Source organism: Acomys russatus, chromosome 22 (genome assembly GCF_903995435.1).
Source record: "Acomys russatus chromosome 22, mAcoRus1.1, whole genome shotgun sequence".
Lineage (NCBI taxonomy): Eukaryota > Metazoa > Chordata > Mammalia > Rodentia > Muridae > Acomys > Acomys russatus.
Window position 1 is genome coordinate 23,946,759 of NC_067158.1, and position 72,089 is coordinate 24,018,847.

The 72,089-nt window shown below is 43.6% G+C and overlaps 1 protein-coding gene across 2 annotated transcripts; it reads right to left on the reverse strand.

The window, feature by feature from the left end:
* Positions 1-430: 430 nt before the first annotated feature.
* On the reverse strand, positions 431-43,965 carry Actr2 (actin related protein 2). Of its 2 annotated transcripts, XM_051165275.1 has the most exons (10): positions 43,802-43,965; positions 31,468-31,578; positions 29,138-29,152; positions 24,793-25,008; positions 21,413-21,485; positions 12,356-12,492; positions 11,716-11,865; positions 9,893-10,038; positions 6,586-6,718; positions 431-823 (listed from the first exon to the last, which is right to left on the reverse strand). In XM_051165275.1, exons 1-10 carry the CDS (start codon positions 43,847-43,849, stop codon positions 653-655), a joined length of 1,200 nt encoding a protein of 399 aa, XP_051021232.1. In that variant the 5' UTR covers positions 43,850-43,965; the 3' UTR covers positions 431-652. The 2 variants fall into 2 exon arrangements, with proteins under 2 accessions (XP_051021232.1, XP_051021233.1); XM_051165276.1 differs by lacking the exon at positions 29,138-29,152.
* Positions 43,966-72,089: the final 28,124 nt, after the last annotated feature.

Sequence of the window (72,089 nt, forward strand, 5' to 3'; positions counted from 1 at the left end):
CATCTTGTGTACCCAAAAGCAGAAGACCTCAAAAACCACACTAGAAAGACCACCCATTTGTTCCTCACACAAAACTTACCCCAAACACCTTAGTTCCAAGCTCAATAGTTCCCTAAGATGTTACTAGGAGATGCTTCAGGGTGCTTAAAAAGTGGCAGCAGTTAACTGCTGAAAGCTAACACTACAGAGGAAATGCCCTCAAGGGCTCAGGCTGCCCACCCATCCCTTACCACCCCCACCCAGAATATGTAAAAGCTCCTGTGAAAAGTTTTTTCTTATGCTAATAAAGACATACCACCTACAGTGCTAAAACCAAAACTAGCAGCATTAGAGAAGCAAAGCAAAAATAGGAAGCCTACTAGAACGATCTAAATGCCTACAGAGAGAAAGGAAGCAGCAGGGACCCTCTGCCCTCCAGTTATGTTTGTAGGGAACTGGCTGCATTTAACAACCAGCCTTACACACATTAACAGAATTTAACAATGCTTCCCCTGGACAGAGAATAAAATTTGACCCTTCCTGTCAAAGGGGACAGAGGCCTCTTTCAGTCCTGGAGCTGGATGAGTTCAAAGATTGGCAATAAAGAAAAATGTTTTTAAAAAAGAGAAAAAGAAAAATGCATTAGAGGCATGATGGGAACAAGCCTGGCATTTTATCGAACAGTCACACCAAGTTTCTCCAGCACACGGACACCCTTTTCTTGGTATTCTTGTCTGGTCATCCAGAAGTTGTCTTTGTCTTTCATGATGTCTGCTAGGACTGCGCCACCCAAGAACACCATGTGCTTTCTACGGGGTGGATCTTCAATTCGGATCTTAAATTTCTAAAGGAGAAAGAGAGCAATGAGATCATATGTGCATAATGTTCTATTTCAGGAAGACTGCTGCATCTTGAATCTCTCCACAATCTGCAATCTACACAGGATGCAACAGGGTCTGTTACCTCAGACACAGAAACATTCACTAATTCTTCCCAAGCTCATGATTAGGAGACAAAAATCGTAATTCACACCTGTTATCCCAATTTGCACTGTGCTATAATAGCCCAAGAACCAGGAGCAAGAGTGTAGTAGGTTTTCTTCAGTTCCTGAGCAGTGCTCTTCACGGTCTAATACTACTATGACTCTAGCTCAGCGCAGCACAGGAAAACTGACATTTCTAGTATTGGGCCCAATGAGAAATACACAGTCTAATGGGGTTGCCTTTATAAACCGCTGCAAAATGTGATTCGTTGCATTCTCTGGGGACCCCAGAATGGACCTGGCTGGAGTCCATCATTCTGGCCAGTATTTAAAGCTTGCTTCAAAACTGGCTCAAAAGAGCCAGGCGTGGTGGCGCACGCCTTTAATCCCAGCACTTGGGAGGCAGAGGCAGGCGGATCGCTGTGAGTACAAGGCCAGCCTGGTCTACAAAGTGAGTCCAGGACAGCCAAGGCTACACAAAGAAACCCTGTCTCGAAAAAAAACAAAAAAAAAAAAAAAAAAAAAAAAAAACTGGCTCAGAATTATGGTAGTGGTCTATTCTCATGCAGTGAGACTCACAGCTTCCCCCAATAGACTGATTCAGGGTATGAAAGCCAAAAAAACTCTTTCCTCCAAGCTGCTTTTGATCATGATGTTGTATCACAGCAACAGTAACCCTTAGAAAGAACTGATCCTGAAGACTTCACTCACAGCTCTGATGTGGCTTACAACTGAGCTCCACCCCAGACCTCCAGTTCCTTTTCTTATATGCAAAGCTCATGTTCTATGGTCTTAAATTCAAATGAAATGTACTCAAAACAAGTAAGGCCAGTTATGCTTGTTAATAGATTGCTACGGTCTATTTTCTTTCTCTTTGGTTTATTTTTGAAACAGAATCTCACTATATACTTTTGGCTGTCCTGGAATTCACTTTGTCAACCAGGCTAGTCTTGAATTCACAGAGAGCTGCCTGACTGCCTCCCAAGTGCTGGGAATAAAGAAGTGTACACCCACCCAGCGGCTATGGTCCAGTTTCTTTCTTTCTTTTCTTTTCTTTTTAAATATTTATTTTTATCTATATGAGTGCTCTATCTGCATGTACACCTGCATGCCAGAAAAGGACATCTAATTGCCATTAAAGATGGTTGTGAGCCACCATGTGGTTGCTGGGAATTAAACTCAGGACCTCTGGAAAAGTATACAGTGCTTTTAACCACTCAGCCATCTCTCTAGCCCTGTTATGGTCCATTTTTTCTTTCTTTCTTTTCTTTTCTTTTTCTATCCTAGGTATGGTGGAGGAGAAGGTTTATTGTAGATAAAAGAGAGAGCATAGTAACAGGTAGAGACATCTGAGCGAGTCCAGAGTGGATGTGACCCTGAGCCAGGCCATGTGAGATGGGTGAGGGCAGAAGGGGAGAGCTAAGGAAGGGTAGATGGGAAGGCAACCCAGCCCCTAGGTTGGAAAAGTTGAGGGTAGGGTAGGGGCATGCCAGCCATACCTTGAAACAGGTAGGGACTAAGGATGCTGGGAGAACCGGGCCTGGCAGCAGGCACCTCAACCGATTTGTCTTGGGTTTGAGACCTAACAATAAGCAGGAGGGCTAGATTGCTCTCTTCCTTAGCTGGCAGTGGTGCCTGCTTGTCTCTACAGAGAACTCTGAAAGTTCTATGTAGAAATATATGTGACTAAGTAAGCAATCAGAAAAAAGGGGGCAGTCTCAAGCTCCAGATTATTCATTAGATAAGGCTGTGTGTGTCCTAAACCAATGAGATGGGGGATCCGGAGAGCAACAATCCCAGCCTATGAGAGAACAGAACGTGTTTTCTTTTTTCCAACAATTTGAGGGATTTCTGTGTCTGCGAAGGCACCTCCAGAAAAATGGAAGAGATGCATCCAGTCCATTGTTAGGCAGCTCAGTCAGTGAAGAGTTTTGCTTTTCTCATACTTCAGAAACACCCTAAGGTAATATGAAAGGCAAACAAAACTGAAGCAGGAAAACAGAGTACTCTCTGGAAGGGAACTTTGAAGCTCACCAATCAGGAAACCTCATGTATGGGCCAATGTAGGGAAACCCGATGAGGGAACTAACTCAGCCTTGGTGACTGGAGATTTTTAGAGGCCAGGGGAAACCTCTGGTGTGTACAGCAGTGGTGGTGGTGGTATTAGGAGGGTAGGTAGGATGAGGCATTGAGAAACTCCCAGTGCGGAGTGAGGATGTTTGGTAACCCTCAGGGAGCCCATGGGCATGTAAAACATCTCCAATACGCGAAGTCCAGCAATTCTAGGTAGGACCAGTGTACAAGAAGAGTACCCCGGGAGAAAATTTTTGTGCTCTAACTGTATCTTTCTACATTAAGCAGTCAAAATACAGAGATTAAGTCTTTATTACTTGGTATCACCCAGGGTGAGTTCCAGCTTACTAATTGTTTACAAACTTGGGATGATTTGTAAGACAAATAGAGCAAAATTACTCTGTCCCTGGAGCCCCTGGACCCCCCTGGAGAGAAAACTCTTTTTTTTTTCTTTTCTTTTTTCTTCTCTGAGACAGGGTTTCTCTGTGTAGTCTTGGCTGTCCTGGACTTGTTTTATAGACCAGGCTGGCCTCCAACTCACAGATACCTGCCTGCCGGGATTAAAGGCATGCGCCATCACACCTTGCTCTGAGAGAAAACATTTCCCACTTCAAATTTTCACTTATTATTTTTAACTCATTGCATACTGATAATCATGACTGGCATGCCTTTAAAAAATGTACGAGTGTTTGAATGGGCTTAAGAGTAATTTTGGACTACATAAGGGAAGTTGCTTCTGTCTTTTCTTAAAACTAAAATTAAGGGGGCTGGAGAGATGGTTCAGAGGTTAAGAACACTAGCTGCTCTTCTAGAGGTCCTGAGTTCAATTCCCAGCAACCACATGGTGGCTCACAACCATCTATAATGAGATCTGGTGTCCTCTTCTGGTGTGCAGGTGTGCATGCAAGCATAACACTAGAATACTGTATATGTGGTAAATAAATAAATCTTAAAAGCTAAAATCTAAGAAATTCAGAAAATTTAAATAAAAAACAAACAATCAAAAAACAAAAAACAACAACAACAACAAAAATGGAACTAGTTTCTGGACTTTACCTCTGGCAGGGTTATTTAAACTATTAATTGAAATGTTAAAAATTTAAGTTTCTTCCTTAAAATGATTTGGGTCTAAAGGAATGGAGATGGCTCAGTGGTTAAGAGCACTGGCTGAAAGATCTGAGTTAAAATCCCAACACCACACTGCTGATCACAATCGTCTGTAACTTAAACTTCAGAGGATGTGACCCTCTTCTGACCTCCACGGGCTCCTATATGCACACAGTACACATATGTACACTCCAGTACACACATAAAAATAAATATTTTAAAAATGATTAGGTTCTGGTGCTTTTGTTAGGAAACAGCTGCCTGAGTCCGGCCATCTCAGGAACAGCCTCCATCTTGCTGTAGGGTCAAAACTGAGTTCATGTTCCCAGGCCCCGGAACTAACTCCTCTCCTGCTTCTTCAGGTGTCCCGTGTTTGTCTGTTGACCAGTAAAGGATGTAAAGAGGGAAGTTGCCCGCCATCTAACCTGAGGCACACAAGTCATCAATGTGCTGCCTGTCAGGACTTAAGTAGACTATGTGCAGCTTGCCCGCTCCTTTGTTCCCACATCATTCTGAGTTCTGGGACACAAGTCCAGCAGGGGAGCTGACTGCAAAAGCTGAGTGGAGGACCTGAAACCCAGTGACCTGCATAAGGCCCAGTCACCAACAGTTACTTCCTTCCTCAACCTTTTGTGTCCAAAATATGATTGGACTCCAGTTCACCCTCACTTTGGGGTTCCATTCTTTAAAAATGCCGTACAATGTCTCTTCAGGGTCGCAGTTCAGCTCCTGAGTGTTCTCTTCCCTCTCATAACTTCCTGTCTTAACCTTCTCCACCACACTGGGCTTATGGATTCTTTTAAAGGATAAGTCAGATCATATCATTTTTCTGTTCAGAACCCTCAAGGTCTTTCATCTTTACCGTAAGTGACCTGCCTGCTTTCTGACTTCATTTTCCACCCTCTTTTGCTTACTCTGCTCCAACACACCGGACATTTCTGCCAACACATCCTTTTGTACTATTTGTAACTAGAAATGCTCACCCTCTCTCTACCTTGGCATAGGCCTCTGATCATCAGATCAGATCAGACCCTTTCTCTGTCCCCACATCATTATTATTACTACTGTAAGTTACTTAAACTCACAGCAACAATTTGTACTGTTTACCACTGCTTTGCTCTCATGGCCTAAATCAATTCTGGCACAGTGCTAGAGTGCTTGCCTAGCATGTGTAAGGTCCTGAGTCCAAACCCTAGCATTGCAAAACTGAGAAGGAAGGGAAAATCAGAGTGTGTGAAAATCATGGTTTCAATGGGGTTTACCAGAATATAGTGCTACTGAGCCTCTTCCCCTCAAAAAAGTTTGCAGAGTAAATAAATGATCATCAGAAATGGATTGTAAATTTTCTATATAATTCAATGAAATGAGAAATGTGAGTGAAATATTAAAAAAGCCCTGTAACCTCAGTGTCTCTATACACAGTCCTCTGAACTGTGTAATCTTTTCATCTAAACAGCAGGTAGCAAACCCAGAAATAAAGCCATTGTTAAAGGACTCTTGGTTGCATCCATTATGCAGACAGCATACTTCACACAGTCCACAGCTGGAAAAGAGGGCATGCCAAAGAACCACGAGCAATTATATCCTAGGATATGGCAACAATTGCCGATAAGTCCATTTCCAGAGCTTTGATAATTCTAGAAGCACAAACATGAGTGACTGAGGAAGTAAGACATACAAGTAGACAGGAAAAATACCCTAAAACCAGAATTCTGAGAGGCTAAGAGTAAAGGCTGGTTACATATTCAAAAGGTTAAAAACCAAGGCCAAGTTTGATGGCTTAGATCTGTAATCCTAACATCTGGTAGGCACAGACGGGCGGTTCTCTTTAAGTTCAAGGCCAGCATGGCCAGCATAGTTAAGTTCCAAGACAGCCAGGACTACAAAGTAATATTCTATTTGCAAAAAGAAGAAAAAGACCAAAGAAAAAAGCTACCCAAAGCAGAACCTTTCCTCTTTCCTCTCTCGATAGCATAAGCAGGCTCTTCCTGTGCCTTTGAACACAGCTTAAGAATCCAGGCTGAAGCTGGGCATGGTGGTGCACGCCTTTAATCTCAGCACTTGAGAGGCAGAGGCAAGTGGATCTCTGTGAGTTCGAGGCCAGCCTGGTCTACAAAAGTGAGTACAGGACAGCCAAGGCTACACAGAGAAACCCTGTCTCAAAAAACAAAAAGCAAACAAAACAAAACCAAAAAAAGAGTCCAGGCTGTCCACTACAGACTATCAAGGGCACTGGACCCACTCACCTGTGCTCTTTCAATAAAGCAGTAACCGAGTAGGAGTACTACTCCACGACCATTTCCACTGAGCCCTGCAAGTTTTCAAGAGGCTAACTGCACAGGAATCATTCATTATAGGACCTCTTGCTCCCTCTAGTGGTTGTCAAGATCCACAAGCTGCTTTGCAGGGTTTTAAAACAATGGTAACAGTTAACAGATACTTACAGAAAGTTTTTCCACATCTCCTTTTAGAACTCGTTCTAAGTAAAGTTGTTTAAGCTCGCGTTCCAACCTTGATGGCAGACCAGGATACATGGTAGAGCCTCCAGAAAGCACAATGTGCTTGTAAAATTCAGATCTAGGAAGACACAGTGGATATTTGCAGTTTCAGATTATGAAAATGGCATATTTTAATTTTGGGCAAGGGATGTAGCTCAGCAGAGTGCTTGCCTAGCAATGCACAAAGCCCTGAGTCTCACCCTAGCACCACATAAATCAGGGGCACTATGAAGTCGGGGAAGGAGGGTCAGACGCTCAAGTCTGCCAGATGAGACTGTCACAAATGACAGAGCAACAACAAATAAGATGTATCAATTTCCAGTTGACATATGGAAGGAGGAAAACTGCAACACCTCCTACCATCAAGAAATGTAAATTAAATGGCAATGAGCTACCATTACACACCTGTTAGAACAATGATTCACAAAAACTGGAAAGGGAAAGTGTATAAAGGAGGGAAGTCTTGTACAGCAACAGGTAACAAATACAATACATCACAGCTGCTAAAACTGAGCTGCAACCCACCCAGCGTCATATAACTGAATGTGGGGTTATGAAAAACTTGACAACATAAAAGGTTCCCTAGGGCTGGAGAGATGGCTCAGTGGTTAAGAGTGCCGCCTGCTCTTCCACAGGTCCTGAGTTCAATTCCCAGCCACCACATGGTGGCTCACAACCATCTGTAATGCGATCTGACACCTTCTTCTGCAGATAAAGCACTCATATGCAATAAATAAATCTTTATTTATTTATTTATTTTTTTTTTTTTGGTTTTTCGAGACAAGGTTTCTCTGTGATAGCTTTGGCTGTCCTAGACTCACTTTGTAGACCAGGCTGGCCTCGAACTCACAGCGATCCACCTGCCTCTGCCTCCCAAGTGCTGGGATTAAAGGCGTGCGCCACCACGCCCAGCTCGCAATAAATAAATCTTAAAAAAAAAAAAAAAAAAAGGTTCCCTAATGTGCAGCAGCCAAAACGTATCAAAAGCAAATGTGCAGTGAATGTTTCCTCATGCAACTGCACTGTGGCCTGTGCATTCTGAACTCACTGTCTACTTTGCACATGCAGCACCCAGGCTCAGATTCAAGACTATAGCACAATAGAAAACTTGGCATTTTTATTGTACATACAGCTTTGGTTCTTATAAGAATATTACAAAAAAAATAGGCATTATTTTTCTACCACCACTTCTTGGTATATTAAGTATGAAATTAGTGTATTTTAAAAATTATATTGGGCTAGACTGCTTGATTTTTTAAAAAAGATTTATTTACTGTGTATACAGTGTTTTTGCCTGCATATACTCCTGTATGCCATAAGAGGGCACCAGATTTCATTATAGATGGTTTTGAGCCACCATGTGGTTGTTGGGAATTGAACTTAGGACCTCTAGAAGAGATGCCAGTGCTCTTAACCTCTGAGCCATCTCTGCAACCCTAGAATGTTTGACTTTAAAAACTGATGTTGGGCTGGTAGGATGGCTCAGAGATTAAGAGCACTGCTTCCTCTTCCAGAGGTCCTGAGTTCAATTTCCAGCAACCACATGGTGGCTCACAGCCATCTGTAATGTGATCTGATGTCCACTTCTGGCCTGTACATGCAGGCATAGCACTGTATGCATAGTAAACAAAGAAACAAACAAATTGATGTTATTTTAAAAACAGATGTGTCCCAGTGGTGAGACATATCTTTAATACCAGCAGCACTCAGGAGATAGAGGCAGGTGGACTTAATTCAAGGCCGGCCTGGTCTACAGAGAGTACCAGGACAGCCAGAACTACACAGAGAAACCCTGTCCCAAAAAGCAAAAACGTCTGAATTCCTAGCTTTTGAGTTCCATAGAAAAAGAAGGAAAAAAAAATTGCTAAGTGAATTCTGACTTGAGATTAGCCCAGATTCTCTATTTCTAAAATGGCATTAAACATATTTCTGCCATTTTGTCCTGTTCTTTTTTGCAGTACACACACTAGGAAAGTATTCTTCCTGGAAAAGAGCCTAAGCTTTGATTTTTTTTTTTTTTTTTTGAGACGGGATCTCACTATGTAGCCTTGGTTGGCCTGAAATTTGCTATGGATGCCATGCTCAAACTCAAAATCTGTCTGCCTCAGCCTCCCAAGTGCTGGGATTAAAGACATTTGCTACCATATATATCTAATAATAATCTAATAAACCCCCCCCCCCTCTGTGTGTGTGTGGTGGAGAGAGAGAGAGAGAGATAGACTGAGAGAGAGACTCATTCTATAAGTCCTGTTCCTCTAGAGAATCCTGACTAACACAGGGGTACCATAAGTGCAAAATTTAAGGAGCCCTGATATAAATTATAAACACCATTACTGAAAACACTATAGAAAGTAGCCTCAAAACTAAAGATGGAACTACCAAATGATTCAGGAATTCAAAGACTAAAAATCAGTCTGCTAAGAAGATGAATGTACTCCCACATTCACTACAACTTTATTCACAAGGGTCTTTGAGACCCTGTCCAAAAATAAATAAATAAATAAATAAATAAATAAGTAAGTAAGTAAGTAAGTAAGTAAGTGTAAAAGGCTGGTGGGATGGTTCAGTGGAGAAAGGCACCTCTTTCCAATCCTGATGGCCTGAGGTTGACACCTGGGACCCACACGGTGGAAGGAAAGCAACAGCTCTCAAAAGTTATCCTGACTTCTACATGGCACCCTTCTCCAAGAAAAGGTTTCATTGTGTAGCCTTGGCTATCCTGAACTCACTTTGTAGACCAGGCTAGCCTCGAATTCAGAGATCTGCCTGCCTCTGCCTCCCTAAATGCTGGGATTACAGGCGTGTGCCACTGAGCCTGGCTAAGCAGATATATGTTAAGGGGAAAAATAATGTACACCTCTAACCCTAGCACTTGGGAGGCAGAGGCAGGCGGATCTCTGGGTTCCAGGCCAGCCTGGTCTACAGAGCAAGTTCTAGGACAGCCAGGGCTACACAGAGAAACCCTCCCTCAAAAAACCAACTTTAAAAAAATAAAAAGATTTTCTTCTTCTTCTTTTTTTTTTTTTTTTTTTTTTGCTTTTTCAAGAGATTTTATTCTTATTACTTTAAACTACGTCTAGGTGTGTGTGTGTGCATGAATGATGGTGCCACAGAAGGCAGAGCTGTGAGCCATCTGACATGAGTGCTAGAAACTGAACTCCAGCTCTCTGGAAGAACAGCAAGTACTTTTAACTCCTGAGCCATCTGTGTGGCCTATGTTTTTCTTACAAATAACTTACAAATGCTACTTTACCTGGTATCGATGTCGGCAGCCTGGATGGTGTTAAAAAGCAACTCAGCAACACCAACCCCCTCAACATTGATCAAGTGTGGCTGGAACAAGGCTTCGGGTGCTTCAAACCTTTCTCCTCCAACTTTAATAATGCGCCCGTCAGGAAGCTAAAAACAAAGCAACCGGCGAAGGTCAGCAAACCACAACTTCCCAGCTACCATTCTTTTAAATACACCTGTTCTGTCATCAAAATTATTAAAAGCAATAAATTTTTCTAAATGTTCTCTTGGGTGAAACAAAATAACTCAGATGGTGCCTTACAATATCATACTCTACCCTGCTTTTCAAAATGTCACACACTGCCCTCAAGAAGAGACAGCATCTCAACAAGGCAGAAAACAAAAGTCAACCAACCCCCCCAACCCAAAAAGCTGTCCTCTGATCTACACACAATTCTCTCTTTCTTAAAAACAAATCAGAGCCGGGCGTGGTGGCACACGCCTTTAATCCCAGCACTTGGGAGGCAGAGGCAGGCGGATCGCTGTGAGTTCAAGGCCAGCCTGGTCTACAAAGCGAGTCCAGGACAGCCAAGATTACACAGAGAAACCCTGTCTCAAAAACTAAAAAAAATCTGCATTGCCTACACTCTTGAGGCTTCAGAAAGAGGATCATAAATTCAAAACCAGCTTGGGCTGTTATATATTGGGATGTTATCTCATAAAAATAAATAATTTGATTAATTAATTTAAGGAGTGCTGATTTAGAATACTTTTTATGTTACTATGTCTTAAGTAACTTTACTAACTGGTAAGAATAACTTTAATGAGCTGGAGAGATGGCTCAGAGGTTAAGAGCAGTGGCTGCTCTTCCAGAGGTCCTGAGTTCATTCCCAGCAACCACGTGGTGGCTCATAACCATCTATAACGAGATCCGATGCCCTCTTTTGGCCTGCAAGTGTACATGTAGGCAGAGCACTGTATACGTAATAAATAAATAAATCTTTAAAAAAAAAAAAAAAAGAGCAACTTTAACGTAAGCCAGTAAGATTTGGACAGTGCAACATTTTAACATGACCTACACAGAAAATCCATACCTGCCTAAATCTAGTTTATCTGGTTTGTTTATTTGTTTGTTTGCCAGCCTGGGTTCTAACCCAGCTTGGGCTACAGTGAGACCCTGACTGAGAAAAAAAAAAAGCGTAAACATTTCCCAAGATGTGTTTCTTAGATGGTTAGCTCCATGACACGCTACAAAATTTTGAGATCCATGTAGATTGCAATCCCACCATTTGGGAGGCAGAGGCAATAGGACCCTGTCTCAGAATAATCCAACAGTCTGAGAAATAGGTACACAACACTTTTACAACTGCATCCATACAGACATATCAAAGGGCCTGGAAGTCATACAGCAAAGAGATAGTAATTATCTCCATAATTTATTTGATAATTGTAACTGTTCTATTTAACTCTTAAGTAACATCCCGGAGAAATAACATTGTACAAAACATGCTGATATCCCAATGATGCTAGAATCTCAAATACTACCTCCACTTCTAATCACATTCTAATTTAATGCCTGTTTTAATTTGCAATACATGGCACCCCCAATAACTAAATCAAAGAATCTCAACATAGCAGGAGATATTTAAAAGTCATATGAAAACATATTATAATAATTCAAACTAAAAATAACCATACCAGGGGCTAATCTGGGGAGCACACACAAGAACCTCAGTACAAAGTCCAGTAAGGGGACATTGTACTAATAAATCAAAATTAGTGACATTTATAATAACCACAGACACCCCTTTTCAGCCCACAGAGTACTTTACACAGGATACGTACTGTATAGGACTCCACCAACACTGTGGTCTCTAAGGCCAGCTTCTGCTCTTGCTCAATATTGTAACCCACATAACAAAGTTTTTCTTTAATCATGCGAACTGTCTCAAAATCAGCAGAATGGTTGAAGGCATATCCTCGCAACAGCAGCAGCTGGTATTTAAAAAAAGCAATAAATTAATAATCTATGCAAATAAGTTCCACTGTACAAAAGTTACAACTCCTTTTGGCTGCTAAGATGGCCTGGTAGGTAAAAAGCCCTTGCCATCCATGCCTGACAGCCTGAGCGCAGTCCCTGGAACCCACAGCCAAGCTAATAATGGTACATGGGGGTGATGCTAGAAACCTTGTACACTTATTTTTAATTATCTTATTATTTAAACTGTGTGTATTGTGTGAGTATGTACATATGAGAACTGATCCTTGAGAGGTCCAAAGGAAGCCATCAGATTCCATGAAACTAGCTGCAGGCGGTGGTAAGCTGGCCAAGCCAGGAACCAGGCTGTTTCTCTGCAAGAACAATGTGTGTGCTTGATTGCTGAGCCAGCTCTCCAGTTCTGGAATTGTTTTAGATATACATTTTTGTCTAAGTCAGTAAACAAACCAGAAAAACTAGCTCTTATGACATTTTCCTTTCACTTACCTTGATAAGATACCTGGTGATATCCCTCCCAGCAATGTCCAGCCTCCTTGTAAGGTGAGGGAGAGAAAAGCCTTCATACACTGGGCAAATGTGAGTTACCCCATCTCCAGAGTCCACCACTACACCAGTCAGTAACCCTGCACAGGAACCAACCAGAAGGTTCTGAGAGTCAGTTCAGATACAACAAAGCCAAAGTTTCCAATGTAGTAAAGACACCACCTTTAAAAAATCAAGTAGCTAGTGAGGCTTGGAGGCAGCACTTCTTCCTTTCTTGTGTGTGTGGGTTTTTTTTCCCTTTCAAGACAGGATCTCTTTACATAGCCCTGGCTGTCCTGGAACTCACTATGTAGACCAGGCTGGCCCCAAACTCAGAGATCCTCCTGCCTCTGCCTCTGAGTGCTGGAATCAAAGGCACTCCTTTCTTTCTTTCTTTTTCTTCCTTCCTTTCTTTATTTTTTCTGAGACAGGGTTTCTCTGTATAACAGCTCCGGCTTTGTAGACCAGGCTGACCTCCAACTCACAGAGATCCATCTGCCTCTGCCTCCCAAGTGTAGGGATCAAAGGCATGAGCCACCACGCCCGGATAAGGCACTCATCTCTTTTTTTCTTTTGTTCCTTTTTAAAGGCTGTAACTGCTTTTATTGAGGGGTGGATACAGCAGGGCCCTGCCCATGGTCAGGCTAGTGTTCTACCTGGTATCTTCATCTGCCACCAGTTCAAGGTTAGTGGAACATGGAAAGCTCACTCAGAGGGTGGAGGCAGGGGTAGGGGCCAACAAGGCCAGGGGCTGGCTGGACAAGAAGGGAAAGTGGCACTGGCCAAGATAGGCCAGCCAGTGTCTCTGGGCCATGGAGGGGCCAGGGCTCCCTGAGAGAGGGGTGGGTAGCAGCACCCAGAGGGGTTCCATAGGCTTGAGGAATCACTGGGTCTCTTCTAGCCCTGCCCAGGCAGAATGTCCGTCTACTACTACCCTGTGTCTGGGTCTTTAGGGCCTGGGTACAAGGACACAGAAGGCACTTACAAGGGGAGCTGAGGCTGGAAGACTGCAGCAGAGGCTCAGGTCTCGCTCAGGGAGTGAGTATGGGGTAATGAACTACAAAGCACAGCTCCAATGGCATGGGCAGGAACCAAGTGGCAGGCTGGGGCCAGGACCAGGCCTTATTTTCCCATGGGGAAGGGGCTTCTCTGGGCAGGCTGAAAGAGATGGTTGGCCTGGGACATTTCTTTTGTCAGCAAAACCCACTGAATAGGCGAAGACACTCATTTCTTTTCTTTTCTTTTTTTAAAGATTTATTTATTTATTGTATATGAGTGCTTTGTCTGCAGAAGAGGGCATCAGATCACATTACAGATGGTTTTGAGGCACCACGTGGTTGTTGGGAATTGAACTCGGGACCTACTGGAAGAGCAGGCGGTGCTCTTAATCACTGAGCCATCTCTCCAGCCTCCAAGACACTCATTTCTAATCACAGATGGAAGTGTCTATTCCCATGGTTTCCTTTCTTTACATTCTTACTTATTTGTATAGGGTGTACACGTGGAGGGGGAGAGGGGCACATGTAAGGTTAGAGGACAACTTCCAGGGGACTGGTTCTCTTCTTACACCATGTGAGGCCACGAGAATGAACTCAGGTTGCCAGGCTTGGTCCTAAGTGGCATTACCCAAAGTCACCTTGCCCTGGTATTTCTAGTTTAATCATGTGCTTCTTTAAGACATGGAAGAAAGGCCCTACTACAGTTTTCTTTTTAACCTAATCACCAAATTCTCTTAAAGTAAAATTTTCTAAAGTATAATGAATAATTTATGGAAACCACAGTAAAAAATGACTATTACACAGTCACAAGATGGTAAGTGAATCTGATAAAAACCATCTTGGTCAAGCCTGGTAGCTCAAACCCAAAACCCAGCTCTTAGGCAGCTGTGATCAAAGGACCAAAAATTAGCAGTGTGATGGGGCACACCTGTAATCCCAGCACTTGGGAGACAGAGGCAGGCAGATCTCTGGGGGTTTGAGGTCAGCCTGGTCTACAAAGCAAGTCTGGCACAGCCAAGGCTACAAAAGAAACCTTGTCTGGGGGGGGGGGGGGGACCAACCAAAAAAACAAAACAACAATAACAAGGGACCAAAAAATTATAGGTCACCTATCTTTAAAAAACTTAAAACAGGGCCACCAACTACCTCCCTCACTCTTCCTTATTTACAGTATGACTAGGGCTTCCAGCTAAGCACAGCCATAATCAAACACCATCTCAAAACAAAACAAAACAAAACAAAAAGCATCAACAACAAAAGTCTGTCATCTTGAGGAAATGTGTGAGCTTAGTATGTATAAGGCCTAGGTGGGATCCACAGCCAAAACTCTGTAAGCAATAGCAATAATAATAATAAAATAAGAGCAAGGGAGCTGTTTTGTTTCCTGTTTGCCACTGAGAAGATTTATTTTTGTTGTTATGAAAGCAAAGTCTCATCCTAGTCAAGAAATTGTAACTGCCTTCAGCAGCCTGAGTGGTGGGGACACACTGGAACCACACTGCCCAGCAGCCTGAGAGATGGGTTACACAATGCCTGGCTTGTGCTACTGAAATGTAGAAACAGGGGTTAGTGACGTGGCTCAGAGAGTAAAAACACTTTAAGGCAAAGCAAGCCTGGCGGCCATGTAAAGGTGAGATGAGAACCAACTCCATCGCACCGTCCTGACCTATAAATATACGCAAGGCATGACTATCACCCCTCCACACACACATACAAAAGTGCTGCTACTACTACTAATTTTTTAGTAAAATATCTATATTTTTAGTGTGTGTGTGTGTATGTGTGTGTGTGTGTGAGAGAGAGGGGGAGGGCGGAGAGGGGGAGAGAGAGGGAAAGGAGAGCGCCTGTGTGTGTGTGGGGGGGGGGGGGGGGCGCGCCTGCACTCCTGCCAAAGCCACAAAAAGGCATGCTAATTATAGGCAATTGTGAGCCACACAATAAGGGATGGAACTCAGGTTCTCTGAAAGAACAGCAAGTGCTCTTAAGCACTGAGCCATCTCTCCAACCTACAATGATAATAGATGCACCTGTCTCTGCCTCCCAAGTGTCATGATTAAAGGTGTATGCCAACACCACCCAGCATTAAAAAAATGTTTTTAAATAAAAAATTTAAAAAGGAAAAAATGTTTCAAAAAAGCCAAGAGCTAGTGCATACCTTTAATCCCAGCACTTGGGAGGCAGAGGTAGGTAGATGGCTGTGAGTTCGAGGCCAGCCTGGTTTACAAAGCAAGTCCAGGACAGCCAAGGCTACACACAGAGAAACCCTGTCTTGAAAAACAAAATAAAAAGCCAAGAGTCAATCCTGAGGGAAAATAAGCCTTTTCTGGTTGGGCATATTGGGAAAAGTCTGTAATCCCAGAATTTGGAAGATAAAGACGAGCAGTTCTAGGTCAACCTGGGTGTAGTGCTGTACCCAGCACTCTGGATACAGAGATAAGTGGGACTACCAGGGTCTACATAGCAAGGTTCAGGACAGGCATGGCTACATAGTGAGATCATCACTAAAAATAATGTAGTTTTTGTTTTAGGTCATCCTGGGTTATATTGGAGTTGAAGGCCAGCCTGGGCTCCATGAGACACTATTTTAAAAATAATGGGAAAACAGTACTTCTAAAAATTCACACACAAAAAATATTCTATGTATTAAGTCTATGTGTGCATTCCACACCACACGAACAGAGAACAGAGAACAATTTTCTAGAGTCAGATCTCTATTTCCACCTTAATGTAGTGAGCAGGTGAACAAGCTCAGATCCCTGGGCTCCGTGCCAAGCTTCTTTACCTGCCACCTGTTACAACTCAAAAATTAAAAAAAAACATAATATATTACTTTCTCATCTCTGAATAGTCTCTCTGCCTTTCACTTTCTTATAACATAAATTTGCCTATGGACATATCACCCTGAACACTTTCTCATGTACCTGCAGTGGACTGAAGGTTGGTATCGGCTGTCTTCCCCAATTGCTCTCCACCTTACTATATTTTTTAAAAGATTTGTTTGCTTATTTCTGTGTGTGTGTGTGTGTGTGTGTGTGTGTGTGTGTGTGTGTGTGTGTGTATCAGGTGCCCTCCTGTACCTCTCTCTACTCCTTTGAGGAAGGGTCTCTTCTAAACCCGGGGCTAGGAAGCCCCAGCAATCCTCCTGCTTCCATCAAAACTGGGGTTACAAGCTGGGGGGTGGTGGTGGTGCACGCCTTTAATCCCAGCGCTCGGGAGGCAGAGGCAGGTGGATCGCTGTGAGTTCAAGGTCAGCCTGGTCTACAAAGTGAGTCCAGGACAGCCAAGGCTGCACAGAGAGACTCTGTCTCGAAAAACAAAACAAAAACTGGGGTTACAGGAAAATGTGGCCTGTTATATGAGTGCTGGTATCTGAGGTCGAATTCTTGTGGTTATCCAGCTTTAACCACTGGGAAACCTCCCCAGCACTCACTTTTCTTTTAGATAGAGTCCCTGACTGAACCTGAAGCTCACCAATCAGGACTGACTACCTGGCCAGTAGTCCCCAGAATTCCTGTCTTGACCTTCGCAGTGCGGGGCTCACAGGCACGTGTGGCTGTGCACAGCTGTTATGTGGGTGATGGGGTCTGAACTAAGGCGCTCAAGCTTTTACAGCCTGGCGGTTACCCACTGGGCTACCTTTCTTCCCAGGCTATTGAAGATTATTTCCTACTGGAAAAAGAAACAGGGCTCTCAGTCATCACTGCTAGCACCACACCTTTATCACTGGGTTGTTTAGTCTTTTAAATTCCTGCCTTTTCTCACCACTCAAAACTCCACCCAAGATTCCCCAATTTCAATTAATCTCTTCTATCCACCCAGACTAGACTAGACTAAAACACCAGGTCACTTTTTGCTGTTGTTTTTCAAGACAAGGTCTCTCTGTGTAGCCCTGGCTGTCCTGGACTCGCTTTGAAGACCAGGCTGTCCTCAAACTCACAGAGATCCACCTGCCTCTGCCTCCTGAGTGCTGGGATTAAAGGTAGATGCCACCTCAACCAGCTACTAGGTCTGTCCTTTCTTTCTTTCTTTCTTTTTTTTTTTTTTTTGGTTTATCGAAACAGGGTTTCTCTGTGTAGCCTTGACTGTCCTGGACTCACTTTGTAGACCAGGCAAGCCTCGATCTCACAGCGATCCACCCGCCTCTGCCTTCCAAGCACTGGGATTATAGGCATACGGCCACCAGGCATGGCTTAACAGGTCATTTCATATTCAAAAACCTTCTGCAGGTTAGGATGGTAGTAGTAGCTATTGTCCCTGTTAAAATCTACTTTTCTCGTGTATTTGTTTTGTGTTTATGTGAACATGTGTGTGCATGAGTACAGTACCTATGGAGCCAGAGGAGAGCACCCGTCTCCTGAAGCTGGAATTATAACTGGTTGTAAGCTGGCTGGGCTGTGAGCTAGAAACTGAAATCAAGTCCTTTGCAAGAGCAGCAAATGCTCTTAACCACTCAGGCATCTCTCAAACTCCTTTTTTTCTGAAAACATTAGCCACCAAGTTAGGAAGAAACATGGCCCATAGTTATTTAATTAATTTTACTGGCTACTGCTTCTCAAAATTAAGAAGTCAACAATTACATAAAAATGGCTAAATATAGCCTGGCAGGGTTGGCACATGCCTTTAATCCCAGCACTCGGGAAGCAGAGGCAGGTGGATCGCTGTGAGTTGAAGTAGCTTTACACTGCAAATGCCAAAGATTCCTCTGAACATACTGAAAGCCCTATAAAATCTCAGCAATATTTTGTTGAATTTATAAGACATCAAAATCCAAAGAGTTCTTTCCATATGGAAAATGTTTTGGTCTTAGGTGATAGGGAGAGGACTGGTAAGATGGGTTAGCAGGTAAAGATGCATGCCACCCAGCCTGAGTGGCCCAGGTTTAATACCCATAAAAAAAGAAGCCATTCTTTCAAACTGTCCTCTGACCTACATATGGATGCAGATGTCTGCTCACATGAGCACACACACAAGTAAACTGGGGGCTGGGGAAATGGCTCAGTGGTCACTTTTGCAAAGAACCTGAAGTTTGGTTCCCAACATCTACATCAGGTGGCTCACATCTGCCTGTATCCTCCAGCTCCAGATGATCCAAAACTCTTTGACCTCTGCAGGCACTGGCACACACATGTACACACACACACACACACACACACACACACACACACACACACAAATTCACACACATACAACAAGGGACAATGAGGGCAGATGGTAATGACAGATTCAGAAGAACACAGACCTGTGAACTCTCAGCAATATGGCTGCCTAAACATGACCCAAACAAGGATGGCACCAGCAGACCTGCTAATGTGGAAGGGGGAAAACACACGAGGTGTCAATTCTAGACAAAGTACTACAGAAACTACGGGATGGCCGGGCGTGGTGGCACACGCTTTTAATCCCAGCTTGGGAGGCAGAGGCAGAGGCAGGTGGATCGCTGTGAGTTTGAGGCCAGCCTGGTCTACAAAGCAAGTCCAGGACAGCCAAGTCTACACAGAGAAACCTTGTCTCCGAAAAACCAAAAAGAAAAAAAAAAAAAAGAAAAAAGAAAAGAAACTATGGGATGATGAGCAGATGAAAGTCTTCCCCAAAAAAGAGCACACCAATTGGTTATGCAACACCAAATGGTCAGTCATAAAAACATACACAAGTAACATATACAGGCTGAACAAGTTGCATTTATCTATTAGGAACACACACATATACATACCAACAACAACAACTAGAGAAAAAGAGGCCATGGATTTGAGAAATAAAGGGGAATATATGGAAAGGATTGGTGGAGGAAAGAGAAGGGAGAAACAACGCGATTTCAAAAACTAAAGATATTAAAAAAAAAAAAAAACAGAGAGAGAACACAGTTCCTTTCATTAAAACTGATTCAAAAGCTAGAGATGTGTTCCAAAACATCTTCTCCCCAACCTATTATGTATTTGACTAGTTTGCATGTGTTTTTGTTTTTTATATAAGATACAGGTTTCACTATGAAGCCGTGGCTGGCCTGGACCTCACAGCTATTGACATGCCTTTGCCTCCCTCCCAACTGTTGACAGTGAATGCATGTGAACACCTGGATGACCCCTACGGTTTTTTTTTTTAATGTTGTCTTAGGGTTACTATTGTTGAGATGGAATACCATGACCAGAGACAACTTGGGGAGGAAAGGGTTTTTGGCTCACTATTCATCATCAAAAGAAGTCAGGACAAGAACTCAAACAAGATAAGAACCTGCAGGCAGGAGCCGATACAGAGGCCATAAAGCTCCTTACTGGCTTGCTCCCTCTTCCCTCCCCCACACTCTTTCTTTTTTGGTTTTTCCAAGACAGGGTCTCTATGTAGCTTTGGTTGTCCTGCAACTCACTTTGTAGACCAAGCTGTCCTCCACCTGCCTCTGTCTCCAGACTGCTGGGATTAAAGGCATGTGCTCAGCTTCAGCCTGCTTTCTTACAGAACCCAGGAGCTCCATCAGCCAAGGGTTGGTACCACCCACAGTGAGCTGCTATCCCTACCCCAACCTATTAGTAATTAAGAAAATGTTCTACAGGCTTGCCGATAGCCCCATCTTATAGAAGCATTTTCTTTTTTGTCATTTTTTTTTTTTTTTTTTTTCCAAGACAGGGTTTCTAGCCCTGGTTGTCCTAGAAGTTGCTTTGTAGACTAGGCTGTCCACCTGCCTCTGCCTCCTAAGTGCTGGGATTAAAGGGGTGCACCACCATTTTTTTTTTTTAAACAGGTTTTCTCTGTGTAGCCTTTGTTGTCCTTGACTCATTTTGTAGACCAGTTGGCCTCAAACTGCCAAAGATCTGCATGCCTTTGGCTCCTAGAGTGCTGGGATTACAGGTATGTGTCGCCCACCATATTTTCTTATCTGAGGTTCCCTCATGTGCCAAGCTGACATAAAACTGCCCAGCACACTAATTCTTTGAAAATATTTTTTAAGAACAGCACACCAAAACAAAAAAGCCAATTTTGAGGTCAAATTCTATGCTTATTCTAAATAAAGGCTTTTAATTTAATTTATTTTTATTTTATGGATGTGTTGCTTGCATATGTGTCTGTGTACCACATGCCTACAAGTGCCCAAGGAGGTCAGAAAAGGACATCAGAGCTGGAATTAAAGACAACTGTGAGCTGCCATAGAGGTGCTGAAAATTAAACCTGAAAAACTGGGTCCTCTGGAAGAAAAGCCAGTACTCTTAACTGATGAGACATCTCTAGCTTCCGCTTAGTGCATAAATTCAAAACAGCTTAAAAGAAAAACATATACTATTTTTTTTCTAAACTGACATTGCTTTCATTAGATTATTTAATGAAGCAAGTGTAAATGTATGTGGCACTTATGACAAATGATGGAAACTGTAGCTGTGGGCTGGGCAGCGGCTCAAGGGTAATAAGAGCTGGCTGCGCAAGCATGAGCAGCAGCAGGCGCTGCCTCTGGATCCCATCATCCACATAAAACCCAGGATGCAACACAGCCTGAAATCTCCGCAATGCCAGGTGGAGACAGGAGGATCCTGGGGGCTTACACAAGTCATCCTAGCCAACCAGTGAACTCCAAGTCAACTAAAGAGAGAGGCCGTCTCTAAAAAGGAAGTGGAGAATTAGAAAGACGCCTCCATAAACCTTTAGCTTCCACAAGTATGCACCCTGTACACACAAACACACGCCACACAGACACACTAATAGACTCATATAACTGTACAGTTTCAAGTATGATCTTATAGAAGTCATGGGCTTTTGGGGGTTTAGTTTGTTTTTAAGTTGTATTTTATCTGTAATAGTGTTCACCTGAATGTATATCTGTGTACCAGGTGTATGCAAATGCCCTTGGAGGCCAGAAGAGAGCACTGAATCCTCTGGAATCGGAGTCACAGATGGCTGTGAGCCTCCATGTATCCACAAGAACAGCTCTTAACCACTGAATAAATTCTCTAACCCTCTAGTAATGGGCTTTGCTTGAAAAATTAAAAATTTTGGTATATATTTGTTGAATTAATTTTCCTATTAGCTAAGCTTTACTTACCTTGAGCATACAAAGTCAGAACTGCCTGGATGGCTACATACACACCAGAAAACTGGTACGTTTCAAACATTACCTGAAAATAGGAAGAGAAGAAAAAAAGGGGGAGTGGTTTATGTAGGAAAGTCTACACATAATTATATACCTCCTTCATGCTTGCATGGCAGATCAGTTGATGAAGATGCAACTAAAGGACAGTGAGCATCCATTCTAGTTCCGCTTGCCCTTATAAAGCCTACCTCTAAACTCTGATTAGGTACAGCAGAGGTCTAGATACATACATGCATGCCTGCCTGCAAGCACACACACATATCTGAGTCAAGTCTCCGAATATTTGTAAGTGCTACAAAGCAAAGATTTCTGACTATGTTATAGCCAGTGGCTAATCAGTATGAAAAAACACAAAGTTTCCTAGATTGATAGCCCTTAAAAAGATATGCACCTGGGACCAGCAAGATTATTCAGCCAGTAAAGGCGCGTGCCACCAAGTCTAATATAATAACCTTAGTTTGAGTCCCAGGACCCACATGGTAGAAAGAGAAAATTGATTCTCACGGGTGTCCTTTCACCTCCACATACACAGGGTAGCATTCATTTTGCCTGTGCACTCTCACACACACACACACACACAAATAGAAACATTGATGTAAAAAGAAATCAGAATAAAAAATAAAAAAGAAGGCTGCAGAGATGGCTCAGCTGTTAAAGGCTAGGCTTACAACCAAAAATATATATATATATAGATAGATAGATAGATAGATAGATAGATAGATAGATAGATATAGATAAAGATATATCCTCTTGGGATCTAAGATATGTTGCTCAGCAGCTAAAGGCCTGATGACCCAAATTCAATCTGCAGAGTGAGCCCACATGGTAGAAGGAAACCCTACTCCCACCAACTGTCCATACACGGACACTAGAGTGTGCAAGCACACATACACATAAGCACACACCAAATAAATAATGAAAAGACAAGAAATATCTGCCTATTTCCCCCAACCAGGATCAAAACTGGCTCCCCTCTCACCGCCCCCCCCCCATGCCCCATAGTTAAAACAAAAAACAAACAAACAAAAAGACGACTCAGGGTATAAAGTATTAAGTTGTCAGATGTAGGACTGGAGAGATGGCTCAGAGATTAAGAGCACTGTCTGTTCTTCCAAAGGTCCTGAGTTCAATTTCCAGCAACCACATGATGGCTCACAACCATCTACGATGAGATCTGGTACCTTCTTCTGGTGTACAGGCACACATACGGGCAGAATACTGTATAAATAATAAATAAATAAATAAATCCTTAAAAAAAAAAAAAAGCTGTCAGATGTAGAGAGTGCTGAGTTGCCCAGCCCACTGCCTCTATTTGAGCTGAGACTGTTAACTCCATTTCACACTGCATTACACCAGAGGGAGGAGGCATTTCCCTAGGCCCTCTCTGGTCATGCCCAAGCCAGGTCAGCTGAGAAAATCTCGAACGATGTCTTTTGGTCATCCATGGTAAGCACTCCTTGACAGGCAGGGCAATCACTCTGAATATCTAGATACTGACCAACTGGTTCCAATGAGAACTGTACAGAACTTCAATTTAAAACTTTGGAATGCATACCCATCAATTAACTTGATCTTCTAACACAGGAAGTACTGCTGCTGCTGCTATGTGTGTGCATATACCAATAGCATGTAAGTCCTCCAAAGTCTGTTGTCTAAGTTAGGGATGAAGCGCCCCTGTCTGCCCTCACCTCAGTAGCCTTTTCAGTCTCTTGGGCAGGCTCTTCCCTCTAGGCCCTGCCTTCTCACCACTGTCTCCAATCACTTCTTTGGTAAAAAGCATTCTCTATATCCCAAAGACTTTCGAGGTTTTTTTGTTGTTGTTGTTATTGTTTGTTTGGTTTTGGTTTTTTGAGACAGGGTTTCTCTGTGTAGCCTTGGCTGTCCTGGACTCACTTTGTAGACCAGGCTGGCCTCGAACTCACAGAGATCCACCTGCCTCTGCCTCCCGAATGCTGGGATTAAAGGTGTGTGCCACCATGCCCCACAGGACTTTCAAGTTTTTATCTCAAATTCTAGACTGTTTCCTGAATTCAATTACACACACACACACACACACACACACACACACACACACACACACACTTATTGCTTGTCATTTCTTTGTGGATGTTTAATGAGGACCTCAAACTTAACCATATCTAAAATGACTTCCTCCTAAAATCCCATCCTGCTAGTCTCAGCTTTTTCCTCATCTCTTCTAATTATTCAAGCCAAAACTTTCCCAAGTGCCCTCTATTACCCATATTTAAACCGTAAGAAAATCCTTTAGAGCCAGGCTGTGATGGCATACGCCTTTAATCCTGGCACTTAGGCAGAGACAGGCGGATTTCTGAGTTGGAGGCCAGGCTGTTGTTCTACAGAGTAAGTTCCAGGACCACCAATGTTACACAGAGAGACCCTGTCTCAGAAACAAAACAAAAAGAAAATTCTTTAAGCCCACCTACCTCCAAAGTAAACCCACAGTCTGGTCACTTCTCACATTTCTACCATTATTCATGATCTTAACCATCATTAGCTTTCATATAAATAACTGTCGACATCTCTAAGCTGGTGTTTCTTCTGCTGCCTGGCTGTGGTGTGCTCACAACACAGCAGTCAGAGACACAATCTAAGCACACCTCTCCCCTGTTGCAGCAGCCCCCACCCCACCCACAGGACAAGGCTAGCTTCCTAGTGAAGCTGGCAAGGCACTAACACTACTTACTCTAGCTTACTTCCTGAGCTCTCCCCTGACCCACAGCTTCCAGCCACAGCGGCCTCCTTGCCTGCTCTCAAGTATGCAGATGCCATCGGGCGACTCTCTTTGCCTTGGAATGCTCTTTCCCCCTTCTATCCTGCAGCTTCCCTAGCCTGTCTTTATTTAAACATCATTGTCCCACAAAGGCTTATTAACTGCACACTTCTCATTCTCCTGCCGTCGCTGTTTTCCGATTACATCTATTACTTTCTAATAAACTACCTAACTCAATTACTGAGTCTGAGGCTTCTGTTCTCGTCTATCTACTAGCACATACATGCTGATGCCCCTTATCCAAAATGTTTGCAAGAAAGACTTCTGACTTCAGACTAGGTTAGATTTTGGAATATTTGCCTATTTACCAGGTGAGTTCCCTTATCCAATAATCCAAAATCCACACTGTTCCAAAGTTCAAAATTTCATGAGCATCATAAGCATGATCAAGACATTCCAGATTTCAGATGAGCAACTCTTAACCTGCAGTAAATGCAAAATAACTTCTACTTACCTCTGCAGCAGAAGCAACAAGAAGAAAAGCATTTGACTTAATCCTATCACAGAGACACACGTGACACCCCAGCCAAGCCAGCCTTACCTCTACAATCTTCTCCCTGTTTTTGGTTGGGTTCATGGGAGGCTCTGTGAGTAGAATTTTGCAGTTTCTGGTGTCTATACTGAGTTTCTCTGGTCCAAATGTGTAGTCCCACAGGTGTTTCATGTCATCCCAATTCCGTACTATGCCATTCTCCATAGGGTAGTTAACTTCCAACATTGAGCGCAGCTCGCTTGCCTCATCACCGACCATAAGATCCTACAAGATGGGATGTCGAAGCTTTAAAATGCTCAACGTTTTACATAAAGATACCTTAGAAAATTATATTCCCACATTTCAGAAAACTTGGAGTAACTGAATTTTAAACTTTCTGGGACTTGCAGATCAAGTTTTGTATCCCAAAGTTAAAATCTTTTCTTTCAAGAACAACAGCTTACAAAGTTTAATCCATCTTTTATGTACTATGTGTTTAAATCAATAAATTGACCTTACCTTTAATACATGTTTCCAAAAGAAGAGCATTAGCACAAATAAACCCCACATTCTCATATTTTGAAGGGTTTGTATGAGGTTTCATCTGTTTCTTTTGCTCAAATGTTCAAAAAATAAGTCCTGTGGTATGTGAAATAGCACATTGGAGGGAAAAACTTAAAGAATGCTCAATGCACACTAACACATTTCTTTTACTATCAAAATGATTTATATAAATGGAGATGCAAAAATCATTAGTGATCGTTCATTCCTCTAGAACAAGGCATCATACACATACAGGCAGACAATTAACAGATGTCACAAATGTCCATCTATATGTGTGTGCATTAAAACATCTCCTTTAAAGTTATCTCAGGGCAACATCTTTAATCTTGAATATTGAAAATTAATGCTATCTTTCATGAAGTGCAATACTCACAGCCTGTCTCCAATGAGGGCATATTTAAAGTGGCCCACATTCATAAAAAATAAGCTTTTTATGCATAACAAGGCAAACTATTTTATTATTAAATATTTTAGAAATCAGTAATCCAGACATTAATTAATTTCTATGTTGATGAATCCAATTAGAAATTAGTACTAGAAATAGCTACTACTTGGTATAATAAGTTCAAATTATGGGGAAACAAAGAAAGAAAGCACAAAACCAACATGAGAAGATATAAATGAGGCTTTAAAAACATGACCTTTGGGGTGGGGTGCATCCCAGTGGTGGGATGCTTGCCTAGCATGTGGAAGGCCCTGGGTGCAATCTGTAGCACCAGGGAAAAGAAAAAACAAAATTAGAAATGTCCCAAAAAGAGTAGTTTTAAATGTGAAAACCAGGACAAGGAGCCTATTAAAAGCCAAATTTCTGGAAAATACACTAATGGCAAAAGGGAAACATAGTTCACTAAAACTTTCTGTTGCAACTAATTTCTTATAAAGTTAATTTCCCCAAAACTAACACTCAAGTTTCTTGACTATTAACTGTTCAGAATCTTCAGGAAGAAAATGCAAAACTGGGAAGACCTATCCTGTGACCTCTGGATAAAGGCATGCATGGTGAAGTATTTGGAAGTACACTAATATCTGGAACTTAGAGAAGCGCATCAAAACAAACAAACAAAAACCAAGGCATTTTGATGGATAAATAGGTATGTTGTTAACCAGAATAACAAATGTTTTGTTTTTGAGACAGGGTCCCCCTATGTAGCCCTGGCTGTCCTGAAACTCTGTAGGTAGACCAGGCTAGCCTCAAACACTCCGAAATCTGCCTGCCTCTGTATCTCAGTGTTAGATTAAAGGTGTGTGCCATTGTGCGTGGCTTAGAATAATAAATGCTAATATTGGAATCTAAGTGATAGGTCTATGGAGGATCTATAAAACCTGTTTAACACAGCTGTATGTGCTAAGCATTTTTTAATAAAAAGTAAAAAAGAAATCTATACTTTTGGCTATTAAGTTTAAGGTCATACTAATTTTTGTTATTTGATCCTATGATAAATATATTTTTCATTGTATTACACAAAAAAATTGACAGAAAATTAGTTAGTAGCCACCATTATTTCAACCAAGTTTGAGTAAGTATGATCCAGGTTCAACAGAATACTTAGTTTTTATTCCTCTTAAGAACAGAGGTTATACTCAAGGCTACACAGAGAAACCGTGTCTCGAAAAACTAAAACCAAAACCACCAACAAAAAAGAAACACGCAAACAAACAATAACAACAAACCCCACAGGGTTGTAGATGTCTTTCTTTATGGCAAATCAAAATCAAAGCCTCATGAATTTTCTAGGACCATACAACTAAAAGGGACATCTGACACTGAGTATCCTTAGTTCCCTCTGAACAAAAAGACATTTAAAAATGGAAGTGTATGAGCTCAAGGGATTTTATGGAAAAAAAGTTGTTGCTAAATTTGGTTTTAAACCAGTGGTTCTCAGCCTATGGGCCCCAAACCCTGGGGGGAGGGTCACATATCAGGTATTCTACATATCAGATATTACGTTATGGTTCATAAAGCAGCAACAAAAATAATTCTATGGTTGGGGTCACCAGAAAATAAGGAACTGTATTAAAGGGCTGCAGTGTTAGGAAGGTTGAGAACCACTGCTATAAACCCTTCAACAGACCAGAGATGTTGCGCAATTGGTGGAATGCTTGCCTAGCATGCATGGAAGCCCTGGGTTTACCCTCAACATGGCCTAAAATCAGACAGTATGGTAAGTGTAATGTTAGCACGTGGAAAGTAGAGGCAAGAGGATCAAAAGTACAAAACCAGCTTGAGATATATGAAATTTTGTCTAAAAAAGGAAAGAAGTGGGGGGGAGAAGAGCAACAACTGACACATGTGTGGTGTGGCACACAAAGGCCCAGGTAGGAAGATGAAGAAGCTCAGCCTGGGTTACACGGGGAGACCACGGATCACAACACTGAACAGCCAGGAGCTGGCACAAGCTTGTAATCCCAGCGGGCGAGGCAGGGAGATCAGCAGCTCAGAGCTATCTTAGGCTCCTGCCCTCACTAATCCACAGCAAGATGGATGCCAGTGGAAGCTATAAAACCCTGTCTGAGAAAAAAACCCAACCAACCAACCAAACAACCCCCCCCCCCAACAAACCTAGAACACACAAACTCTTCCCTAGAACTTTTCAACCTTCAAACATGAAAAATAGCAAGATGCTTAAGTGACTTTCCCTCGTCCCCTCAGAAACAAGTAGCTGTGTTCAAGCAGCCCTGAGCTTTCACTGCTGCGCATCACTGGACTGCCAAGCTAAGTCTCCCTGTAGCTCACAGTAGCCGTTTACACAGTCAGATTGTATTTGCCAAGAATGATTCTGAACAACGTTACTCTGAACTAGAAAATAGAAAAATCACAAGCTTCAAACCACAATGACACCCCTAGAAGGAGATTCTATCAAACAGGGAAACGCAGGTTACAGAGGGAGGCTGTCTCAAAGAGGTCTTTTCTCTTCACACAGTACACTGGGGGTTACTTTTATGCTGAAAGAACAAATCCATTTATAATACCAATTAAACATTCTATTTCTGATTAAAAAAAAAAACCCTGAAAAGTATGCCTATACTATTCTCTACAGGTACACCCTTTCTAAAAATCTCTTTAGTATTTAAGACAAATGCATGCTCTTTTTATTCAGAAAAATGTAAGAATTTCCAGATGTAAAGGTTACCATGGAAAATCATCATCACACAGTCAAATATCTGGGATAGGCCCGTCACGCCTCTTGTTTGTTTGTTTGTTTGTTTGTTTGAAAATGGGAGTGACTATACCTAGTTGTCTGTATGTGTGTGTGCGGACTTTTATTTGTGGGAAAACCTGACAGGTATGTTTCCTTTTTTAAATTTATTCTCAGATGTCAAAGCTACTATCAGTAAGAAAGACATGGAAAAAGATTTTCTTTTGTTACTTTTTCATTTATGATTCATTTGCACATTAAAAATTTACTCAGTTTACCAAACATATGATATGGTACTGGGGCAAATATATGCACCAGTATTATAGGCAATACATAACATCAATCAGTAAACTGAGTCTCCAAACATGACAAATTCACCCATTTTCTATCTGTATCACATAGCTACTTCATTTCTGTATTATACACACCACATTCCATTTTAATTATAGCATTCATCTACAAAAAATAAGGAAAACAATTCAAAACTATGTTAGTAATTAGTTCTTGTTTGGTTCATTGTATGCAATTAAGAAAGTATAGGACTTTATTAGTTGCTATCAAACTGAAGAAATGAAAAGGGTTAAAAATTAAAGTACTAAAACAAAAATAAGGACCCCCCCCTCCCCAGCACTAAAGGGACACAAAACAACAACTACTGTCCCACCAAGCAAAAGTGGAAAACAAACAGAGAGCATGTGTGTAACCTCACTTACCATCTTTTTGTTATTCTACTTCAACAGGTCAAGAAAGGTGAAGAAAGAGAAGGTAGAAGCAAGAGTCAGAAAAGGCCTACATAAATCCTCACTGAAATGTTTAAACATACAAGCAACAGAGACAAATTAGGCTGAGGTCAGATGCAGTTCTACAGTAACTTAGGTGTTAATTATCAGGGCCAAATGAACATGGACAGTAATTACTCCTAATGAAAATTAACTAAATGATTTAAATTTCCATTGTCTTAATCTACTATCACATTTTAGCTAACAAGACATACAAATAAAGTCAATTCACTAAGCACAGGAATTCCAAAATGTCAAACTTCCTTTAGTTCATTATTGAATTTAAGAACTTATTTAAAGGAAAATACGTGGTAACAGCAAAGGTTTAGACGGATAAGAGTTAGTTCAGGAGTGTTTATCTAAACCCTAGTACTCACATGAAAGAAAAGCAACTTAACTTGAAAGGCTTACAAGACAGCAGAGAGAATGAGAAACTGTTTCAGCAAATGCTAGTGGGATGGTCACTGGAAATGTCTCACAAGGAAACTAGGCATTTCTATTAGTTGGCCTTAAAAAAAGCAAGAAAGTTGTTTCTGTCCTGCTGGAAAATAAAAATGGCTAAATATGATACTTCTCTGGACCTCAAAAATGTTACTATCCATAAAAATGTTTAAAAGCCATATACTAAATTAAATGTATTGCTGCCACTCAATTTTCCTTCAACATGTTACTAGCTAAGTTCCGAGCTGAAGTTCTTTCAAGGCGGATTTTGACAGGTGTCCCGCTTTAATCTTACTCTCTTCCAGTTCAAGGCTAGCCAAAGCTACACAATGAGACCTTGTCTCCAAAAAAGGAAAAAAATAAATAAAATTTGGTCAGAATAAAAATTTATTAAAAGAGTAAAAGGAATCCAACAAACTTTCCCTCCAGGCCTTTCCTAAAATGTTTTATACTGAGTGAACGTACCAAAGGGCAGAATTCACTTTTAGGATTCTTTTTTTGTTTGTTTGTTTGTTTGTTTTTGAGACAGGGTTTCTCTGTGTAGCCTTGGTTGTCCTGGACTCACTTTGTAGACCAGCCTGGCCTCGAACTCACATTGATCCACCTACCTCTGCCTCCAGAGTCTAGGATTAAAGGCATGCACCGCCAAGCCCGGCCACTTTTAGGTTTTTAAAATAAACACTGAAGCTATGTTTCCATATACATTTTTTGCTTTTTGGGTTTTTGGTTTGTTTGCTTGCTTGTTTTTTCCATAACAGGGTTTCTATCTGTCCTGGACTTGCTTTGTAGATTGTGCTGGCCTTGAAATCACAGAGATCCACCTACTTATGCCAGTGCTGGGACTAATGTTGTGTGCCACCACTGGCCAGCTCCATGTGTATTTTTATTCATTATGTAATTCAAGTCTCTAGCTCCCATAGCAAAGTCCTAGAACACAGCAAATCTCTATCACCGATCACCACTACTATCACCTTTCTCAACACCTCAAACAAGTATTCCAAAGATGTACATTTATGTCTTGGCAGAAACTGTCCAAACAAAACCAACAATGTTAACTATCCACAAAACAAAACAAAACACCTCATCTTGAAAAGTTGTTAAATTCTACTGTGTTTTATATAATTTGGACCCTGGACACCTGAAGAATATAAAGTCAATTGGTATCATTTAATTATTCTATTTCTTATAAAATAGTCTGATTCCTGCTTGACTTCTAGTTCTGTGGGAGAAAATGTGCTGAGTCTCTCGTGTTAAGTACTTTGGCTAATGATAGCTTGCCTTCCTGTCCCATTACAGTAAGATAAACAGTGTAAGACCAAATGAAGACCTGCTTGGCTTCCTCCAGCACATTATGAAAATCAACTGTAACAGTGAGAAGAGCAACCAAGGTCTAGCTTTCTGTGTTTTCCTGGCTGACTGTATAAGATGAGTAGGAGGGTCAGCCTATGAAAACATGGGGAGAAAGCCTAAAGTTTCAGACATTAAGACACTAACAACTATGCAAGACATAAATTTGCCAGGCTGACTCTTTTTCACACTAAATTATGCAAGAAGACTTTAAGGCACTAATATGTATCAACTTTGTACCTACTATTTAAAACTAATGTTTTATAGTCCATGTAATAATGGTACCATGCTATACATAAACAAAAAAAGAATAAAATTAACTTCAGGAATCTTTTTTTTGCCTTTGTTGAGGTATACGTTAAAATTACAAAAAGTTCTGTTCTCCCCTTTGCTTTTCCTGACATTGTACTTTACATTACTTAACTCAAAGATCACCTCACACATCTCATGTGTGAGGATAACAAATAAAACATTACCTTGATTTCAATGTTTCCCACTTTGGTGGTTGATCTGATAATAGGTCTTCCAACCAAAGCTGGGAAGATGTGTTCCGGAAAGTTAGAGCCTGCATATCCACACTTCACAAACTGAAAGGAAACAGTAAAAAGTGGGTTAGTATCTGAACATTTACTATAGTTATTTAAAAACAGTATCAGAGCCAGGTGTGGTGGTGCACACCTGTAATCCCAGCACTCGGGAGGCAGAGGCAGGTGGATCTCTGTGAGTTCGAGGCCAGCCTGGTCTACAAAGTGAGTCCAGGATAGCCAAGGCTACACAGAGAAACCTGTCTTGAAAAACAGAACAGTAGCAGAAAACACCACTTTGCTTTCAAACCATCCAAAGTAGTCACCCATTCTATTCCCAGTATCATCTCTTTAAGTTCTCCCAGGTACCAAGCACTCGCAGAGCTTCTATTAGTTAGGGTTTCTATTGCTGATGAAACACCATGACCAAAGCAACTTAGGAAGGAAAGGGTTGATTTGGCTTCCACATCATAGTCCATCACTGAAGGAAGTCAGGACAGAAACTCAAAACAGGACTGGATCCTGAAAGCAGGAGCTGATGCAGAGGCCATGGAGGAGTGCTGCTTACTGGCTTGCTTCTAATGCCTTGCTCAGCCTGCTTTCTTATAGAACACTGAACTACCAACCCAGGGATGTCACCAAACACATTAGGCTGGGCCTTCCACCATCAATCACTAATTAAGAAAATGCCCTAAACTAAGCATGGTTGGCACACGCTTTTAATCCCAGCACTCAGGAGGCAGAGGCAGATAGATTCCTGTGAGTTAGAGGCCAGCCTGGTCTACAAAGGGAGTCCAGGACAGCCAGGGATACACACACAGAAACCCTTTCTCAAAAAGAGCAAAAGAAAAAAAGAAAGAAACTGCATTCTAGCAGATTTAATAACTATAAATGGAAAGCTGGAAGTAGTGTTCATGTGTTGTGATTACAGGCATGTGCCACCATGCCTGACAAGGAATCTCTGAGATACAGGGCCTTATATGTTAGGCAAATGCTCTACCGCTGAGCTACATCCCATCCTCAATATATTTTAAGAGCAGACATTTCACCAAGGTTATAGCAGTGCACACCTGAAATCTAAGCACCCAGGAAGCAGAGACAGGAAAACTATTCTAATTTCAAGGCCACCCTGATGAACATAGCAACCTCCAGGCCAGCCATGGCTCCTTAAGACTAACTTTCAAGGTACGACGAGGATGTTATGGTCTGAAGATGGAATGCCTCTTCAGGCTCATGTAGTTCAACATGTGGTCCCCAGCTGTTTATAGGTAGATGTGTACTCTTTAACAGGTAGAACCTGAGAGCCAGACATGCTGGCGCATACCTTAATCTCAGCATTTGGGAAGCAAAGGCAGGCAGAAAGCTGTAAGTCTGAGGCCAGCCTAGTCTACGAACAGCCAAGATAAAACACACACACACACACACACACAAAACCCTGTCTCAAAAAACTAAAGTTAAAAAAAAAAAAAACAAAGGTAGGGCCTAGTTAAAAGAAGTGGATTGTGGAGAGAGGTCTCGGAGGTCAGAGCTCAGTCTCACTTCTGGCCACATCTCTCTCTCCACTTCCCAGTCCACCAAAATGTGGACAAGTACCCTCTGATCCTGCCAGGAACTGGTCCTGCCATTACGCATTCCCTGAGATGATGGGCAGAATTTGAACTATGAACCAAAATAAGCCCTTTCTCCTCCTCCTCTTTTTTATTTATTTATTTATTTATTTATTTATTTATTTATTTATTTGAGACAGGGTTTCACCATGTAGCCTTGTCTGTCCTGGCCCTTCCTCTTCTTATTTTGTTGAGGTACTGATCCAATGACCAGAAAAATAACTAATATACAGGAAGATGCTATGTCAAAGTCTCTACAGCATTAACAAGGTCTTTGTCTAACGCATGCTAAACTACAAGGATTGTTGTGTTTACTGAGAACATCTACAACAGAGTTTAACATATAAGAATTGCATATTAAATAACTGATGGGTAAATACTAAAAGAATTGTTAATTTAAAAGCATGTGATCATGATCATTTTAAAATACAAATATAAACCCAGTACAGTGACACACTGCACACTGTAATCCCAGCACTTCGGAGGCAAAGCAAGTGGATCTCTGTGAGTTTAAAGACAGCCTGAATTAAAAAGCGGGTCCAAGACAGGCAAAGCTACACAGAGAAACCCTGTCTCAAAAACAAACAAACAAAAAGACAAAAAAAAAGGGGGGGGGGACACAAAGCAAAAACAAATACAGCCGGTTGGATTCCCTATCTACGGACTCAACTAATAGCTGATCAAAATATCTGAAGCAGGGCCAACGTGCTGTCTTATAAGGTAAAGGCACTTGTTGCCCAACTTGACAACCTGAGTTCAGTCTTCAGGGAGCAGAGAAGCAACTCCCACAAAGTTGTTCTTTGCCTCTACATACATGCTGTGGCATGTGTATGCCCACCCATTCACAAATAAATGTAGTAAAAATATTTAAATCATATCTGAAAATACCCTTCACCTTACCATTATTTGTTTTTGTTTTTTAAGATTTTATTATTTATGCAGTGTTCTGCCTTCATATAATGTCTGCAGGCCAGAAGAGGGCATCAGATCTTGCTATAGATGGTTGTGAGCCACTATGTGGTTATTGGGAATTGAACTCAGGACCTCTGAAGAACAGCCAGTGAGTGCTCTTAACCTCTGAGCCATCTCTCCAGGTACACACACACCCCATTATTCCTTAAATACTAAAAAATAACTACTTAATATAGCATTTACATTGTATTAGGACTATGCATCGTAACACTGTGGAGGTGGAGATAGGAGGCTAGGAGTTAAGGCCATCCTTAACTGGCCAAACCTAACATATGGAGTTTGAGGCCAGCATGGACTACATGAGACCTTGTCTAAAAATCATAAATAATATGACAGCATTGACTAAGGTCACGTACAGGTCTTATGCTACCTGATTAACAGCGATAAGTGGGGGTGTATGTGTGTGTGTGTGTGTGTGTGTGTGTGTGTGTGTGTGTGCGCGCGCGCGCGCGCGCGCGCACAAGTGTGAGAAAAAGGAGAGACACATACACACAGGGGAATGGAGTGAGTCAATTCCCTACAGAAAAAGTCTATTGTTGTGTGGCACCAAGGACTATACATTTTTAGAAGAATTAGGTGAAGAATAATACTTGGAGGTGATACATATTAGTAATAAAACAAAATGGACAAAAAGCCAGGCTGCTGAAGCAAGAGGATTATTTACAGGTCCAAAGGCAGTCTGTGCTACATCTTGACACTCGACTCAAGTAAATCAAAGAAAGTCTAAACAGAAACAGAAAATATTGTATTTAATAGTGGGTTCACGAAGACATCACCATGTGAGTATACCTGGTACTTTAACCACATTCTTCTTCCATCCCCTCCCCCTTTCCTTCCTCCTCTTACTGCACTCTACTGACTCAGCGTTTCTCTTCTGCTTGATGACATGTAAAAAATGGTTCTGTATATCCATAAAAAAAAAAAAATCTATGATTGGCCAGGCATGGTGATGGTAACCCCCTTGAAAAGCCAAAAAGAAGGAGAAAAATAAAAAAATAAAAAAGAGAAAGAGAAATTAAAAAGAAAAATCTATGATTACAAATGAAAGCATGATATTTATCTTTTGAATCTGACTTTTTCACTTAATATGTTTCTAGTTACATCCATTTTCCTGCAAATGACATAAGTTCATTCTTCTTTATGGCTGAAACTCTACTGTGACTATACAGAACATTTTGTCAATTCACCTGTTGGGTGTTGTGAACAGTGCAGCAATAAATAAATAGTTATCTGTGGGATGCTGACTTGCTGTCTTTTGGGTAAATAATCAGGGTAGTTTAATTATGTCATTTGCTAGTTTAGTGCTTTTGTTTTGTTGTTTTTTGAGACAGAGTTTCTCTGTGTTATCTTGGCTGTCCTGGACTCGCTTTGTAGACCAGGCTGGCCTCGAACTCACAGAGATCACCTGCCTCTGCCTCCAGCATGCTGGGATTAAAGGTGTGGGCCACCATGCCAGGCTAGTTCTATTTTTTATCTTCTGAAAACAAATGTGTAAACCAGGTGGTGGTGGTTCATGCCTTTAATCCCAGCACTCAGGAGGCAGAGTCAGGAGGATCTCTGTGAGTTTGAGGCCAGCCTGGTCTACAAACAGAGTCCTGGACAGACAAGGCTATCACAGAGAAACCCTGTGTCAAAAAACAAAACAACAAAAACAAAAACAAAACAAAAGAAAGAAAACAAGTGTGTGCAAGTGCCATGCACAAACATGCAGACACTGCAGGGTAACCTCTAGTGTCATCCTCAGACCTTGAGGCAGCGGCACTGGCTGTGCCTTATAAACTAGACTAGACTGGGCTGGACAGTGAGCACAGGGGACATCCTGTCTCAACCTCTGCATCACTGGGATTACAATCAAAGTCATCATTTTTACATAGGTTCTAAGAATTGAACTCAGTTCCTCGGGCTTGTAAGACAAGTATTTTACCAATAAATCTCTCTCTCTCTCTCTTCAGCTATTATGTATTTTCAGTCTCGTGAGGATTCTCTTTATCAATTTCCACAGTGACTCAACTAATTTAAATTCCAACCAGCAGAATATAAGGGTTCTCTTTTCCAAAGGTGGACAGATAATATGAATGCCCTGGCCGGTAAGATGGCTTGGTAAGTGAGGGCACTTGCTAATGACCTGAGATAATTCCTGAGACCCACAAGGTGGAAGGAGAGAACCAACTCCTGCATGCTGTCCTCGGGCCTCCACAAACCTGTGTAATATGCGCTCGAATCAATCCTGCCAAAATACAGCATCTTCACTGTCTCTACAGCAGCCCTTTTGGAAATAATGATGAATCATACTTAATTATAAATAGCCTCCCTAGAACATTCTGCTATCTAGAATTCTGGTTTTTTTTTTTAAACTTTTTTTCATATTTTATTTAACATACATTTATATTATTACACACAAATAAAATAAACTACATACAGCAGGAAGAACCATGAGATAATCAGGAATTATATAAATGTCCTTTTTTTTTCTTTACAACAGATCTTTTAAAATATGGTAAAAGTATGATTTAAAGGTAATTATGAAAAATGTCTGAAACTAGGAATTTCACACCCCCAGCCCCACCTAATTCCTATTATCTCATTTATAGTTACCTTCAGAACCTAAATAACGCATACTATTCAGCTGCTTCATTCCAAACTCACAAAGCTTAATGCTAGTTAGCTCACTGTTGATCTACCAAGCTGGGGCATTTTTTAGGTACAGCTGCACAGGCCTAAAAGCATATTACTATACAAGTTGGTATGAAGCCGCATGTTTGGAATCCTGGCACTTAAGAGGACCATGGGTTTTAGGCCAGCATGAGCTACACAGTAAGTGCCACACCAACCAAAGCCTCATTCACAGTGAAACTTTCGTCTTAAATAAAAGTGCAGAGTACGCTTCCTCTGAAGGCACCGGTCAGTGTGCTCTGAGGGCACATGCAGTCAGATTCCCTACTTGTTCATCTGATAGTGGCTGAGAAGTGAAATCAAGAGTGTACATTCCACCCCAAGGAATATTTAACAGAATTCAGGAACACTACTTCAGATTCCCACAATGAATGTCTTCTCAAATAATTGATTAATGTGACCTTGAAAGACTTGGGGGAACAATTACCACAGAGGACAGCAAGGACATCTTGTTGGGTGTGGCAGCTCAAGACAGAAAGACTGCAGGTTCAAGGCCAAACCCAACTATCAACCCAAAACAAAACAAATACATAAAACCTCTTACATTCTTCTCCTAAATCATAGCATTTCTTTGTTCCTCAAGTCAAAAAAACAGCTTACCTGATAACTGAGTGGAAATACAAAAGTACAGAGGAAATATTCTCATTATAACCCCAGTATATACAAATTTTAGCATAAAATCTATCATTAGTACCAGCCTACTGTCATAATTTTGACATACATTCTGAATATACAAAACTAAAATGCTATTTGAATTAAAAAAATCTTATGTTTAACCTTAAAGAAGGACCCACAAAGAGGTACAGGCCTTTAAAGACAGCACTCCTCAAAGGAAAACTTTAGCTAAAGGTCAACATGGGTTAACCAAAACAACAGCAAAAAACTCAGAAATTAACAGATACAGACATTAGGTGAGTCAAAAGAACCCATACATCAGAATGAAATGCTCACTTATATGGGTATAAATAACCTCAAAAAAAATTACAAGTGGGTTACGTCAGTGGCACAGTGCTTGCTTAGCATGCACAGGGCAGTGGGTTGAAATGACAGCACTACCAAAAAAAAAAAAAAAAACAAACCAAACAAACAAAAAACTCATGAAGAGTGTGAATAAAAGGCTACTCTACAAGTTTCCAACAGTTTCTGCATAACAAGTATAAAGGAATAAATGTAACAAATGTAAAGGAGTAAATTTGCTACATAAGAATTCAGAAATTTAAGAGGGGAGGGAGCCTTGCTAAGGGGTAAAGTAAGCCCTGGTGCGGGGAGGGGGTTACTAAGGTTGATAGGCCTACCTGTCATTCTCAGGCACACAGCAGCAAAGTAAAGGGTCCCATCAATGTCTTAATTACAATTATGCAGATGGATAGTTCCTATCTTAAAGGTCTTTTGAGGGGCTGGAATTAAGAGCACTGGCTGCTTTTCCAGAAGTCCTGGGTTTAATTTCCAGTACCTACATGGCAGACCACAACTGTCCGTAACTCCAGTTCCAGGGGATATGAGGCCCTCTTCTGGGCACCAGGCATGCAGGGGATGCCCATAAACAAAATTTTAAATATATATTTTTTTGCTGTTTGTTTGTTGTTTTTGTTTTGTTTTTCGAGACAGGGTCTCTCTCTCTGTAGCCTTGGCTGTCCTTGTAGACCAGGCTGGCCTCGAACTCACAGCAATCCACCTGCCTCTGCCTCCTCAGTGCTGGAATTAAAGGCAAGTGCCACCACCGCCTGGCTATATTTTTTAAATTGTAAACAACACACTTTAGTTTCTTGGCACATTGTCCCCTCCACTAAGTAGGTCTCAGGAATCAAACTCAGGTTGTCAGGCTTGGCAACAAACACCTTCATCTGCTGATTAACTCAAGTAACTCAGAAGACAAAAATTAAGATCACTGAAACTGCAAACAATTATAAAGTGCTACTGCTGCTTTACCAAACAGGGAGAAGGGGTTAGGCTTTTCAAATTAAAGCTACTATAAATAGAAAAAATAAGTAAATAGTTAATAAACCATTCCTGGGGCTGGGAATGCAGCTCAGATAGTAGAATGCCTGCCTATCTAAGGCAAGCCTTGGGTTGTTCCCCAACACTCATAAACCAAGCATGGTGGCACAAAGAGGTGGAGGCAGGAGGATCAGAAGTTCAAGGTTGTCCTGGGATGTGTAGCAAATTGCAAGCTAGCCCAGACTCCAGACCCTTCTTTGAAGTCAACAGCAAAGAGCTGGGCGTGGTAGCACACGCTTTTCATCCCAGCACTTGGGGGGCAGAGGCAGGAGGATCTCTGTGAGTTTGAGGCCAGCCTGGTCTACAAACAGAGTTCCAGGATAGCCAGGGCTATTACACAGAGAAAGCCTCTCCTGAAAAACAAAACAAAACAAACAAACAAACAAAAAAAGAAAGTCAACAGCAAAAGCACCCACTCACTCTTGCTCTAACTAGGCAGCAGCTTGGTGGAAGCAGACGCTGTCTTAGAATCCAATGCTACACTTCTGTAAGGTATCAGACACTCCACCGAACAGTGAAAACCACACTATCTCACATTATTTCAAATCAAATGCATTAGGACTCAATAAGATTAAAACAATCCAATTCAACATCATAAAATTAATAGGCAAGCTACTTCTTGCAAATAACAGGAGGCGGACGTGGTGGCGCACACCTTTAATCCCAGCACTTGAGAGGCAGAGGCAGGTGGATTGTTGTGAGTTCGAGGCCAGCCCGCTGTACAAAGCGAGGCTGGGACAGCCAAGGCTACACAGAGAAACCCTGTCTCGAAAAATAAACAAACTCAAAAATGTTGAGTCATAATACAGTAAAATACAAAGAAAATAATGTTTTCTAGCTACTCTTTTGGTATCATTTTAATCACTGAAATTCCTCCTGCATGTCAATCATTTAAGACTGATGACTTAGTTTTCTCACTGTGTGCAACAGGCTGTTCAAGAAACAGATTTTACCATATATAGTTTCTTCCTTGTAGCCCGGTGGTTTAAGCTAGCACTCTACTTCCTACTGAGTCATCAAATGGTAAGAGATACAATGTTCCTCAAGGCAAAAAGAAACAAAGGACCTGTCTGCATGTGATATCAAACCAATTTTTCCCTTAAATAAAAAAGGTTCAAAGACTCTCATTTTATTTTTAAAATATTTTCATTAGTTTTTTAGAATTTGGTACAATGTGTTTTGATTATATTCATCCTCCTGCCCCCAACTCTTCTCATGTCCACCCCCTTCTCCTCCCACTCAACTGTCTTTCCCCCCCCCCCCCCATCAAGGCCAGTATGTTCCAAAAATTTGGAGAATGCAGCCTTCCATGGGAGTGTGGGACGTTGATTTATCAGGGGCTTCATTAGTAGAGAAAATAAATGGTCTATCTGTCTCTCTGTGTGTCTCTCTCCCCCAACTCCCAGCAGCTAAGAATTCCCAATAGCCCTCTGGCTGGGCTGGAGCTTCCCGCCTAACCCCGCTCCATACGGGAACTTGACTGACCTGGCTTGGGTTTGCACAGGTCTTGTGAATGCTGTCACAAATGTTGAGGTCCTACGTGTCCAGCAGCACTGCTTCCTTGTGGTCATCCAGGGCCTCAGGCTCTAACACTCTTTCCGCCACCTCTTATGCAATAGTCCTGGGCCTCTGGAGACAGGGATTCACTATGTAGACCAGGTTACCCTTGAATTTGTGGTGACTCCATTGCTGTAGTCTCCCAAGTGCTGGAAGTAGCACCAAGCAGGATTTTCTTGTTTTTCAAGACAAGGCTTCACATAGCCCAGGCTGGTCTCAAATTCTCGATCTTCTGCCTCTCCGCCCCAAGCACTGGAATTACAGGCACGCTCCATCACAGTCACTAAGATCTTTAAACTTCCATTTGAGCTCATGTGCTATGTTTCCTTTCCCTTAATAATTGGTGGTGCTTGTATTTCAACTTCATAATGACCGTTCTTATTTGAGGCCAATGCTTGTTCTACCAGATCTATGCCTTTCACAAGGTGAAACTCAAGGTCTTGTTTTGTTTTACTCAAAATAGTACTAGAATCAACCTAAGAGTTAGCAGAAGCAAGATAAAACAAACTACAATCAACTACAAATGTGAATTTTAAGTGAAATGTTCTTTTAGCACTATAACGGTCTATGTACAACCACTCAACTTTATTAAGCTCCATGCCAGCAACATGGCTGTCACTTGGTATATCTGCATTTTGTTGGTGAGTGAAGTCATTGTTGGTGAGTTCATACTGAAGTCTGGTACACCATATATCAACACCAGGGACCCAGACTCAATTTGAAAGGAATCAAAATTCCAGCTAAGAGGTGTACAGACTTTTGCCCAAACAGCCGTCTTCTGAAGCCCTTTTCTAGAAAGCAGGTTTCTTTGGGGGGGGGGGGGGGCTGCTGAGACAAGGGTCTAGTTGTGGGTAACGGGAAAGTGGAGCAGATCAAGCATCTAGGTGACACACCTATACTAGAGGACACACCCATACTTCCAGTATCCAATTATGGGCTGTCAGAGGAATTTAAAAACTTACATCTTGGGGCTGGAGACATGTGGTTAGGAGCACTTGCTCTTGCCAATGACCCACGTTCCATTCCCAGTACCCACATAGCATCTCACAATCATCCACAAGTCCAGGGACTGAATGCCCGCAGACACCAGGCACACATTGGTATGCATACTTAAATGCAGGCAAAACACCTATACACATAAAATGTAACGAATCTTGAACTTTTTAACTTCTCAGGGTTGGGGATACACCTCAGAAAGAGCATTTACCTCCCATGTACAAATCCTTGGATTCAATCCCCAGCATCATACCCCCAAACTTCTCAGCCTCCCAAGTGCTGGCATAAAAGGAGTATGCCATCACTTTAGTCCTTTTAAAAACCTTTTAAAGACTTATTGCTACTTTAGGTGTTGTGTGTTTTACTTGCATGTTTGTATGTGTACCACACATAACCCTAGTACCCACAGAGGCCAGAGAGGGCATTGGATATCCTGGAACTAGAGTTAAAGATGGTTGTGAGCTGCCATACAGATGCTAGGAACCAAACCTGAGTCCTCTGCGAGAGCAACAAGTGCTCTTAAATGCTGAGGCATCTCTCTTGTAGTAAGGTAGTATTTTTTTAAATAAGCACTTTTATAAGAATTTTAGAAAAGTTTAAATGCTCATAATTTAAACATAGTGCAATAATACATACTTTGCTTTTTTAAAAATTCTTTGTTTTCTGATAATTTAGAAGCTTTATGAAATTCTACCTAGTTTTCCTCACTACTTTATTCTTTATCTCAAAGAATATGAGATGTGTTTTATGAATCCCTACATGAGTCTGCAAACATAAATATCTTTAATGAACACACAAAGTGGAATTGCTTAAAAATTGGGGGGGAGGGGAGGGGGCTGGAGAGATGGCTCAATGGTTAAGAGCACTGTCTGCTCTTCTAGAGGTCCTGAGTTCAATTCCCAGCAACCACATGGTGGCTCACAACCATCTGTAATGTGATCTGATGCCCTCTTCTGGCCTGTAGGTGTACATGCAGGCAGAGCTCTTTTATATATATATATATAAACTAACTAAATAAATCTTGTTGCTCTGTAGCCGTGAGTTAGAGGCCAGCCTTACAAAACGAAGTCTAGGACAGCCAAGGGTACACAGAGAAACCCTGTCTTGAAAAACTAAAAAATAAATAAAAGATTTCTTATGTATACAGTGTTTTGCCTGCATATATGCTTGCACAACAGAAGAGGGCGCCAGATCTCATTATAGATGATTGTGAGCCACCATGTGGTTGCTGGGAATTGAACTCAGGACTTTTGGAAGAGCAGCCAGTGTTCCATCTCTGAGCCATCTCTCTAGCCCTGCGTAAAAGCTTTTAAGTTACTAAATCTAAGGCATGTAACCACAGTGGCATGGATGTCTGTATTGATACCTATACTATTCTAGTCCACTTTTAAGTTAGCTTAAATGGAGCTAATACAGTAATGGTTCAAAGTTTCTCATAAATTCAATCAAAGGCAGCAGAATGGCAGTGAATACCGGCTCCTTCTCCCCCCTCAACAATCCAGTTTCAAAGAGTTAGTTCAAGTAAAAATCTATTTTAATTTGTGTGTCATCTTTGTAGCAGAGAGGAGAAAAGTCACAAAATGTTATAACACTAAAATAGATATCACTAAAGGCTCATTCTAAAGAAACATTTCCATTCTCATCTTTGATGCCCCCCACACATTTTTTACCGGGGATAGAAAGAAACCACTTGCAAACAGCTTCTAAATCAGCGCTTTAGTCTGATTTTGACAATCTTAAGATCTTCAAGACTAACGCCTGTATCCTGCACTTAAACAGAATAAATAAATAAAGAGGCAGAGAGGAAGAAACAGAGCCGATCCACTTGCCATTAAAATTAACAACTGGAGAGGTCCTAGGTCTCCTGAGTCTTCCCACAGAGAAGACGGTCTAAGGAAGGGTTGCATGCAAAGCGAAAGGTGAACCAGGAGCCGCCGACCATTCCTCCCCCAACCCTCAAAACCACAGGCGACACGGACAGCCCACACACTCTTCCTGGGGCAGACGCGAAGCCGAGAGCTGGGGCTGCGGCCCAGGGCCTGACAGCACTTCCCCTTTTCTCTGCGGAACCCGTTTCCTGCCTCGCACTCTGGCATCTTCAGCTACACAGGAAGAGGAAGGCCGCTGGGTCTTGTATGGACACAGGCTAGGCTCGGAAACGGAGACCTCATCGCCACCCAGGAACGGGGGGGGGGGGTGTCTCTCATTACCTAGACCCACCCCGGATCTCGGTTTTCGGGACGCGGGGCGCGGGAGGATGCTCGGGGGCGCGTGGAGACAGGTCTCGCCGCCTTCGGGTGCACTGCGAGCAACCTAGCTCCGGATCACGGGCTCACCACCGGCCCGCGCCCCCGAGAAAGAGCCCTTCCGCCCGCGTCCCCTGAGAGCCCACCCGCGCGCCCGCCCGCCTGCGCCCCCGCAGCCCAGCGTCCGCGCTCACCCCGCACACACACACACACGCGGCCGCCCCGCGAGGGTCTTACCCCAGTGCCGTTGTCGCACACTACCACCTTCCTGCCCTGGCTGTCCATGGTTCGCCCTGGAGAGCCGCCGCCCGGCCTGGCCTGCTTCTTCCTCCACACGGCCCCGCCCTCGACCCCCAGCTCCTCCCAAGCCGGAAGTCCCCGCCCGGCGGCCGCTCCGGGTGGGCGGGCGCAGAAGAAAAAATGGCGAGCGCCGACTGGCAGCCGAGAAAGCCAATGAGATTTGGCCGGTGCGGACACGCCCCCTCGACCGGCTCTGCATCCGGTGCTGCGCTAGGCTTGTAGGGTGGCGGCTCTGTCCCAGGTGTCTCAGGACCTAGGGTGCGGCCCGGCCGGCTGTATTAGAGGCTGTCGGGTGAAGGCCGGCGGGTGTGCGGCAGTGTGGCTGTAGAGAAGGGTGGGGCAGCCGGATGGGAAGACCGAAAGCCACCTGGAGGTCCCGAGGCATGATGTGTCATTGCTCCTAGGCCTTAGTGGATACACCTACAGCTGTTTCAAACCTGCCTTTATTCCTTACGTCCATTTGCAGCCCCTGGAGCCCGCCCGGATGCTTTCGTTTCTCTCTCTCTCTCTTAGTCACTTCCTCTTTTCCTTTTGCAAACAGGAACTCGCGATGTTGCCAGTCTCTGGCCTCAAATTTGAGATCCTCCATAGCCTCTTTCAGAAACACGGACGACAAGTGCTTACACGGTTTTGAAGTCAGACAACTCCAGGACGGGTGTGGTGGCTTTCGTCCCAGCAAATGCAGGCAGAACTATAGAAGTTGAGGCCAGCCTGGCCTACATAGCAAGTTTCCAGGCCAACCAGATCTACAGAGCGAGACCCTGACAAAAGAAAAGAAAAAAAAAAAAAAAAAACCAAAAAAAAACTTTCATTTAGCTGGCCGGTGGTGCACTTGGCTTTAATGCCAGCACACAAGTAGAGGCAAGTGAATCTTTATGAGTTCCAAGCCAGCCTGACTTCGAGCTAGTTCTAGGACAGCCAAGGCTACACAAAGAAAACCTGTCTCGAAAACATCAAAAACAAAAACCTTTCATACCCGGGCATGGTGGCGTACGCCTTTAATCCCAGCACTCGGAGGCAGAGGCAGGCGGATCTCTGTAAATTCAAGGCCAGCCTGGTCTACAAAAGTGAGTCCAGGCTAAACAGGGAAACCCTGTCTCGAAAAACCAAAAATGAAAAACAAAAACCCTTTCATTTAATTTCAATTTTGTTTTGTTCAGTAAGACAAGGTCTCTCTGTCTATCCTTGTGTTAATCCTGAGAATCTCGAGGAGAAAAGTCCAAATCCATGATTGCCCAATTAGAGTCAGCTTTATTTTGGGGCGCGCTGGCACTGGCCAGCCAGCCATCTCACCCAAATGGGGATTTGAAAGAGCAGCCCCTGCAGGCCTCTTGGAAATTCCTTTTATAAGAGAGGTAGATAAGCTGTCCACGGGGGCCAGAGAATTGGCTGTCATAGGTCGTTAGAAGGACACAATGAGAGGGAAGCAACAAGGGGAAGGAAATGTGTCATGTGAATCCCAAATTTGGGGTAGGCTGAAAAACATGTTTGCAGTTTACAGCAGATCTTTTTCTTTCTTTCTAGCTTCCTTCCTTCCTCTACCTTCCTTCCTTCCAAACAGGATTTTTCTCTGTGTAGCCCTGGCTGTCCTGGACTCACTTTGTAGACCAGACTGGCCTCAAACGCAGAGAGATCCACCTGCCTCTGCCTCCCAAGTACTGGGATTACCACCATGTGCCACCATGCCTAGCCAGAAATGTATTCTTTTTTTTTTTTTTTTTAAGATTTATTTATTTGTACAGTATTATGCCTGCATGCCCAGAAGAGGGCACTAGATCTCATTATAGATGGCTATGAGCCACCATGTGGTTGCTGGGAATAGAACTCAGGACCTTTGGAAGAACAGCCAGTGCTCTTAACCTCTGAGCCATCTCTCCAGCCCCAGAAACTTATTCTTTTTTTTTTTTTTTTTTTAATTTATTCTTGTTACATCTAAATGGTTACCCCATTCCTTGTATCCTCCCATTCTTCCCTTCCTCCCATTTTCCCCTTATTCCCCTCCCCTACGACTGTTCCTGAGGAGGATTTCCTCCCCCTGTATATGCTCAACTTATTCTTAATTATAAATAGAAACCTTAACTGGCAAGGACTTAACACAGGACAAACAAGAACTTATTCCTTTTTTTTTTTTTTTTTTTTTGAGACAGGGTTTCTCTGTGTAGCCTTGGCCTGTCCTGGACTCACTTTGTAGACCAGGCTGGCCTCAATCTGCCTGCCTCTGCCTCCTAAATGCTGGTATTAAAGAGGTGCGCCACCACGCCGGTCTTTTTTTTTTTTTTTTTTTTTTAAGATTTATTTATTACACAGTGTTCTGCCTGCATGTATGCATGGACCCCAAAAGAGGGCACCAGATCTCATTATAGATGGTTGTGAGCAACCATGTGATTGCTGGGAATTGAACTCAGGACCTTTGGAAGAGCAGACAGTGCTCTTCTTAACCGCTAAGCCATCTCTCCAGCCCAAGAAGTTAGTCTTAACTATCTTACTGCAAGCAGAACCCTTAACTTGGCAAGATATATTGTTCCTGTTTTGGTCTCATACTTGGCTGACCTGGAGCTCAATATGTAGATCAAACTGCCCTCCCACTCATAGAGATTCGAGCACTGTCTCCGACCCCACCCCACCCCACCTCCCAGTACTGAAATTGAAGGCATGCACCTCCACTTTTGATTCTGGCCCTAACAGTTAAATGTTTTGTGGTGTACACAGGGCTTTGACTGTGCCTGGGCGCAAGCATTAGCTCGGTGGTAGCTATTTAGTATTAAATGCATACTCCTGAGCCCATGGTTCTCTTTATCTGTAATGTCTACGTTTCTCCTTTGTGAGTGCCCTTGTTCTAAGGCCCAGCTTATTACATCTGACAGTTTTGCACACAGACAAGCAGGTGGTGGTACTCCGTACTAAATAAGCCTTGGTGAAGCTTTTGCTCTTTTAATTTCCTCCCTTATGCAATATAAATTGCAAGATGGTAGTGTGTCCTATTTAGTTAAATTTGGGCGTCCAGCATTTGCTTAGGCTCCTTGATAAAATATGAAAAATACTCTAATCTTACTGGCAAAACTTTCCAGGTTTCAGCTTTGTTACATATGTTACTACTTAATCCCAAGTCTTCATTGTTGACGCATAGTGTTTGCAAGTTTAATGTTTTACTGGGCTGGAGGGTTGGCTCAGAGGTTAAGAGTACTAGCTGCCCTTGGAAAGTTCCTGAGTTCGAGCTGGGCGTGGTGGCGCACGCCTTTAATCCCAGCACTCGGGAGGCAGAGGCAGGCGGATCGCTGTGAGTTCAAGTCCAGCCTGGTCTACAAAGTGAGTCCAGGATGGCCAAGGCTACACAGAGAAACCCTGTCTCGAAAAACAAAAAACAAAAAACAAAAAACAAAAAAAAAAGAAAGAAAGAAAGTTCCTGAGTTCAATTCCCAGCAACCACATGGTGGCTCACAACCAATTGACTCATCAGCACCAAAGAAGAAGCTCATGAACAGAGCAACAACAATGTTCACCTTCAAGAATCGTTCCAGCTACTCAAGTGAGACTGCATACAATCTGGTTATGTTCACAATTTAAACATCTTTAGCCTGAGTACAATATGATTTGGCTCCAACTTTGTGATTAGAGTCTGGATATTAAGAATAATTTGGCTGGGCGTGGTGGCGCACGCCTTTAATTCCAGTACTCGGGAGGCAGAGGCAGGCGGATCGCTGGGAGTTCGAAGCCAGCCTGGTCTACAAAGTGAGTCCAGGACGGCCAAGGCTACACAGAGAAACCCTGTCTCGAAAAACCAAAAAAAGAATAATTTGTAGGCTGCTGAGATGGCTCAGTGGTAAAGAACACTGACCACTCTTCTAGAGGTCCTGGGTTCAGTTCCCAGCAACCACATGGTGGCTGACAACGATCTATAATGTGATTTGGTGGCCTCTTCTGGCCTGCAGGCATACATGCAGGCAGAGCACTGTATATATACTAAATAAATAAATCTATCCCCTGCCCCCCCCCCCCCGAGAGAGGGTTTCTCTATGCTATCTTGGCCATCCTGGACTTGCTTTATAGACCAGTCTGGCCTCAAACTCACAGCGATCTGCCTGCCTCTAAATAAATTGTGTCTGCTGTGGAGTGCTTGTCTACCATGCACCAAGTCCTGGGTTCCATCCCCAGCCATAAAACCATTCAGATATCCGAGCACTTGGGAGGCAGATGTAGGAGAAGAGAGCAAACACAAGGCCTGTGGGGGCAGAGGCAAATTTAAATCTCTAATGGAGTATAAAAAGAGACTCTGTAGCCAAGCCTCTCCGAAAGAGCATGTTTCACAAGCTGCTTCAGGCCACACTAATGTGAGTGTGGGTTTATAAGTCTGGCTTAGGTGGGCCCTGTCATGAGAGGAGTTGAAATCCAGCTCTTTTATCTACTGTCTTCTGGAGTCCTGTTTTCTCCTTTTCCTTTCTTCCATCCTCTCTTTTTCTTCATTCCTTTCTTTTTTTTTTTTTTTTTTTTTTGTTGTTTTTGTGTTTTCTTTTTTTTTTTTTTTTTTTTTTTTGGTTTTTTCGAGACAGGGTTTCTCTGTGTAGCCTTGGCCATCCTGGACTCACTTTGTAGACCAGGCTGGCCTCGAACTCACAGCGATCCGCCTGCCTCTGCCTCCCGAATGCTGGGATTAAAGGCGTGCACCACCACGCTCGGCTCTGTTTTTGTTTTTTCAAGACAGGGTTTCTCTGTGTAGCCTTGGCTATCCTGGACTCCCTTTGTAGACCAGGCTGGCCTCGAATGAACTCACAGCAATCTGCCTGCCTCTGCATCACAGCATTAGGAAGACTGAAAAACAGTTATAAAGCAACATTTCAGATTAGTGGTGCTGATAGTCAGCTTTGCTACCTAATTTTGGCTGTTACTAAAACTCCTGACAGGAGTTTAAACTCTATTAGTGTATTGAAGCCCCTATCTCCCTTAAGTCTGGGTGTGAGAAAGAAGGTTAGTGGTGAGAGGGGGCACGGACCCCTTTACTTTTCCTGGTGTTTAAAGTCGATGGGTTATTTGGAGGCAAAACCAAACTCAGCAAATGCAGCAAGCAGTCTCCTCCGAGTTCTGAGCTGAAATGTTTCTGTCTATCTCCAGGTCAAAACACCCTCTGTCCCTGGTCTCTCCAAACTGCTACATGCCACACTCTCTCTCTCTCTCTCTCCAGGCTCTCCTGTTTATCCAGATCATGCTCCTCTCTGTGCTTCACGAGGCAGACAGTTACCAGCTGGCAAAGACCCTGCCCTGAAATTATCAGCTATGGACATACTAAAGCCCAAACTGAAATGCCGCACTTGGGGTTAAAACAAAAACATACATAACATAACCGAGTATACAAAGAAACCAAAACTTCCATTATAGCCATCCGCCTAACCCTGCCTCCCTGAGTGCTGGGATTACAGGCCTGCGCCACCACACCAGGCGATCTTTTTTATTTTTCATTTTAAGTCTATTTTATTTTTAATGTGTATGGTGGAGCAGTACAAGTGTGAGTGCATGTGGAATCCAAAAGAAGGCATAGAAGAGTTGTGAGCCATCCAACATGGGTGCTGGGAGGCAGACTTGGGTCCTCTGCAAGAGCAGCACAAACACTTAACTGTTGAGCCATGTCTCCTGCCTCCCTCAACATCCTTATTTTACAGATGAGTAGCTTGGGACAAGGTGACCTTTTTTGTCATTGGTTAGGTTTACTGTTTTGTTTTGAGGGGGTTGTTTGTTTTGTTTTTTGTTTTTGTTTTTGTTTTCATTTGAGACAGGGTTTCTCTGGGCTCTAGCTGTCCTGGACTCTGTAGACCAGGCTGGCCTCAAACTCACAGCAATCCACATGCTAAAAAGGGGGTGTATCACCACCACCCAGCAGGACACAGTAACTTTAAATAATGGAAGAATGAATATATAATTGGCCCCTGAACAATGTGAAATTGAATGTAAGTGTCCACTTACACGTGGGATTCTTTTTTGAGGTTTACATTTGAAAAAAATTCAAGGATAAACCACATAGCCTAGAAATGTGCCCCCAAATAAATGTTGCACGTCACAAATGCATAAAGTATAGGTAAGTACTTTATTTTCTCATTGTCTGCTATAAACTATTCAGAAATCTCTGACAAAAATGAAGTTAAAATTCAGACTGGAGCGAGATCTCAGCAGGTAAAGGTGCCAGCAAGCCTGCTGATCTGAGCCTGAGATCCATGTGGCCAAAGGAAAAAAACTGACCTGCAAATTGTCTTCACAAAATTGTGACAAGGGGTACCTTCACTGTCAGTGGAATGGATTTGTGGGGTTTGTTTTGTTTTGAAACATCTGTTTGAGATTTTTCATCTTCTAGCATAGGGTTTTCACACAGAGAGACTGGGACTTAACCCGGTGGTGCAGCGCTTGCCTAGTGTGCACAAGAGTTGAGTGCACAGGAATACTCTGTCACACACATGCCTTGAGTGTCTTTAATTAAATTAAAGGCCAGCAAGATGGCTCATTGAGGGGCTGGAGAGGTAGTTCAGTGTAATCACTGCTGCTCTTCCAGAGGAATGAAGTTCAAATCCTAGCCCATAAGGCAGCTCATAGCCATTTGTGACTCGAGTCCCAGGGTATCTGATGTCCTCTTCTAGCCTTCCTGGGCACCAGGCCCATAAGCGATACACAGACATCCATGCAGGCAAAACACCCATACACATAAACTTAAAATTTTTAAAAAAGCAGCACTGCTAATCTTGTAACCTTGGCAACCTGAGTTCAATCCCCAGAATCTACGTAAAAGTGGAAGAAGAGAACTGACTCCACACAGCTCTCCTCTGACCTCCACACCCATGCTGTGCTATTTGTCCATATAGAGGTTACACACACACACACACACACACACACACACATGCATAATTATTATCATTGTCATATGTTGGGGTGATCTTTTTGTGCACTGTATAAAGGTTGTCTCTGTTATTCAAATGCTGATTTCTGTACCAGACTTTGGTATTTTATTAAGCATCACCTGCCTTAGTATTTTGTAAACATACATCTCCAAAACCTTCTGATCTGTTTAATAAAGAGCTAACAGCCTATATCTAGGCAGGAGAGAAAGATGGGACTTCCAGGCAGAAATAGGAACTGTGGGAAGAGCTGAGAGGCACAGGACTCGCCAGCTGGACGTTGGGGAACAGTGCCAGGACACAGAGAGTGAGGGGTAATGGATGTCAAGAATAGATAGGGTTAATTAAGCTATACAAGCTAGTTGGGAAATAGCCTAAGTTAAGGCCTGATCAATAATAACATAAGTCTCTGTGTCATAGCTGGGCGGTGGTGGCGCACACCTTTAATCCCAGCACTTGGGAGGCAGAGGCAGGTGGATCGCTGTGAGTTCGAGGCCAGCTTGGTATACAAAGCGAGTCCAGGACAGTCAAGGCTACACAGAGAAAACCTGCCTCGAAAAATGAAAAAAGAAAAAGTCTCTGTGTGATTATTCCATCTGCTGGCAGTCCAAAAGAAGTCCCACTATAATCATCGTCATCATGTAAAATGTTAAAGTTATAGCTGGGCGTGGTGGCGCACGCCTTTAATCCCAGCACTTGCGAGGCAGAGGCAGGCAGATCGCTGTGAGTTCAAGGCCAGCCTGGTCTACAAAGTGAGTCTAGGACAGCCAAGGCTAAAATAGAGAGACTCTGTCTCGAAAAACCAAAATAATAATAATAATAATAATAATAATAATAATAATAATAATAATAATAATAATAATAATAATAATAATAAATTCCTTCAGAATTCCCCTTTTTTAGTCTAATAAAAAAACCTTTTACCTATACATTTATATTATTACAATATATACACACAAGAACCACAAAACAATCATTATATTCATGTTATAATGTTTTGCTGTCTTCAACCCCATCAGAGACTTGAGAAGGAATAAAATTAATTACCTGAGTAAACAGGAAGTGCAAGTTAACAGCTTCCGAAATGAAAAGATGACAGGGACATGTGAGGAATGTCTTGAGTGGATGTAACAGCTGTCAATAAAGCATTGTTTAGCCAATCAGCTGGGCAGAAGGACAGGAAGTGGAAGGCAGGACTTCTTGGAGAGTGAGAGGAGCGGGAAGTTGACAGTTGATGATTGACAGTTGACGGAGTTGGAGGAGAGAAGGCTCCAGAGGACCATCAGATTGGCAAGTGCTTGGGATAATGTAGGATTAGAATAGTTTATTTTAGTTTACTGTTAGCAGTTTAGATTCTGCTCAGCATAGTGCTTGCAACTTTGAATTATGTTTCAGACTCTTTGTATCAGTTATTGGCTTCCTAGGCCGAACAGATACATTTTATTGTAACAAATTGGCGCCCAACTAATTTAGTGTATCCATACCCTTGAAAAAGCATACTTTGGGGGTTGGAGAGATGGCTCAAAGATTAAGAGCACTGCCTGCTCTTCCAGAGGTCCTGAGTTCAATTCCCAACAACCACATTGTGGCTCACAACCATCTGTAATGTGATCTAATGCCCTTTTCTGGCCTTCAGGTGGAGAACTGTATGTGTATTAATAAATATTTTTTAAAAGAAAAAAGAAAAAGTATACTTGGTTATAATTTGGTGCGGGAATAGCTCCCTACGAGATAACCCAAATACTAAAATAGAAACTGCTATGGTTCTTCTTCAAGTCACTATGGCAAAAGGCTCCTGAATTCTTTTTGGCTTTTTTTTTTTTTTCTTTGTTGCTCAGGGAGAAAGGCAGAAAGCTGAGAGATTCCAGGCTAAGTTACCAACAATGAGAAGGGAAGAAGTAACCAAACTTTTTTCCATAGAGTTGATAGCGGTTGGAATTCAGAATTCATTAGCTGCAAGGTGTTTGTCAGCTCTCTCTGGAAAGCGTCCACCTATGTGAATTAGCAGTAACTAAATTCAAAAGAATAGTGGACAGGGCTTACTGAAGTCTAAATTGAAGCAAATGACCCAAAACTTAGTATTTTTTTAAATTAACTTTTACATTTTACTTGAGATTTCTGTAGATTTTGACTAGAATTGAGATAAAATATTTGTGCAGGGTGGTGGAGGCACACACTCTTAATCTTAACACAATGGAGAAAAAGATAGGCTGATCTCTGTGAGTTCTAGGCATGACCCCTGCTGAAAAATTACTTGCAGAGACAACCGAGGATTTTTGTTGTTGTTGTTGTTTTCGAGACAAGATTTCTCTGTGTCCTTGGCTGTTCTAGACTTACTTTGTAGACCAGGCTGGCCTCGAACTCACAGTGATCTGCCTGCCTCTGCCTCCCAAGTGCTGGGATTAAAGGCTTGAGCCACCATGCTCGGCTAAGTTCCTTTTTCTTAATAATAGATTATATGTCCTTATTAATCCAAAGGATGGAATCACATCAATTTTAGGTTTATGTAAGGAAAAGATGTCGCTGCTCAAAAAAGGCCAGCCAATATCCTTAAAGTGGAGCTTCCATTAGGAGAACTGGTGCCAAAGGGTAATTGGCCTAATAGATATATTCCATTGGTCTATGTAAGGACCAAGGTTGGGCAGGGAGACAGACATGCAAGCTGCATGCCTCCCACTTTGAAAAGCCTTTGTATGCTGAGTTGAGATGTCACTGCTCTGGCAGCCGTTTTATCCCTCTAAATGTGAGCAACCTTCACGGGGGACAAGTGGCAGTCACACCAGATACAAAAAGATACAGAGGACTTACAGGTGACAAAGTACACATCAGCTTAGTTAGGTCCCAGAAACTCAAAGGCTACAATTCATATGCTTAAAAAGGTAAGCTTAAGACCATTTTCTTTTTCTTGGGGCTACCCGCTTGTCTCTAAAATGGGATACATTTTCTCGGGAGACAGGTAGCAGCCTGACCTATACATCAGGCACCACAGAGCCTAGAGAAGGACATTTAGAACTATACAATCTTGCTTTGATTTCAATTAAATAATGATTGTATGTTCTTTGGTAATGGTAATATTATACTTCCTCTTTGAAAGAGGTTAAAATGAAACAGACCTGGCTGAAAAGATGACTGCTAATGTAAGTCAGTCTATATGTACAAGAATTCAAACTACGTGGGGCTGGAGAGATGGCTCAGAGATTAAGAGCACTGACTGCTCTTCCAGAGGTCCTGAGTTCAATTCCCAGCAACCACATGGTGGCTCACAACCATCTATAATGTGATATGACACCCTCTTCTGGCCTGCAGATATACATGCAGGCACAATACTGTATACATAATAATAAATAAATAAATCTTTAAAAATAAAAAGAATTTAAACTACAGAACCAGCCTCGATTGTTCTGTGCATCCTGCACACCTCAAGCATTTATAGTTTTAAAACTGTATAATGCTTGTGAGAAATTATATATTTTCGGAACAAAAGTACCAGACACTGATGCTGGATCAGACCCAATGGGATTCATACTCCAGCATGCTGATATGCTGACGTCCTGCATTCTTCATGTTCCAGCCATAAGTGTTTTGCTTGCATCATCAGAACAGAACAGCTCCCAGGACAGCTTTGAAGAAAGCTCCTGAATCCGATTGGTCCAGCATTTCAGACTGTCCCACACAGGACTATTATTAAGCCTATATTTCTCAATATTTAGAGACTGGACCACAAATGCTATCTCTAGCTTGTTTAACCATTTTCCCATTTTTATTTGGGCCCATACATAGGTATTATTCACCCCAAATCAGCCAGAAGAAGCCTTAAGAGAATGATGTCCCATTTCCCTTAGGGGGAGTTGGGTAAGGTTTTGGGATATGGATATTTTTTCCATTGGGAATTGGTTATGTTATTATTGGTCTTATTCAGAGAGAGAATGAGGTTGGACTCAGGGTCTTTTCTTTGAAAATATAAAAATATATAGGGATGATAGGACAAAAGGTAGATTATTGAATCTACTCTTCAAATTAAGGCCTTAATTGTTACTCACAAGGCTATTTTTAATTCATTGGTATAGAAATTTGTATATTGATGTAAAATAAGTTTAAAATTTTAAAAGATTTATTTATTTATTTACTATGTGTACAGTGCACTTCCTGCATGTACATGTGCAGGTCAGAAAAGGGCATCAGATAACTGTAAAGATGGCTGTGAGCCACCATGTGGTTGCTGGGAATTGAACTCAGGACCTCTGGAAGAGCAGACAGTGCTCTTAACCTCTGAGCCATCTCTCCAGCCCCAATAAGTTTAATTTTAAATCATTGTACTATTCAATTTTTATCACAAGAATATACATCCTAGGTTCAATAGCTGGATAAGGTAAAATATTTAGATAAGGTCTTCAAAAACCTCAGAGACCTACAGAATATGGCATTTAAAGATTTTTTTTTTAATTGTTTTGAGAATTCTTTGAAAATGAGACAGATTGACTCCTGGCAACACCCAGCCTGTCTCAAAGAAGGTAATGAGCATCGAGGAACCTCCTTATGGAGATGGCTTCAGATGTGGCAAACCAGCCACTGGGGAAAATGTCCTTGTCTTCTGTCACACACAGAATTCTGCCTGAAATGGGGAAGCTTGGGTGCAGGCAGAGTTGATGGCCAGACTCTGTGCTATATGTACAATGGTCCCTGCTTCACAAATATGTCTTCAGCTAGACTGGACCAGAAGGCTGAATATGATGCTCCAACATTAGAGAGTTTACAAAACACTATCTACTAAATAAATAAATAAATAAATAAATAAATAAATAAATAAAAACATGCTTGTAGAGAGAAACACTTCAGAGAATGCTTCAAGTCTGATGCCACTGTTTGCTGTTTGACTTAACTGCTCTAATTGTGATAACAAGGAGTGGAATCACCCCAAGGAACTGAGTCTAAAAAGGTCTACCTCTCCTGTCTCTATTAGTCTTTCTCTCCAAAATAGAGTTGGTGGATTGGAAAGGAGGTGTTACAGTATAAATGTATCAGTTTGGCCTGTCAATTTGTTACAGTATAAATGAATGTATCTGTTTGGCCTAAAATGGCTAATAAATGACACAAATACTATACAAAAGTTAGCCCAGGACAGCCAAGGCTACACAGAGAAACTTTGTCTTGAAAAACCAAAAAACCAAAAAAAAAAAAAGAAAAGAAAAGAAAAGGAAGAAAATATGGATGTTTGTTTCCCAGTTGGTGGGTTGTTTAGGAAGGATTAAGAGGTGTGGCCTTGTTGGAGAGGCATGTTACTGGTGGTAAGCTTTGAGGTTTCCAAAAGCCCATGCCAGGCCAAATCATCAAATCACACTCCCTCTTTGACTCCAATTAAATGCTTTCTTTTATAAGAGTGGCCTTGGCCATGGTATCTCTTCACCACAATAGGGCAATAACTAAGCTAGGGCCCAGGGCGTGAGGACTTTTTAGCCAAAGGATCTTCTAAGTCCTGTTTCAGGGAAAACACTTAAAATCAGTCTTTCAGCAAGTACAGCGTTGATTTTTTTGTTTTGTTTTGTTTTTCAAGACAAGGGTTCTCTGTTTGGCTCTGACTGTCCTGGAACCCCCTCTGTAGACCAGGCTGGCCCCAAACTCACAGAGAGAGATCCACATGCCTCTGCCTCCGAGTGCTGGGACTACAGGCATGGGCTGCCACCACCGCCTGGACATCATTGATTATTTTTAACTACAGTTAGCGCTGTTCACAGTCGTTCGCCTACTGTGTCTCTCCTACCTTCTGAGATGGTGTGTCCTGTGATTAATATGTCCCTGATACCCCTTTCTCCCCAGGAAAACACTACTCTGTTCTATCAAGCTGGAATTTTATTTTTTTTATTTCATTTTTATGCATTTATTGTATGGGTGAGGATGGGCGGGGCTCCCATTAGGAGGAGGTTTCTGTCTAGGGCTTCCAGTAGCTTCAGGAACTTCCTAGGTGGAGGCTGGCAGGTGGCCTGGTCAGTCCACTTGACCCACCAGGAGGTCCTCATGGTCCCTCCATCCCAGCATCTGCATAGCATTTGGATCACAGCTTCAAGGGCTACTGGAGATCTGATTGCACAGACCTTCCTGGCAGCTGTGCCTGTTGTGCAACTACGTAAAAGAGAAAGGAGATTAAAAACAGGAAACCATTTAAACCCTTTTCCTGTTCCTGGCCTGTGACGAGGGCCCAGCTCCTCACAGAAACAAGAATATTCTAGGTTTCTGGCCAAGACAGAGCTGATTATCAATAACAAGAGGCAGAACTGCTTCTTTCTCAGCACTGCCCCTCGCAGCCCAGCCAGATCCTGTCTCCTGTTCTCATCGCACCGACAGGCCAACCTACTATATTCATGGCTTTCCTACCGCTGTGCCAAAACACCATGACCAAGGCAATTTATAGAATAAAGGTCTTAGTTGGGGTTTAGGGCTCCAGATGGAAAATGGACCATGATGGTGATCCATGCTATGAGGAGGCAGGTGACTGGAACAGCAGCTGAGAGCTCTCGACTTTTTTTTTTTTTTTTTTTTAATGATGATAATGATGATGATGTAGACAGTGTTCCGCCTGCATGTGCACCTGTAGGCCAGAAGAGGGCACTAGATCTCATTACAGATGGTTGTGAACTACTATGTGATTGCTGGGAATTGAACTCGGGCCACACTGAGCCATCTCTCCAGCCCCGAGAGCTCTCGTCTTAAACCACAAACCAGAAGCAGAAAGAGTATAGAAGCTAGTAAGCTAACACAGTTTGGAAACCTCAAAGCTGCCCCTACCCCTCTGACCTTGACACACTTCCTCAGCAAGGCCACACTTCCTGAGACTTGCCAAAAGGGGCCACCCACCCATCACCTGGGGACCAAATATTCAAATGCCAGAGATTTATGGGGGAACATCTCCTTCAAACCACCACACCTATGCTGAAGGCTAAAGTGGGTGATGACTGGATTCCATAAGTTCAGAGTTACAGATGCTTTCTCAAAAACAGACAGACAAATAAGACTAGGCTGGATAACTGTCTTTGAACCACTCAGTGTGCTAGGGAACTGTGGTTCAGATACTTGACTGGTCCTGGCAACACCATCAACTGCTGATGAGAAAAAAAAAAAAAAAGGCACATACACCTCATGGGCCTAAAACCAGGAGAATGACTGGCAATAAATCAGTGATGCCTGAGTCCAGCCATCTCAGGAACAGCCTCCATCTTCCTGTAGGGTCAAAACTGAGTTCAAGTTCCCAGGCCCCGGAACTAACTCCTCTCCTGCTTCTTCAGGTGTCCTGTGTTTGTCTGTTAACCAGTAAAGGATGTAAAGAGGGAAGTTGCTCGTCATCTAACCTGAGGCACACAAGTCATCAATGTGCTGCCTGTCAGGACTTAAATGGACTATGTGCAGCTTGAGCACTCCTTTGTTTCCACATCATTCTGAGTTCTGGGCCATAAGTCCATCAGGGGAGCTGACTGCAAAAGCTGAGTGGAGGACCTGAAACCCGGTGACCCGGATAAGGCCCAGTCACCAGTGTTTATTTTCTCCTATCAAAATATGATTGGACAAGCCGGGCGTTGGGGGCTGAAACACATCTTAGTATAGACTCTGAGACGATATACACACACACACACATATATATGCCCAAAACAGGAGGTGGGGCTTTTTGGGTCTTGGTATTGTTTGGCTGTTCATCACTCCACTCACCAGAGAACGCTTCAGGGCTCCGGGTTTTGGCTGCTGTTCCAGGTTCCAGCAGCAACTTTGGTTGAATTGCTGGTCTGCTGAAATCCTGCCAACTACGGCAGGGGAACCGCTCCCAGGAACTGAGTCCGAAAAGGTCTACTCCTGTTTCCATTAGCCTCTTTTCTCTCGTATCTAGGGTAGGTGGGTTGGAAGGGAGGTGTAAGCATTAAAGAACCCCAAATAAAGTAGGGTTGGAAAAGGTTGAAGCTTACAGGGGCCGTTCTTATTCAAACCACCACTGATGACAAAGCCTCTGGTCCATATATGAACATTGACAGCGCGTGAAGTAAGTGGCCACTGTAGCTTTCTCTTCTGAGATATTTACAGCCTGGACCCCATCTCCTTGATCCAGCTGTACACCATAAACCCTGCCTCCTCGTCCAGCTGTATGCAATGGCCCTGCCTCCCTGCTCAACTCTGTATAATGAATATGCTTAGCTTCCAGGTCACTGAGACTTCTCCACCAGAGAACAGAGTCTATCTGATCGCAGCTTCTCTCTGTCAATCTGTTTGTTTGTTTGTTTGTTTATTTATTTATTTTCTTCATTTCCTCACCACCCCAGTCAGGACAAGTTCCTGTATCCACCTTACAGAATCAGCAAGCAAGCAAGAAAGCAGAGTGCTGGTAATCAAAAAGCCACAAGAAGGCCAGGAATGGTGGCTGACAGGATTTTTTTTTTCCTTTTTCCTTTTTTCTTTTTTCTTTCTTTTCTTTCTTTTTCTTTTTTTTTTTTACTTAGGATTTCTATTGCTTTGTTAAAGCACCATGACCCAAACCAACACAACTTGGGGAGGAAAGGGTGTGTTTCATCTTATGGTCACACTTCCTCACGGAGAGAATTCAGGGCAAGCACCTGTAGGCAGGAGCTGAAACAAAAGCCATAAAGGTCTGCTGTTGACTGGCTTGCTCTCTGATGTTGTCACTCTTCTTTTTGTTTCTTGTTTGTTTCTCTAGACAGGGTTTCTCTGCGTAACAGCCCTGGCTCTCCTGGACTCCCTTTGTAGACCAGGCTGGCCTTGAACACACAGAGATCCGCCTGCCTCTGCCTCCCTGAGTACTGGGATTACAGGGGGCGGGGGTGGGGGTGGGGGAGTATATTCATTGGTCAAAGCTTTGAAGCTGTGACAATTGCTCATGACAAAAGAACAGTGTGAAAACAAAAAAAAAAAAAATTCTTTAGAGAATTTGGATCTAATCGAAAGAGATAAACATGACTAACCAAAGGAGGATCTTAAGTTCAAGATCATCTTTGGTAAAGTTGGGACCGTACTGGGCTACAGGGAAACTTGCCTCAGAAAACTGTATGACTTGCACATGTAATCCTAGTACTTGGGTGGTAGAGGTTGGAGGATCAGAAGTTGAAGGCCAAAAAAAGAAAAAAAGAAATTGTTTCAAGGCTTGAGAAGCCATTAGGCAAGACAAGGGTGGGGTCAGCTCTCTGGCTTCTTTGCCTGATGTGATGCTCTTCCTGCTCCCGACCCCAGCTCAGACTCCCCTTCCGGGGGCAGGAAGGGAAGGCCTCAGGAACAGGAACCTGTGTAGGTGCTCTCTCTGGGAAACAGAGCCTCAGGGCTGGCCTGTGTAGCCTCAGACACTGCCCTGCTGGGCTCCCTAGAGACAGGTCTGCAGACTGTGGACCTGTCCCTCCACCTACGGTCATTTTTGCCTGTTCCTTGTCATGTTTTTCAGGTCACTCAGGATTCCAAGGCTTCTTTAGGGATGGATGAAAGAAGGGTCCAGGGATCACTCCGGTCTATAAGAAGGCTGTGTGGCCTGCCTTCGGTGGAAGTACAGTTCTGTTTAGGACATCCTGTTCTACTCTGACTTAGCAGCCACCTTAGCCTTGAGGGTACTTAAAAAAAAAAAAAAACCGAGTCACTGATGTCTGCGGCTCACAAGCTCCAGGAGCTTGCGGAAGTCTGCAGGTAAACTCTCTTGAAACCCCTTCTGTTTACACCAGAGAGTGTAAACACCAGAACAAAAAACAAAACAAAATTCACCTAACCATAGACAGTATTAACAGATATGAATGACTCCATGTTCCCATAGGGCTTGTGGGAAGCCTTGTTGGAAAACAATGGGCAGTGTCTATTAAGACCACTTGGCAAGCAGGGCGTGGTGGCGCACACCTTTAGTCCCAGCGCTCGGGAGGCAGAGGCAGGTGAATCTCTGTGAGTTCGAGGACAGCCTGGTCTACAAAGTGAGTCCAGGACAGCCAAGGCTACACAGAGAAACCCTGTCTTAAAAAACAAAAACAAAAACAAAGTCCACTTGGCAATTCTCTTCCTAGTCCTCCTCTTTCTCCCCCCCCCCCCCTTTCCTTTTCTTCCCCCCCCCCAACCCGCCCCTTTATTTTTCTCCTCACCACCACACCAGAACGGTACATTCTACGTGTTGTAGCTTGGCTTCTATTCCTTCAATTAAAAACCTTGACCAGAAAACAAAACAAAACCTTGAACAGGCCAGGTGTGGTGGCACACGTCTTTAATCCCAGCGCTCTGGAGGCAGAGGCAGGAGGATTGATGTGAGTTTGAGGCCAGCCTGGTCTACAAAGTGAGTCCAGGACAGCCAGGGCTTTGTTGTACAGAGAAACCCTGTCTGGGGTGGGGGTGGGAGGATGGGACCTTGACCAAAAGCAATTTGGGAAGAAAGGGTTAATTTGCTCACACTTCTATGTGAAGGTCTATCTCTGAGTGAAGTTGGTGCAGCAACTCAAAACCTGGAGGTAGGAGCTGATGGAGAGGCTGTGGAGGGATGCTGCTTACTGGCTTATTTACCATGGCTTGCTCAGATTGCTTTCTTTTTTGTTTTTGTTTTGGTTTTTCCAAGATAGAGTTTCACTGCGTAGGTTTTTTAAAAAAATTAACTATGTATTTAAATAATTTATTCAGATTACATCTCCATTGTTATCCCCTCACTTGTACCTTCCCTTTCCTTCCCTCCTTTCCTCTTTGACCCTCTTCCCCTCCCCTAGGCCTGTGACGGAAGGGCACCTCCTCCCCCACCATATGATCACAGCCTGTCTCGTCTCAGCCGGGTAGCCTGCTTCCCCTTCCTCTGAGTGCCACCAGGCCTCCGAATCAAGGGGAAGTGGTCAAACCGGAGGCCCCAGCGTTCAGACTCTGACATGAACTCCGCTGCCTTTGGCTTTCATTCTTTGTTGCCCACGTCTGCAGTTTCGGCAGCTTAGTTTCTCCTGCGTCTACTAGACTCACCAGCAGGGGGCATGGCTGTACAGCGCCTGAAAGTGGAGCCTTCAGGAATCCAGACTTTCATCTTCTGGCTGCTTCTGCACATCAGAAGTGACCAGCCACTGTACTTAAACAGCAGGACGTCCTCCCACGTGGAGTGACAGAGTCAGAGGGCAAAATGCTTTCTATCTCTGTGTAGAGAGCCAGCCATGTCGTTGCTGCCCCCACCTAAGGACCATTGCTCTCTGCCCTGTCATCTTTGTTCGCTTTGATGGTCACAACATGAAACCTTCTCCACGGTCTTCCTCCTTCCATGACTCACTGACCCTCCAGCAACATTGCTCTCATCTTCCCAGTCCTTTGGGCCTGAAGCCTGCTGCCCGCTCTCTGTCCTGCCAGGTTCTCTTCATCATTGTCTCCTTATGCAGCCCAGAAACCATGTGTCCTCCATAAAATTATTATTATTATTATTTTTATTATTATTATTATTTTTTTTTTTTTTTTTTTTTTTTGGTTTTTGAGCTAGGGTTTCCCTGTGTAGCCTTGGCTGACCTAGACTTACTTTGTAGACCAGGCTGGCCTCAAACTCATATCAATCCACATGCCTCTGTCTCCCCCTGGCCCCCCCCATGCTGGGATTAAAGGTGAGGTGTGTGACGAGCCGGGCGTGGTGGCGCACGCCTTTAGTCCCAGCACTCGGGAGGCAGAGGCAGGCGGATCGCTGTGAGTTCGAGGCCAGCCTGGTCTACAAAGTGAGTCCAGGATGGCCAAGGCTACACAGAGAAACCCTGTCTCGAAAAACCAAAAAAAAAAAAAAAAAAAAAAAAAAAAAAAAAAAAGGTGAGGTGTGTGCCCCCCCGCACCTAGACATTACTTTTGCAAGAGCCTTGAACTCTTTTTTTTCTTTTTTTTTTTTTTTTTTTTTTTGGTTTCTCGAGACACGGTTTCTCTGTGTAGCCTTGGCCATCCTGGACTCACTTTGTAGACCAGGCTGGCCTCGAACTCACAGCGATCCGCCTGCCTCTGCCTCCTGAGTGCTGGGATTAAAGGCATGCGCCACCACGCCCGGCGAGCCTTGAACTCTTTTCCATCCCAGGCCTCACTTGTAATCTGTAAATGATTTCCCACTATACTTGGGATGGAGGTCAAAGCCCGCTGCAGAGCTCCTTAAGGCTCTGCATAATCTAGCTTTGTGCTGGAATCTAACTTACCTTCAGTCTGTACAATAGCCTTCAACCATGCTTTGTTGTTGTTGCAGCCGGTGCCGGCTGGCAGAGATCCACCTGCCTCTGCCTCCCAAGTGCTGGGATTAAAGGCGTGCACCACCACGCCTGGCTGTTTGTTTGGCGTTTTATGAGACAGGTTTTCACTGTGTAGCCTTTCCTGTCCTGGAACTCACTTTGCAGACCAGGCTGGCCTCAAACTCAAAGATCCTCCTGTCTCTGCCTCCTAAATGCTAGGATTACAGACATGCACCACCACCGCCTGTTGGGTATAAGATAAGATTTTGGCCCAGAGTTGACTTGTTGGCTTTCTTTCATTAAACTGGCAGTAGCTGCCACAACTCTTAGACAGGTGGGCCATCCTGTGGCTAAAGGGTCCAATTTTTGAACAAGCATATCATAGGAAATTTTTAAAAATTCATTTAATTTTTATGTGCATTGGTGTAAAGATGTCAGATCCACTGAAACTGGAGTTACAGACAGGTGTGAGTTGCCATGTGGGTGCTGGGAATTGAACCTGGGTCCTTTGGAAGAACATACAGTGCTCTTAACCACTGAGCCATCTCTCTAACCCTCATAGGGCATTTCCATGACCCCAAAGTTTGGGTTCAAACCACTTTGGGATGTCTTTTACTTAGTTTCAGTCCAGATGAGGGGCTCAGTGCCCCCCTTTGCGCTGATGTATAGAGGCCTTGCAGAAACACTGGTATCCCAAGGCAGCAATGTTGAGCTGCACCTAGGAACCCTCAAACCTGTCTCTTAGTCTTTGAGGCTGGGACCTGAAAGGTGGCAACAGTCTTACTGAGACTGGCTCCTTTTGCCTCCTCTCAGCTGGTAGCCAAGATGGGCAGCCTCTGATGTAGAGTTAGGCTTTTTCTTCTTCTTCTCTCTCTTTTTTTTTGGTTTTGATTTTTCAAGACAGGGTTTCTCTGTGTAGCCTTGGCTGTCCTGGACTCATTTTGTAGACCAGGCTGGCCTTGAACTCACAGTGATCCACCTGCCTCTGCCTCCCGAGTGGTGGGATTAAGGGTGTGTGCCACCACGCCTGGCCCCAAGTTGGGCTTCTTTACCTGACATTCTGTAGCCCAGTGTCTATAACTCTTGGAGCAGTCCCTCATGGGCCCTTTTATAATCTGTTTCCCAGGAAACCTCTGATAGAAGGGCAGGAGGTCAGCACTTAGTGTCTCTTCAAACAGGGTTGGCTAATTTTTAAATCTTGGTGTAACCTGGTCCATGTAAATTGCCCGATGCAACCTCCCACTGGGTCTGTCCACTTAAAAAGCCAAGATGGGGCCCGGTGTGGTGGTGCATGCCTTTAATCCCAGCACTTGGGAGTCCAGGCCAGCCTGGTCTACAGAGTGAGTCCTCCAGCCAAAGCTACACAGAGAAACTTTGTCTTGAAAAACAAAACAAAGCAAAGATGGGGGCTGGACAGTAGTGGCTCATGCCTTTAATCCCAGCACTTTCAAGGAGGAGGCAGGCAGATCTGAGTTTGAGGCTAGCCTGGTCTACAGGGCGAGTTCAGGACTCCCAAGGCCGAGAAACCCTGCCTCAAAAGAGGAAAAAAAAAAAAAAAAAAAAAAAAGATGGATTGACTAACCTCTGCCAATGGGAGGCTGAAGAATGCAACTTTCAGGTCTAAGACAGTGAACACCTATTTCTCTGGAAGAATCAGGCTCATAAGAATCACAGGTCCCAGGTTTCTTCATAGGCAGGAGAGGCAGAATCCAGGGTGACTGCCAAGGCACCTGTCAATAATGGACTGCAGCTCAACTTTTGTTTCGGGGTCATTGGGTATTGTTTAATCTGGATGAAGGCAGCTGAACTGGTGAGCTGAACAGGCAGTGGAACAACTGGCCTAGTCCTACAAGGTAGGTTTCTTCTGCCAGAGGGTGAGACACCAAAATTTTGCTTGGTATTAGTAAGTCTAAGTGCGTCTCATTGTCAGAGAAGGTGACAGTGGTTTTTGGTTTATGCAAAAGGTCTTGTCCAGATCAGTTCTCTGTTGCTAGACATCCTTTGATCCACCTCCAGCTCCAGCAACTGGGAACTACTTATACCTTTACATTTTTAAACGTTTATAACATAAAAATAAAATGTGGCTGACTGGGTGACAAAGAATATCTTTTTAGCAGTTGTCTTTAATCCTTTCAAAGCACCTGGTGAAAATGGTTTAAAGTCTCTGTGGTCAGTGTTGGACAGAAGGGAAAATTCTATGCACGCTTTTCTGTTGGCAGTGACTGTAGGAGTGGTTTTCTTTTTTCTTTTTTTCTTTCTTCCAGAGAATGGTAGGTTCTGAGTTTTCCAGTTACACAGGTCACTGGTTGATAAGGAGATATTAAATTATGGAAGATATATGAAAGGAGTGAAACTCTTTTTTCCTTTGGGTGCAGCTTCCCTGGGGCTGTTTAGAGCAGGCACAGAATGGAGGGAATGCTTGCCTGGTGGGACCACTCTCCCTGATGTGCGTTCTGCTTAGATGCAGGGGCCCTGGATGAGAGGCCTGGCTCCTCCTTACCTCCATACAGGGACCAACCCTGACTATGAGCAGGAGTCAAAAGACAAAACAAGCAAAGGCTCCTACTCCCAGTGTGGGACAGGTGGAAGTTTGGGGGCTATCTCTGGGTGACCTGCAGAGTCAAAAGGATTCAGGTCAACAACAGGAGGGGGCACAGGTCTTAAGCCAGGTGGGAGGAGGGTCTCACACCAGAGAAAGCTACAGGTCAATACCAGGAAAGAAAACTGACAGAAATACACAGAAACACACCACACACACACACACACCAAAAATAACCTGGTATGGCCATCACACATTCATATGCCTGCACAGGCAGATCCAGTGCTGTCTCACATGGCTGCCAGACACTAGATCAGCGGCTGTGTCTGACTTCTGTGTGTCCAAACTGAAGATGCCTTAACCATACCCACCTCTGGAGGTGACAGACCAGGTGACTTTCTAATTTGCTTCCTTTTGAGCTAGAGGTGTCAGACCCCACCCCCAGGCATTATGCAATGATTTATTAAAGGCAGCCAAGGGGACCTGGAGCAACTCAGGTTGCACACCCGCTAAGCACTCCTTGACCACCACACACTTCCTTGCTCCAAGGGACTCTGAGACCTCCCCAGAATTTCAAGGCCTGATCTCTGGGATGTTGTGGGGGCATTCACCAGAGAAGATTGCTTGGACACAGGTTTAGGTTTAAGCCAATACAAAGTCTTTATTAACTGGCCAGTGACTACACTGTGTGTTTGGGACCCTAGTGTAGCCCCGAGCCTTTCTCAGGGTGAACTTTTAAGCACAAAGACAATGTCCTGGGTTGACATACTTCAGTTAACAAAAACTTCAGTTACCCAGAAGCCAAAAAGCAAGGCTAGTACATTGAGAGACTTTCCCAGAACTATGGACTTTGAAGGGTTAGGTCTTGTTTAATTTTGGCAGGTGGTGCTGTCTACTCGCTGAGTTTTACAGCCTGCATGGCACTTCCATTATAGAGCGGGCTGTGCTGAGGGGTGGGGCCCTGTTACAGTATTCATCTATGGGCATGAAAACACACACACACACACACACCCAGACACACACACACACACACACACACACGCACGCACACACATACACACATTCACACACACACACGCACGCACACACATACACACACACACACGCATGGGTGCGCGCACAGGGGGAGAGAGAGGGAGGGAGGGCAAGCGAGCAATTTAACTACATATCCATTTAGCAAAACATTAATAGTCGATGCTCCCAGAGGACCTTGGATTTTTCAGCCAAAGGTTTCCAACCAGCTGTACAGGGCCAGGCATTACTCCTGTTGCTGCCTAGTAGTCTCATCTAAGACTTTCCCAGAACTATGGCCTTGGATGGCTTAGGACAGTGGTTCTAAACCTTCCAGTTCCTCACGTTGTAGTGACCCCCAACCATACAATTTTCCCCCTTATTTTATAACTGTAGTTTTGATACTGTTATGAATTGTCATGTAAATACCTGTGTTTTCCCACGATCTTAGGTGACCGCTGTAAAAAGATCATTTGACACTCAGCCCCGCCCCCATGGGGCCTTGACCCACAGGTTGAGAACCAGTGGATTGGGACTGTGTTCTGGTTTGGGCAAGCGGCGCTGCCTACATGGTGGGTTTCATGGCCTGCATGGGATGTCCATCACGAAGCGTCAGCTGTGCTAAGGTCTGGGAGCCTGCTACACTCCCTTCCGGAGTTTAGGCCTAAGACCGAACGCAGACATCGTTACACCCAGGCTATTCACGCACTGTTCCTTGCCGGGCACCGTAGCACGCAGGGTCTACGTCTGGATGTGGTTCCTGCTGATTCTTCTCGCCTAACAGGCTACGCAACGGGATGTGAGTAATGCGTGAGATTGTTCTGTTCAATAGCCTATCAAGGTCTGCCTGTGAGTATCTGGGGAATTCCATGTTACATTTCTCCTCTGCCTGAGCCTGATTTCAAGCCTACGCTAAGTCCATCTTTTGCAGTCTGGGGGATTCCGTGTGTGATTTTACGTCTTCCATCACACTCGCTCGCTCTCTACTGAGACCCAACCACCAGCAATCCCTTTGATAAGTGCTTGCTGAATGAACTGACGATGCAATTAGGAAAGCTACGTGAGTGCCAAATAAAGCTCCGCTCCGGATGCGGGCCTTGCAACAGTAGGCGCTGACAGTCACCGTCCATATGTAAATGCTGCCATTTGTCCCCATATTGTTCATCACGGCTATTCTCCAGCAACCCTTGGCCCAGGATACACTTGAGAACCACACACATTTTGTTGTCATACTCCCTTAGTCTCCCTCAGTCCTCGGTTTTTCAGGACCCCGATTGCTCTTTTGTATGTATGTTTTCTTCTGTGATTTAACCATGCACTTCTTTTCTTTTCTTTCTTTCTTTCTTTCTTTTTTTTCAGGGGTAGTGGTGATGGTGGAGCTAAGGATGAGACCCAGAACTTCAGGAATGTGAGGCAAAAGCTCTGTCACTTAATGGCATGCCAGTCACACAGAAGTAATGTGTATCCTACTCACTGCCTCTTTTTGGGAGGCACATGATCTCTGCTTGACCTATTGAGGAGATGTTGACATTGGTCGCCTTGGTTGATTTGTTCTGCTAGGCCAAGACTTTATAACAATACCAGCTTGGCATTATGATGGCTAACTAACTGGTAAGAGGCGCGTCTGCGTATGTTCGTCTGTGTATGCCTTGAACGCACACTCTTCTTGCCTCAGCCTCCCAAATCCTGGGATTAAAGCCACCACAGGCAGCCTTTTCTCACTTCTCTGTGTCTGTGTGCGTGTCCGTATGTATATGAGTGTGTGTTCTAGTGGGTGCGCTCGCCCATATACTAGCACACGTGTTCATATAACCAGAAAGCAACCTCGGATTTCTTTACGAGCCATCCACATCATCAGCATCAGCATCATTAATTTTTTGATACAAGGTTTCTCTGTGTAGTTCTGGCTGTCTTGGAACTCACTCTGTAGACCAAGCTGACCTTAAACCCACAGTTATCTGCCTGCCCCTGCCTCCTGAACGCTGGGATTAAAGGCGTGCGCCACCACTGCCTGGTTTAGGGTGATTTTTAGGAGTTAGTTCACCCCTTCCACTATGGGTTCTAGGCATCAGAGTCAGTTGGTCAGGCATGTTTAGCAAGTACTTTTGCTGGCTGATCCATCTCACCAGCCTTTATTATTTTTTTGGCAGAACCTTCTCGGTGAGACCACACCAGGCAGGCAGCGGGCTGCAGGGACCAGCCTTTCTCTGCTTCCCTAGGACTGGTATTACAAGCGAGAGTCACGGCGCCTGGCTTTTTACAGGGTTGCTGAAGACGGAAGTCACCACTGATGAACCATTTCCCCAGCCCCTTCATTTGCTTCTCTGTGTCACTGAAAACTCATCGATTCTCCTGCTGGTTCCTGGCTGCTGGCAGGTAAGCTGTTCTGTTCCACCATGCTCTCCCTACCATAACAGACTGCAATTTCTGAAGGGGGGGGGGATGGAGATTTACTGTCTTACTATGGGAAAAAAAAAAAAAAAAAGATGCAGTTGATGAACCAACCACAGCACCAGAGAGAAAAGGGAGTATCCTGAAGCAGGAGAGTGTGGTAGAAAAGAAAAGGGGCTGGAGAGATAGCTCAGTGGTTAAGAACACTCCTGCTCCCACAGAATTGGCTTCAATTTCCAGCACTCACATGGCGGCCCCCAACCTATGTTTAAGTTCACGTCCGGGGAATCTGGTGCCCTCTTCTGGCCTCCATGGGCACTGCATGTAAATGATGCAACGATAAACATGCAGGCAAAATGCCCATACACCTAAAGTATTTTTTGTAGTTGTTTTGGGGTTTTATTTAATTTTGTTTTCTGAGACAGGGCTTCTCTGTGCATCCCTGTCCTAGAACTCACTCCGTAGACTAGGCTGGCCTTGAACTCAGAGACCTGCCTGCTTCTGCCTCCTGAAATTAAAGGAGTGAACCCCTATCCCGCAATACGATAAATTTTAAGGGGGTGGGGAGGAAAGGAGGAAGAGAGTAAGGGAGGGAGGGGGAGAGAGAGAGAGAGAGAGAGAGAGAGAGAGAGAGAGAGAGAGAGAGAGAGAGAGAGAGAGAGAGAGAACACACATGAACTGCCTGAACTGCCAGCAATGGACTTCACCAGTCCTTTGCCACAGCACAGTCAGGAGTGTATGTGGGGGTAGGAACAGATTTGTCTCTTCACAAAACAATGGCCACCGTTGTTTATATGTGCTAAGAATCTGGATGAATGACAACATTCAAAGGAGGTGTAGGCGGGGAAGCCCCAGTGAGTCAGACCGTACAGAAAGGGCCATCTCTCTCCAGGCTGTCACTAAGAAGTTATGGAAGAAAAGCAACTGTTGAGACACATGGGGCGTTTCATGAAAAAGATAGCAGTGCTAAGTGGCAGTGCTCTGACGGCAACTGGGATGAGACAACTGCATGCACGGCTGAGAAGACTGTTTCCCCCGCTCCAACGCTCCCCCCTTCCCCCCCTGTCCCCTCCGCGCCATGAGCTTGAGTTACAGGGAAGGAAACCCCCAGGCTCAATGGGCAGTTGGAGGAGAATACAAACCACTGTCCAGAGGTGGAGCTGGAGCTGGTGGGGCAACAAGAAGGGTCCAGGGCCTGAGCCTGAAACACCCGCACATGCCAGAGCTGTGGGCTTCGGCTTACGCGATGACTGCGCGCCGGGAAAACATGGGCGGGGAACAGGGTTCAGAGTCAGATCCGAGAAGAAAGTAAAAGGTCACCTCCTAGCTGCACTCTCAGAGTCAGAACTTCTGAGGGCCAGGCCACTGCCAGCCTCACACCGGAAGCCAAAGTGCCAAGTACTTAGAGATTAAAGCACTGAAGCTTGCGTTGCTTGGCAGGGTGGGCGCAGGACGGGCGGAGGTCCTAGCAGCTCCAACTGCTGGCACAGTCTAAGTACCACAGCACAGGCCCGCGTCGTCAGGGGGCCTCGGGACTCACACTGCCTGCTGTACTTTGGTGAGGAGAATGGGCAGAAGTCCCCAGAAGAAATCTGAGGAGTCTTGAGTTCCTCCAACAAGCCAGTCTACTGTGCCTTGAGGCCTCCGTGTAGCCCAGCTCTCCAGGGGACAAGGTGGGCCCTCTCAGATCGCATCCCGACTCAGCATGTTAAACTGTACCCGCATCAGGGGTTCCCACAACAATGTGACAGGAGAGAAAGACAACAACAAAAGCCAACAGATATGTCAAAATTAACATGGAAAAGAAGCCCGTTTGTAGTTAAATACCCAAAGCCTGCCCTTCCTGTTGGATCATGCACTGAGCATGAGCAAAGCCCTCAAAACACAAAAGGAGGAGTGGGGCTGTAAGAGACCGTTCGCCTGTATGTATGGCCGGATGCTTTTTAGGTCCTTAGCTTACTTGCCCAATTCCCTTCTTGGGAGTGGTTTTTCTTTCCTTTATGTGTACGGGTTTTTGCCTGCAAGAATGTCTATGCATGTGTTCATGCAGCACCCAGGGAGGCCAGAAGAGGGCGCCAGATCCCACGAAACCGGAGTTAGGGACCGTCGTGAACTACTGCTAGGAATCAGACCTGGGTCCTCTGGTCCCCTGCTCTTAACAGCTGAGCCATTTCCCCTCTCTTCCTTCTTTCCGTCCTTCCTTCCTTTTGTTTTCTTTCTTTCTTTGTTTTTGTTTGGTTTGGTTTTGGTTTTTCGAGGCAGGGTTTCTCTGTGTAACCCTGGCTGTCCAGGAGCTCACCCTGTAGACCGGGCTGTCCTCAAACTCACAGCGATCTGCCTGCCTATGCCTCCCGAGTGCTGGGATTAAAGATGCGAGCTACCACTGCCTGGCCTTTTCTCTTTCTTGATAGATTGTCTAATTCTATTCCATGCCTAGTTTAAACGACATGACTTTTGCTGAGTGTGGTGGCACTCAAGAGGCAGAGACAGGTGGATTGCTGTGAGTTCCAGGCCAGCCTGGTCTACAAAGTAAGTCCAGGACAACCCAGGCTACACAGAGAAACCCTGTCTCGAAACAAGCAAGCAGGCAAACAAACAAAAGAGACGACTTCTTCTCCATCTCCTGGCAGCTGTTAGGATTTTCAGCTAACCTGCACTGCTTTTCTCAAACTCTAATAAAACTGTCCTTGAGCTTCTGTCGAGCCCATTTCTAAATTCTGGTATTAACTACACTAAGAACCCCTAAAGAACCTTAGCTTTTCCAGGAACAACAGGAGCGTATTCTGACAGTTCCCTCATGCCCTCCACAGGTGGAGCTAGAGCTAGAGACTGATAAATTCAAGAACTCTGGGGAAGAGCATGCAGTCTCACCACTTCTACGGAGTTTGGGCTTTCAAGCTGTCAAGCGGAAGCTGGAAGCCATCCTGTGCAGGATACCTCAAGCTAGTGTGCCAGCTCCACCTCAGCTTGCACCCCAGGGTGAGATGACACTACACATGCTTGTCCAAGGCCAGGATAGAAGTCCTGTTCTACAGAATGACGTGTGCCTGCTCCCTGGCCACTCTGTGTAACAGCACAGTTGCACAGCTTTGTGTGTGTGTGTGTCAGGGGGGCAGTCACTCATGGGCACTAAACACCGCTGCACTGGAGTAAATGTTTTTTATCGAAAGCTAAAACATCAAATTTTCTGGTCACTTATTTTAAGTAATAAATGTACTTGCTACTGAAAAAAAAATCCCTTATTG

Excerpts from the sequence above, each read along its gene's own strand:
- Actr2 (XM_051165275.1), bottom strand. The coding sequence starts at position 43,849 with ATGGACAGCCAGGGCAGGAAGGTGGTAGTGTGCGACAACGGCACTGGG. Across the intron at positions 31,579-43,801 it reads TGTGCGACAACGGCACTGGG|TTTGTGAAGTGTGGATATGC; the intron begins GTAAGACCCTCG and ends GTTTCCTTTCAG. Across the intron at positions 10,039-11,715 it reads TGTTGGTGGAGTCCTATACA|CTTCCTGACGGGCGCATTAT; the intron begins GTACGTATCCTG and ends CTTTGTTTTTAG.